The 72089-nt window shown below is 34.2% G+C and overlaps 1 protein-coding gene and 1 long non-coding RNA gene across 2 annotated transcripts; both read right to left on the bottom strand.

Moving 5' to 3' along the window:
* Window positions 1-14638: 14638 nt before the first annotated feature.
* Window positions 14639-57677, bottom strand: LOC145323825 (EH domain-containing protein 3-like). Its single transcript, XM_080166386.1, has 22 exons — window positions 57544-57677; window positions 52409-52446; window positions 50596-50669; window positions 50042-50138; window positions 49339-49392; window positions 48647-48743; window positions 47998-48049; window positions 44286-44397; window positions 44034-44120; window positions 32467-32543; window positions 32114-32185; window positions 31753-31821; window positions 30344-30373; window positions 27022-27073; window positions 26379-26459; window positions 26099-26135; window positions 24996-25054; window positions 24593-24702; window positions 24168-24229; window positions 23540-23624; window positions 15924-15974; window positions 14639-15075 (listed from the first exon to the last, which is right to left on the bottom strand). Exons 1-22 carry the CDS (start codon window positions 57647-57649, stop codon window positions 14988-14990), a joined length of 1590 nt encoding a protein of 529 aa, XP_080022512.1. The 5' UTR covers window positions 57650-57677; the 3' UTR covers window positions 14639-14987.
* A 6771-nt stretch (window positions 57678-64448) lies between these two features.
* On the bottom strand, window positions 64449-71799 carry LOC145323826 (uncharacterized). The gene is made up of 5 exons (XR_013881113.1): window positions 71660-71799; window positions 70873-71198; window positions 69057-69130; window positions 65240-65281; window positions 64449-64834 (listed from the first exon to the last, which is right to left on the bottom strand). It is a non-coding gene; the product is annotated as an uncharacterized LOC145323826 (long non-coding RNA).
* Between the last annotated feature and the right edge of the window lie 290 nt (window positions 71800-72089).

The raw sequence follows: 72089 nt of genomic DNA on the forward strand, positions 1-72089 counted from the left end.
ATGAATAGATAAAAAGACCTATAGACGGATAGATAGATAGATGGATATATAATTGATTAATTGATAAATAGACTGATAGATAGATAAATAGACTGATAGATAGATAGATGAGGAGATAAATCAAATGATTGATAAATTGAATTGATAGAAAAATATATATGTATAGAGAGCTAAAAGTTGGTGGATAGATAAGATTAATAGTTAGAAGAATGGGTAAATATATGGGAGTGTGGGTATGTTATACAAAGCTTTGTAGGTGTATTTTATTAATATTAAGATAAACTGTTTCTAAGATTACATAATTACCTTAAAGGATATCCTGTTATATAAAGTAGTAAGGTTAACCTTAGGAATTTAATCGTATAATTAGTCCCGAGATGGCTTAGGCTCTTACAATTTTAGATTTAAACATTGAAATAGTCTTAGGTTATTTCTATGCCCCCTACTTATATACATGGGTAATGAATGCTAGGGGCGCAACCGCTTGTTCATAATAAAAAACTACATTGTGTTTTTAAAAATATATTTATATTAGATAGTTGAAGTATTTACTCTGAAGTATGGATATAAAACCCATCTAAATCTTTCTTCAACAAACATTAAGAAAAAAGAGAACAACAAAATCTCTGTTATTTGTATTAGAGGGTCACAAAATTCATTGAAATAGTACATTTACTTTCACAGAATTAGCTCAGTAAATGTTAATAACTCTAAATAATAAAATAATATTAATATAAGTTTGTCTACTAACAGTTTAATTTGAATGGTTGCTTTTAACAAAATACATTTGTAGAAACAGTTACCTAAAGAAAAGATTCTTTCCCTCAAACTTATTGCTTGATCTTCGAACCCCCATAATTTTTCTAACGTTGCAATGTCATATTCTTACAGGGTACTATCACTGTGGGGACCTTCTAATCTTTGCTTAACCTAACTATTCTATTATAAGCATCAAACACAACTAATTCTTTTTTCAAAAAGTTCCTTTGCACGAAAAAAAATGAGAGAAATCACCAAAAGAAAAATCCACAATATTTCGGAAAGTGTAAAACTTTTCAAACACTCTAATGTACATATTGCAAACAAAGTATGCGATATTTACAAGGAGGGGAGGGAAGGGTAATGCTGGTTAAATTAATTTGCAGAAAATTCCTGAATTTTTAAATGAACTCAAGCTACCAAAAGCAGAAATTCACATGTAAAAAACTGGAGGAAGATAATTTATTGTGCAGTGCCCTATCCCTGATACATGGAATATTTGTGAGAAAACATTAGTAAATAACCATAAGGATATATTGTAGTATTTATTTCCTATACCTTTAGGTGATACAGAATAACATAAAAAATTATTCTTTTTCAATTACTTCAGAGTAGGGTTAATTCATAAAATAATCATTGATTCCTAGGGAATAAAGGATATTGTACTGTAAATTATACAGGTATCCAAAGGTTTATAACCACGTAATGGGCTCTAAAACTTTGGAAACTTTAGATTCATTTAAATTAGTTGGTTCCAATCTGGTAGTGTCCACAAATTTTAATTACTTATTTTCATCTACAGGTTTTTTTTTGTATGTCATCATCAGAGATGAATACCTATGTCTTATCTCTCTTTATTTTTTTTTCAGTAGAGAATATGTTCTATTAATGTAAGAAACAGTTTGACTTCTGAAATATTTATATTGTTTGGCATAAATAATTTATATCTAAGAGTTTTACTTTTTATCTTTTGGTAAGACTAACCCAAATGCATGTAAAAGACCCTCTTAACATTGCATAAGGGACTCATTGTACATACATGGGTAAATTATTTACTTAATAGTAATATATACATATATTGGTAGATGGATATAAAGATTGATAGATAGATCGATGGATGCATAAAAGAATAGACAGATAGAAAGGTATAGGTATATAACTTTACATAAGGAATTAATAATGCACAAGTAAGTCAAGATGGATAGATAAGTTGATTTGTAGACATAGGATTTTGAATTAATAAAGGTGTAGTTAAAAAAAAATTATAATCAATAGAAATATATTTAATATTATGAAAATAAACTAACTAATGTTAGAAATATAATGAGAATAGGATCATGGAAAGAAAACCAAGTAGAGGGTTTCGTCGTATTTTCACAGTAGCTTTATTTCTATTTCTAGCCCAAATAGGGACCAATTTTCTTACCCTGCAGGGTAATCATTAATATTTACCTAACCTTATATAACTTATCAAAAGCTTGTGTGAAAATATGACGACACCCGCTACTTTATTTTCCTTCCATGATCCTGAAAATGTTTTAAACTTGCTCTGAATAAAAAAATAAAAAAAAAATTAACACATTTTAGAAAGATAGATCTAAAAAGGTAATATATTAATATATAAACATATGTAAAACCACTCCTATCCATAATAAGAAAAGATTCATTGTGCTTTTGTTAAGAGATTTATAGATAGATAATTGTTTGTTTAAGATGCATTGCACTTATGCATACAAATAGCAGACAGGGATATATCATGAGAAGAAAATTATTTTCATACCAATTAATTTTCACTTTAAATTATTTATCATTGTAGAGACAACGCGAATTGTATTTTCAAATTTAAAAGAAGAAGGATATCTCACTGTATGCGTGTATCTTAATATCTCATAAACGTATGGTCAAACTTGTTTCATCTTTTTATGAATGCTTTTATAAGTCTTTGGTTTGCTTTTTCTTCTTTTAGATTTACCTTCAGTTACTAATCCCTGTCCTTAGAATGAGGGATGTTTATTAACCTCCAATAGTAAATAAGAACAAATATGTTCAACAGATAAAGACTTAACTTATAAGACTTATAAAGTATTTTCGCTGTGGGAATTCACTACAATTGTATAATTAACAACCAAACAATTGTAAGTGATTTATTTTTAAAGCGTAGCACTTTCTCAAAACTATTTTCCACAAAGTTGTGTCGATTTCACTTTTCCTTCTGCACCTCTCCCCCAACCCTCCCAAAAAAAGATTTTTTTACTCAGTGAGTTTTATTCAGGGGAGATTTTACCAAACTCTTTCTTTGATTTTATGTCAATTATATGTATAAATCTATCCCATCTCAACATGTATATTCCAAATAAAGTTAAATAAAAGTATGCTAATGTGTAACAAAGTCAATTTAGATTAGTTCATCAAGTTTTATTCTTATGGGATGTATTTCAATGTCAACTAAAGGTTGTAAGGTTATGAAACCTAGATAACTTACGGTGCCAGGTATAACTATTACCGGACATCCTTTCATGAAAGTAACATGAAGATTATGAGTCTGTACGTCTGTTTGGACCGAAGGGTCTCAATAAACTCTGAACCGATTCGATTTTCCTTTGAAATAAAGCTTTTTATAGGACTGAGAAAGTTTGTAACTATTTTAGTCGAGGATACCACCACCCTCCCAAAATAAATTGCCAACAGAAACTACCCCGCCCCCAACCCCCCTCCCCAACAAAAAACTTACAAAAAATTAAATTTGAAATTGCGGGAGGGTCAAAAACCCCTCCCCACACCCTAGAGGCCCCTAGGGGCATTTAGCCGCTAGTGAATAAAAAGTCAACACAGATTATTTAAAGAAAATAAGAAGAACTTGTATATAAAAAAAAACATTTTATTCCTCTTTGATTCATCACTTATTTTTTATTGTGTCTTGTTCACTATTTTATTTTTATAATTCTTTTATAGATGGGATATTCATACTATTTGTTTATATTTTCCCCAATTTTTGTTTTAACCTTGTAGAACAGGAAATATACATGTTTTTTCCTATCGCTTACTATACTGAACTTCCGTGTTCTATATAATATACTATCAGCTTCGCTCCTAGCCTCTAGGGGCTTTGCCCAAAGAGATAATTAAAAAATAGGTATCTCTGTTGCTTCAACCACCACCGTATTACAAAAAATTGGGGGGATATTTTTTTTTTGGGGGATGTTCACATTTTTTAAAAGCGAAGCTTTTCTATAATTAGGGTCGGTCCGTCCGTCCGTAACGGATAGCTTTTTTCGCTAATTTAGGCATGTTAGAATTGTCCTATCGATTTCAAACTTTGCATGGTGATTCCTGTAGTAGTTAGGTACGATTTAGAAAGCATAGCAACTCTATAATAATTACCAGAATGTCCGTACGTCCATTTTAAACATGTTGATTGTTTTACTTTTTCAACAACAAATTTTTATGTGATCTAATAATCCGATGGATCTGATTTTTAGTATACTGATTCCTTGGACAACAAAGTACAATATTATAAGCGAAGCAACTCTATAATCAAGTCCTAAAAATTTAAGTATGTCCATAAACATTATTCTGTATCAAGCAGTTTTTCAACAGTTTTACTTACAATTTTGCTTCGACATTTATACATTTATAGTCTGATTATTCAGTTCTGACACTATACAAGTTTTAGTGTCCGTTTGTCCTACCGTTACAGTGCTTCGCTTTTATGGATGTTGTCATCCTTGTTTTATTTAGGACTAAAATTAAATGTGCGACTTCCCTACCCCCCCTCCCCATCGGTAAATTATTTTTTCAAGTTAATAATTTACCTCCCACCCCCAATATGAAGTATTAAGGTTATGTTTTATCTATCCCTTAAGATATCCTAGCACCTATTGATTAGATCCAATTTTGGGCATTTTTATGGCTATTTACAAACATTAAGATATTCTTAGTGGTAAAGGCCACAGTCGCTAGTTTTAACATTAATTACTTGCGCTACTTATGAACTTAATTGTTCTTGATTTTTTTCTTCATGTTACTGTAAAGATTTTTTTATTTATCTATAGATGAAGTTACTATTTATCTGAAGAACAAATAGTTTAATAACCTAGAGAGACGGGAAAAGTTGTAAACTTGTAAACAGACTATTCATCCTCATTTTATTTAATACTTACGGCTACGTCCCTAAAGGTTTTTAGGAGCCCTTGAGATGGGGAAAAGTCAAAACCCACAAACCCCTTTTCAATTTGATTTCTAAAAAGAAACCGTAAAAAATGGTGGTTTATTTTATTCTAGGTGTGATTTATCTTAGGAGAGTGATGGTACCTTCCGACAAAACTTTAAAAAAAACCTTTCTTGAATCTTGAATAAAAAGCTACATTGTTAATGTTAACCATATCGGTTTACTGTTATCGAAATTCATTGGTACAGACAGATAGACACACAAACAGACATCCTTTTTACTTTAATTTAAGGATTTGTTTGCATCTAGCCTCTAGGGGGATTAAGAGATGTAGAAGGTGGTTTCACCTACAGTTTGTTTAAAAAAAGAAATTAAATTTGGAGACGTGTGATGGATGTAAAAGTGTTTAGTATGATTTTTTTGTCCACATTTATGATTTACAGAAAAGCTTTGCCTTTGTCACAGAGATCTTAAAAGATGAGACAATAGCTGATAAAATGATATACATGTTTCCTCAATGATGATATAAAATAAGCAATTCTGTTGGTTGAAATTATTAGTTGAAAAAATGCGGACACTTCAAGTTTGGGTAAACCACTAAAGATTGAATAAAATTTCCCAAAGTTTTTTTAAAAATTTGAATACCATCTCCATGAGTATTCTTGGGCATATTTTTCAATTGATCTATCCATATAAAACATAGATAAAAAAATCTTAGTTCATTACACTGTTATTCTGCTAACATCAAAGCAGATACATAGTTTATATCTTTTTATTATCATGCTAATTCTTTTTAATCAAATTTCAATTTAAAATGTATATATACATTATGGTGTTACTATAAAGTAGCAAAATGTTGATAATAAGTTTTGCTAAAAATATGATAAAAATATAGACAATCTTTGATTAATTAGTAGTTCAGCTATTATATAATAAGTATTTTTACGCCAGTCTGTTAGTTTATTCCTAATTATAGAGATGTGTTATTTTTAAGAGAAATTTGATGTCATACATACTACTTTTAGAATAAATTAACAACTATTTGTAATACACTAAATAAGCTTAAATCAATGTATAAAACGTTTTATGTTTAAAATAATATTACAGCTTATTGTTGCATACTTGTTTGGACAAATTTTACCAAAATGCCCAAATTTTTTAGTTGGAAGTTAAAGCCGTTATTTTAAATGTTTAGATTTAATACATTTTACGTATACTATGACATTGAAATGTTTGGCAGAAATAATCTGTTTTGTATACACACTAATTGACTTTGTGTATGTATGTATGAATCCAGCATGGAAAAAGGTAAGAACTGTTTTCTATAAATACTAAATGAGCTGGTGTGTAGGTAGAGGGAAACTCTATATGTGTAACTTAATGTTGTTTTGACTTATACAAAGCGTTTGACTGAATCTGTTATAGGGATTTTAAGTGAATGTCTTTCTGTCTTTTCTTTACATTAGTTCTTTCTCTCTCTATCTTAATATTTTTCTATTCATTTACCTAACTAATTAAATATCTACGTCAATAGAGGCCTCTAGGAGCACTTTATTGAAACAACATTATAGTTTTTAAAGAAAAAGTAAATATTTTTCACAGGGGCGATTTCTCTGGGGAGATCGAGTAGAAGTACCCTCCCCCAAAGCAAGAACCTATGAAGCTTCAGTGTAGTGAGAACCATATCGGTCCAGTGGTTTTTTTTTCGGTACAAACTAATATATATTTTGATAACAAAGACATAATCTTATTTCTTTTATTTAGACTATTAAATCTTAATATAAATATTTTGAAGTAATTTAGTATCCCTTTAGTGTTTATTTGTACCCCTCTCTTGCTGTATGCACCCTTAGGCTAGCAATTCATAGGGTATTATATACTGTATATTTACTATGAATTGTTTTAAGCAAAGCTTTTCTACAGTTTGGTGATTTCATAAATATATCTGTAACGGATAGATCTAATCGTAGATTTGGGTCTGCTAGACAAATTTTTTAAAGATAAATCTAAGCATGAAGTTTATTAAATAGCAAAAATTTTTTTTCAAATTTTTATTTATCCAAAAATATTTACATTTTAAAGTAATTTGCCTAGTACAAAATATGACATAAAAACAAAGGTTGCTATATAAAAGGGTTTCTGACACTTTTATCTGTGTTATAATCGGTCACTCTTAATGAAAAAAGAAAACTTAACTGAGTTTTTACTAGAACAGATAATAATTTGCCCCCACCCCCTCTATTCATTTGGGTCAATTCTTTTAGGATTAATAGATTTATGCTTTGCTTCTTGTGGATGTTATCATCCTTTTTTCTTACAGTTTTGTAAAGAACTATATAATGGTTATTGTATTATGGTTTATTTACTCTTAATATGACGGGGATTTTTAAACAGGATTTTGAAAGTTGTTCTGATACATTAGTATAACATCAAAATAGCTATTTATAACAGCCAGAATTGTATTGCCACTTAATGTTATAAAACAACAATAGGAATATTATTACTTGAATACAATATTTTGTAAACAATACCTATATGCTAGGTAAGATTAATCTTAAAAATTGAAGTTTAAGTTAAATTTCACCATCTAATAAAAACAGTCCTTTCAATAGATAATTATCCTGTTTTTTAGATACATACATGAAAAAAATAAGAAATGTAAGGCATCCATTATCAGTAACATGTAATATGGAAGGATCTGATTTCTAATTATTCCTCACCGTTAATATCCATTAGATATGTTGCATTAAATTAGAACACCTGAAAAGCATAGCTAAAGGCTACAATAAGATAGCTTTGGTTAGAGTGTAACTTTCATGTTCTTATAAAGATCATTCTTGCCTTTTTTGAGTATCACATAATGTTTAAACACTACTGCTAAAATAATAAAAAACTAAAGCTATAAACAATACTCACCTCCCTTTTAATCCCATTTGAGGTGTACATCCAAACGTTACTGATTTTTAAAAAGTTTTTAAGAATGCATATATGTATTTCTGTTTTTATACTTCAATTTGTAAATTCATTGTTATGGGAACCCCTATATTTATGTTAAAGGGTAAAATAAGAAATGCCCATTTTCTAAGGTTTAAAATCTAATTAAAAAAGAAAAAAGATTTTTGTTAATATTTAGAATATTTTTCATTCAAAATATGTAAGTGGGTAGCAGAAAATTGTTTTTTCACAAATTGAAGCCCCAAAAGAAATGGGGTTAATATGCTGTTATAAAATAGTAAACGCTTTAATTAAAGTTAGCAACTTAGTTTATAGGACAAGGCATTCTATTATTTTTTACTATAATGACGCAATTGGCTCATACACATCCTTAACGTCTTCCAGACAACTAGCAGTCGCAATTTTATAGAACTTTTACCTTATTTATAATATTTAAAGAATTTAAATTGAAGTATGAAATATTAATTTTTCTATCTGTTTTCCCCCTCTTCCCTCGTCATTTCAAGAAATGCTAAAAATCGATTTTTTTCTTTCTTCAAAAAGTTTTCTGCGTTTTGAGAGGTGAAAAATGAGAAAAATCTTATCATTCTTACTTGGCTCCGATTAAATTCCCCCCCCCCCCCCCTTCTAAATTTCCTGTAATTTTAAGATTTCATTCTAGTCTTTGAAGGTCGTAATTCTCTGCCAATCTAAGAAGGAGAGGACATTGGGTTGTTTATCACACTTGTCTCCAATGTTTTATAAAACCGTTTTATTATTCTTTGGCTTAACAACTTTTGGGACCTTTATTGAATGTTAACTGGTGTGTGAATTAAGTGTTCAAACGTTTTAACAACTTACAGCAATCAATAAAACACAAAATTTTGTGAAACATCATTTTATCGGTCATTGTCTTATCCCTTTAGATCCCTGCCTGTCAATAACCCAATGTCCAAGAAAGCAGCAGTATGACTCGATTTAATTATTACATTTTGATATTTACAAATATTTATGGAGGGAGGGAAGGGGAGTTATGGTTCACAATACATTGATGGGAAATTGTGAAAAGTTTTGTTCAATATTTTGTAAAAATTGACAGATTATCAGATACAACAAAAATAAAACAATTTTAAACTCTACACACATTTCTTAAAAACGGTGGAAGGGCAATTATTTATCTAAAAGAATAATAGTATAGCTTAAAATCGAATTTCTTTTAGCAGGGTTTAAAACATGTTTCTTTCTAGAAAGAGAAGACTGTGTAGAACCTGTGAAAGTCTATCAAGATTGAAGCACAAGTTTGCGGGTGGTAACAACCCATTATAATTCAAATGGGGAAGGTTTGCAAAAACAATTGCAAAAACAACCCTTTGCTAAAACCCTGGGCACGCCACTGTTAAATCCAACGGATATATTGGTTGACAAATTCATTAAAGATAGACAAACAGAAAAAAAGACATTAGAGTTGAGTACTGAAATGATAATTGTATTTCTATAATAAAAAATATTAATAAAGATTATCTATGGTAATTATGATTATAAATACATTATCAAATAAGATCTATCTATATAATTATACAGGGTCTATAACTAAAAAAATCTTTCTATGAACTAAAGGGAACTTTTGTTGTCTTTCTGTCTGTAACAAAAGATCTTACTAACCGTTGAAACGAAAAGGTTCTCCTTTACAAGGTCTTATAGGTCCTTGGAAGGATTATAATTTCTACCACATCCCCCCTTCATCCTTTAAGGCCTCTAATGGGTAGCTGCAGGTAAGTATATGTGGATAGCAGTCTGTTTGAGATACCATTGAAATTAAATGTAACTTAATTTAAAAACGTACATATATTTCTCATAAAAAGGATATCTAAATATTTAAATGTCTTTTCCTTTGGTAGGATTTATGGACAATAACTTTGAAATATAGCTTATTTTTTTTGTTATTATTTTGCTTTTTCGATCTTCTTTAGATGACTATATTGTATATGTTCATTCTTAGATTGTCAAAATTATATCTATTTAAAGAACAATTTTATCTTTCTCTAGGTGCATCTTTTTTGTTTGAACCAGGCAAAAACCATTGATAACAAAAACACCGGTACTTTTATGTTCTTTTCTGTAAAATATTTGTTTTACTCAAATTTGAACATATTTTTAATTATCTGAGTTAACCAAATATTTGCCATTAATATCGATCCAAATGCACATATATTTCTAACAAAATAAGAGTAATATATTCGTTATAATATCTTGGTGTAAAAATGAAACGCTGAAGTTTTTTGTCCTGTAAGATCTTAAGAATGGCGGATATTGCAGAAGGCAAGGTTGTGAATAAAATCTCCAACGTCCCTCAACAAGAAAAATAATTTTTAGTTCTTTTAAAATTATAAAAATTGAGTTAGGGCTGTATTTCACCATCCACTTCAGAAGAGTATTATAAGCTAGGGACGCAGCAATTGGTATTAATAAATAGATATGTATACAACAGTTGAACAGATAGACCTATTTTATTACCCAATCAAATAAAAAAGGGGAATTTTTATGCCCCCGGCCCTCCCTCAATTTCATGAGATATATTTTCCCTATAAGTCAAGGATAAGTGTTTTAAAAATACATTCGAACTGGTCTAAAAAAATACTTGTATTATGTATATTATCAATCTTTTTTTAAATTGTGTTTATCAGAATGGGAATTTGAAAATCCAATTTTTTTCTTTATCTGGATGTTTGAACTGTATATAGTTATAAGCAGTGCCCATTTTTCTAAGATAAATCTCTATGTTATTATATTATTTATGACATGCATGCATCTGACATTGCAGCAGTGTACGCTAATTTAACGTCTCTAGTATGACTCAGTATACTTCAGACAAGAACACGACACCTCCCTGGCGTTACATTATCAACTAATGCAGCTGTTTTGTTGTCTATAATAAGTGTCCCTATCTGAATTTTAAGAGGGGAATTTTATTCGAAACCAATAGCTTAACCCCTTTCATTACACACAGATATATTGACATTCAGGGATAAAGAGACACATAAAATTGTTGTCGCTTTCATACGAAATGTCAGTTAAACACTATAACCTTTTCCCCTTATTTTGAAATAAATTTTCAAAAAGGAAGAGGTAATTTTTCTTCAATACCTAGCCCCTGCTGGGGCCTACTTTTAAGGGGTCTACATCTTCAGCGTCCTAACCTTGCGGGGCTACCAATATAACCTATGTAATAAACTAACTTAACATCCCTTGATTTAAAATAAGAGGGAATGGGTTATTGATGCTCTAAAATGCACTTTTTGTAAAGGCGCCAATATTTTGTTGTAAAACTCATTGACTTTGTTTGTACATCCTATCTAACCCCTTTCCTACCAGTTCATCCCTGATATATTGACAAATCTAGATTGCGATCAAAAGATAAGATTTTCGTTTTAGTATGTGATATACAAATCAATACTTTAATTTAGAAATATTTTGAATATATAGAAATATTTTATATTTTGAATAGACCTAGTTTTCTTTCCCTTCACACTTGAAAAATATTATGATCCTCTAAAATCTAAAAAAGTGCTCGGAATATTTATTATCTTTCCATCAATTGATTGCAAATTAAAGTTTCAAGCAAAAATGGAATAAAGCTAGAACAATAATTTGAAAATTGCAAATAAAAACTGAAAAGAATGTAAAAAATAAGCATAAATTTTTTAAAAAAATAATATTAGGCAAATAAAATTATTAATTATTTACATTTAAAAGTTAAAACTTAATGAATCTTTAGGGAATTTTTTTTATAGAAAATTGATCTTTGATTACAACTGATTATTTCTTATACATATTTATTTGTATAATTTAGCTTGTAATTTTATTGGAATTGTAAAATCAAAATCACAGACAAAAATATATAGAAATATTTAAGAACTTGATTCTTAAATATTTTATTAAATCTATTTAACAGGCAGGAATCACCAAGCAAGTTTTGAAACCAATAGAACAATTCTAACTTGCATAAATTATAATAAGAGCTAAACATTAAGGACGAACGGACCTACCCTAATAATAGAAAAGTATCTCACGCTTTTAAAATTATTTTTCAAATGCTTTGATGAATTCAAACTGATATAGAATAGGCCATATCAGGGAAAGAAAAATGGTCCAATATTTAATATTTCCTCCAAATGCTAAATATAAATCATAGAAGTTTGTGATATAATCCTTTTTGATGAATATAAAGATGATCTATATGTATAAATGATCTTTGGAATGAATATAATAAAATGACACCGCTGGGACTTAACCTAACCTATCAACACGGAATTATATTACCCTTCCTTCTAATGGAAAAGTATTCTGAAAACGTATATTAGAACAGTACAGATAATGATTTAAAAACAAAATATTAAAAGGAAGACATCATTCATAAAAGCTAAGTTCTAAGTAAAATCGGATGGAAGGAAAAAAGAACAAAAATTCTTGTAGTTTATCGGAAATTAATAAGAAAAACATTAATTCATAATTCCAAACAAAATTGTAAATAAAGAGAGGGTTAGGTTTCTGGTAAAATCCAAACAGGTTATGTGTTATAAGTAAAAAAACAGTAGTAGAACGATAAAAATTTATGTTAACTTTTTAAACTTTTTTTTTGTCTACATTTCTTTTCAATAAGAAATACACATATTTAGTGAGTATTATCGTTCTACTACTATTTCTAAGCCTTAAAACACACACCTTTACGGATTCTACCAGAAACCTACCCCTCTCTTTGTTGCAAAATTGTATAAATAAAAGGTACAGTAAAAGAACCTACATTCCTTTCTAAACGATTCTGCAAATAAAGAAACATTTAAATGCATGGTCTAATCCTTAGAATTGTAAAACCAATTATCGATTACATAAGGAAGTGATAGAAAAGTTTCACTTGATTTATTCATAATAACTACCAATGTCAGAATCTTAAAAGAAGGAACTTTTATTTTTCGATATCCTATACCTGTGACTACAAATATGCTTTTAGTGCAACGGTTTCTTACATTACGTTCTTCCAACACATCAGTATAAAAGAAACACTATGGGATGGGGGTTTAAAGGTGCTACACTTATTTTTTATCTGTCTAGGTACTAAGCAATTATTTCAACATTATTATCAGATATTCAGTACCTATGTATATTACTGTAAACATTGTACTGCTTGGATTCAATGAACATATGAACATTTCTAAATCTATCATTAGAATTATATGTAACGTCGGATAGTAGAAAAGACAGTAAATATAGAAAAGTGTCACTCTATTAAATTATTTTTATTTCCTCTCTGCATATTGCAATCAATATTTTTTTCAAATTAAAAGGCGTGGTCTAACCAAAGATAAAACTCCCTTCTTTATTCATAACCCAATCAAATATGAAGAGGTTAATTTGTTGACTATTGATTGAAAAAGGTGTACAAATAAAGTATGGATATTGTTATCGCACTAGCAGCAACGCCCTTTGCATCTAAGGGCTCTGGATTTAAAGAACTAGGAAGGGTTAGAAAAATAGGTAAACCGACAAACGTCCTAATGCGACAAACCTCCTAAACGACAAACCTCCTAAACAACAAACGTCCTAAAGGGACAAACGTCCTAATGCGACTTCTCTTTAGTAAAACGTCCTAAAAATTTTGTTGTTTAGGAGGTTTGTCGCATTAGGACGTTTGTCGTATTAGGACGTTTGTCGGTGTACCGAAAAATAGACTCTAACTATCCCAAGACTTTAATCTTAAAATAAAATAGTAAAAAAATATTTTGGGACCTAGGGAGATTTACTTTTGAAAAGCAAGAACAGCAGAAAAATTATCCATAGAATAATTATAAAAATTCAAATATGTAGCTTTAAAACCATCCCTTTACTTATAAGAAAATTCAATAGATTGGAGAACTGTAATAATTGTCTAAGGAAATATTATTCTACAGAACAAAAAACTTACTACTTTTTATAATTCTACTTTGAATTAAAGATGGATTTCTTGTATTTTTCTTGATATATAATACAAAATAGTAAGCTTAATCTTAATGTCGTCTTTTTAAGAAAAAATATTTTAAACATTGTGGTATATAAATATCTAATCATTATTGGCTGTTTTGCTGCTTTAGCTACGCTATTTTTGAACTTAATTGTCTTTTTTTATTAATATCCATATTTCATTAATATAGAAATTTATTTCATAAATGTTTTATTTCATTAGGTTTTTTAACATCTACACTTTATTTTGAAATATGTTAAAAACTATCACAAAAAAGTATATAATAGAGAAAAAATATAACTATAATATTACAGGCTAGTTAAGGCTATTTTATTTATATAAAAAATTATCAAGATTAAAAATCTGAAATTATTCTAGATAATGCAAAACGATAAATAGAGACTGAGTAAAAGCATATGTAGTTTCAATTAAAGTAATTTATCACATTCAGCTAGATATAATTTTAACTACCTTTTAAAATAAAGTTCAAAAATTCATGTTTTTAATGCAGTTTTGGATAGGAATCATATTTAAAATGCTAAAGCAGGTAGTGGCTCGAATTTTTTAAATGCTATTCTACACAAAGTATATCAAAATCTACTAATAAATAAATACAATAAATGGTAGCTGTCTTTAGTGTCCTAGCAAAATGGGGATAAATGTCACAGAGTTTGACTTACATGTTCTATTGACGTCATAGTAGAGGGAAAAAGAAAATGAAGAGGGAAAGAAACCCCCTATAAACAAGATAGGATATAGACTATTTTATGTCGTCAATTGGCACTTCAAAAGTTGTGACATCTATCCCTAATAGGCTAGGGCACTATTGACAGCTACCAATAAATTTAGAAGGTATTTGGATGCTGTAAGTATTGGTGCATAAAATGGGGACGAATTTCAAATTGATTTGACGGGGCTGTTTTTTTACGGCACAAGTGAAGGGAAAACCCCATCTCTTTTCTAGGGGGTTTATTTCTCCCTTCCCTTTTCTTTCCCTTCACTTATGACGAAAAAAATCAGCCCCGTCAAATCAATTTGAAATTCGTCCCCATTTTTTGCACCAAAACTTACAGCATCGGTATTTGTTAAACATTGGAAAAATGAGAAATTGTGGTTTCAAATGTCCTAGTTTTATTCATCATTGAGTTTTGTTTCTTTTGGTGGAGGGTTGAGATGTGCTGGCAGCTCAGAGGGCATCTCTATTCCATCCAATTTCAACCTGGATAGATAGAATAGAAAGATAGATAGATACTCATACATAAATAGTAAGACAAATAGGTTTTATTATTAGACAGACATATAAATGGATATATTGCTAGGAAGCCAAATGGATAAAAATGTAGATATTTGATCAGATAGATGGATAGAAACAAAGATTAAAGGTTTGATGTTTTATTCATAGATAAATTGGTCTAAGAAAATGATTAAAGATTATATCGTATGACGTCATAATCTGTGGAGGGGCTTTAATCATCTTCTGGGTATAAGAATAAAATCGATGGAAGTACATATAGAAAATGAGTTGTATGATAGATAGAAAATGAGAAAAAGGATATATAGATAAATGGATAGATATAATTGAATTTAAGAATAACAAAATAGATAATAGATAGTTTTCAATCCTGTTAATTAGAATGGTACAGAAAGCTAGATTGATTAGAAAATAAGGAAACCAAATTGTTTTTAATTGAATATAAATTTACTTTATAATTATATGCAAGTTTATTTTTTACTTTAATATTATTTTTAGTAAATGGTTAGAAGTATACATTATCAAACAATTTACTTTATATTTAATGCATAAAAATACCTTTGAATCATATTTATTTACAATCTCATAATACCGATGACAACATCCACAAAAGCAAAGCTCAACATTTAAACAACAGCCAAATACAATGGATAAATGTTTGAATATTCTCTCAGATAGTAAATTAATATATTATGTGTTTGTGTGTAGTAATGACAGACGAAGAGATATTTCGAAAGTACAGAATGGTTTTACTTTCAAATGATTATTGAATTTTGAATATGATATTTTAATAAAATTACATATAAAGTAGTGACCTTATCAAATAGTTAGCAAGAGCAAACTCATCTATGTCTAGACAACCATCCCTAAAAATACAAAAAGAATACGGTTTTGTATGCTGAATACTGTCTTCCTGTAATATGTTATGTCTGTCTGTTTGTATGTAACACATACATCCGCTTGTTAGTATAATATATATATGTGGTATCCGCCGAGGATAAATGGCAGACACCGGAGTTCAATTAGATTACGGCAGTGTGACAGACGTGGACACCGTACTATAGAGAAGCTACGCTTCTCTAGCTTTCACTAGATAATGATCAACATCTATTTTCAGTTGTCACTTTATTGAAGGGTTAAGAGATACTGCAGTTATATACAACAAACAATAATTACATGGATAGGAATAAATAATCATAACATAAAAGCATAAATAATACATATACAATGGTCAGTTTGGGCAATAATGATTCCCCCATCCCTGGAAAGGATGGGGGAGAATTAAGAATACAGTTAACCATAATAAACATGACAGATTCAAATCATTAATTCTAAGCGTAGGGAGGGGGTCACTAGACCCCTTCCCCAGGACTCGGGGGAGGGCCATTGACCCTCCACCGAACCCCAGATCAGGGGTGCCATAGACATGGCTCACGGTTGCCGAATACCACAACTCTCCCCTCGGAAGGCTGGGAGGTGGTTTCCCTACCAAACTTCCGACAGTGGTTGAGGCCTTCGGCCCGCTCCTTAAGGCTAAAATATATATACAAACGATAATGATTCAATGGAATCCTAGTGGTGAGTATCTTCTTAGGGTTGATGGGCTCCCAATGTGGGATAAAAGGCAGAGGCTGACTTGGGTTGGATACGTTGGTCAGCGCCGGCAGGTATCAGGTTTGCTGGTGGCACAGTTGTTGCTGGAACGGTCAGCAGTGGGGCCTGCGGGTTGTTGTTGGCAGCGGCTGGGGCACTGGCTGCCAGGTTGATTGTCTGAGCAGCGGCCTGTCCTCCTGAGGGGCCGCGGGGTCTGCCAGAGGGCGGTCCTGGCCTACCTGGGCGGTCATGCCCGCTGTCAGTTGATTTCATAGACACCATTTCCTCGGCTGCTTCCCTGCCGATGGGAATGGCATCCCAGTCCACTGAAAAGTCCCGGGACTTGGCATGGTTGAGCCTGGCTCTAGCCAACGCCTTCCTATACAAAGCTGGATGGTACAGGAACACTTGTGATATCGCATTCAGGGCTGCCCGGACTCCTCCTTGTGCTGCTGCCAGAGAAATGATGGTTAGGTCCCCCAGCAGTTTGAGGATCAGCAACAGCAAGCACAGGATGGCGGCGCCATCTCCCCACTCGTGGATGGCTTGTCTAAATCCTGCCCAGACATCCAGGGCTGCCTCTCCTTCCTCCGCCAGTCGGTCAATGTTGTAGGACACTATCCCATGGTCTCCTGTGGCCGAACAGCTGCCTTGCTGAACGCAGGAGCCATAGGATAGGCCGGTCAGCATGGCACTCTTGTATGCTGGGAACGCCAGCAGTTGTTGCCAGTCATTCAACTCAGCCTGCGAATACAAACCACCTGAGCTGAAGTCATCTAAGGGTTCTGTCAACAACTGCTTAGGCGTATCCAGCGGGGGTGGCCTCTTCTTGGGAGCAGGGGTTAACTCTATCCAGCCTTCCTCCGCGTGCACAGTCAGGGGGTAGGTGGAGGAACAGGGAATCTTGGTGGCGTGCTCACTGTATACCCATGTCACAGCGTCTACAAACCCTGTGGGCTCCACTGGCACTTTGTCCCAACACTCCTTGTGTTCGCGGACAACATACTTGTGCCTTTGGCAGGTCAGCTGCAGCAGGATGTCTCCCCTCAGTACCGAGAACGTGCTCCCCTGGACACGCACCGGGTGGGCCGGATCTAGTTGCTGGAGCTTCCAGCAGTTGGCCGCTACTTCTTCTGCTGCAGTGCTTCTCATGCGCGTTTCCAGGGTAAATCCAATATAACCTGCATGGATCTGTGCTTGAAGGGGAACGTCAACATCCCTGGCCGACACTCTGGGCAGCGCAGCCGCGGCTGGGTCAGCTGCCACGAACAACGCTGGATGGTTGGTGGCATGGGCCTCGAAGTCGCAGTTCACAATTGAGGTGGGGTTGGTCATGTTGATGAAAAACTGGGCCTGATGGTCAACCAGATATGCATCCCTCACCAGGCTGGGCTGGAGGCTGCGGATCAGCCTCAAGGGGCAATCTCTTCCCAGGTGGTCCCACACGTAGGTTGCTTCCCCAGTGATACAGGACAGCTCAGAATGGGGACACTCGAGGGTCAGGTGGTCAGACTGGGACTCCACCCGTCCATCCTCCACCACATAGGTCTCCTCCTTGACCAGCAGCCGCCGCTCCTGGAGCACTAATTCATTGCGGTAGAGCTGGCCCTCAAAGTGGACGTCCTCCCCCTCGCAACCCACCCCCTCGGGGCTGTTGACGAGGGCGCCCACCATATCAATGGTGAAGAACAGGGGGTGGTTCAGCTGGAACGTCAGTGGCTGGGTCTTGCCTGGCAACGTGTATACTCGGTTCCTGGCCAGGTCTCGGCACGCTTCTGGGTCTATCTTGGTTGGCCTCATGAGGGTGGGGACCGAGGTCACCTTGAGGTGACCCCATACCCCACACCTGAATGTCCACTGGGACACGGTGAGCTGACAGCTGAACCCAGTGGTTTCCCTCACCTTGACTTGCTGCAGGACGTGGACGTCATGGCCCAGGGGCACCTCCTGGTGTAGGGGCTCCGTGTCACACATCTTTTCTTTATTGTAAGACGTGACATGGGTGGGGTTGGCACAGTCCCACCCCACCAGGACGTAGCTGGTTGTAGGCCACACGGCTGCCAGCAGGAGGCCCCACAGGACCATCCACCAATGGGAGAGGCTTCCAGGTAACCATCTTCCTCGTACACGCGGCTGGGGATCTCCGGCTCTGGTCACGGCTGCTTCTTGGGGCTGGACACGGCTGGGCTGCTCCTGGCTAGATACAAATTTCCATTGAGCGTTATCTGTATGCGGCCGAGGCACCCCGATACCCTCCCCAATGACAGACTGGCAAGCGACTGGCACTTGCCTGGGTGTCGGCTCCCCTAGCCCTAAGTGCTCCCTTCCCTGGTCCAAGGCATGCCCAGTGGCATGGGGCTGAAGTGCATGTGGCACAGGCTCGCCCTTACTCAATGCCCTCCCCTGCCCTAGGAACTCAGGTGCATGTGGCACAGGCAAGTCCTTATTTTCCCAAATTTCAATCTCCCCAGCCTCGGGTGCAGGGGGCACAGGCAAGGCTGGGTGTTTACAATGTTTTGGATACAACACATTTAACAAATTCAACTTATCCTGATGGTGAGCCGCTGGGTTCCCTTGGCTGGTAGAGGGCTCTGGATGGCATGTAGCTGGACTCTCCCTGCAGGCTGGTGGCGCTGGCTGGCATGTAGCTGGGCTCTCCCTGCAGACTGGTGGCGCTGGCTGGCTGGGGGTGACGGGTGTCACCCCTTCCTCTGGGACCGCTGGCTCGTTCCAGGACTCAGGTCTCTCGGTGGCGGCGACGGTTGTCGCCCCAGACATCAGGTTGGAGGCTGGCTCGTTCCAGGATCCAGGTATCTCGGTGGCGGCGACGGTTGTCGCCCCAGGCACAAGGTGGGAGGCGCTGGATAGCACCCCCCCATCATCCAAGGTGGCGACGCCGGGTGGCGTCCCATACATCGATGCAGAGGTGCTGGCTAGCACCTCCTGCCTCTCTCGTTCAGCGGCTGCCAGGGCCTCCCCATACACCGTCTCAGGGACGCTGGGCAGCGCCCCTCCACTCTTGCTGGGTAGGCTCAGTCGGGCAGGTTCCATCATGTTGAGGCTGAAAGGCTGGGGCCTCAGCACCTCTGGCTCGGCTATGTTGTTGGGCTGTACCAGCTCTGGCCCCAGATGGTTAAGACTGAAGCCTAGGCCAACCCGGTTGGGTTCAGCCGCGCCGCCCAGTACGTTGATCCTAGCTGGGACAGTCCCGAACTGCGGCATCCCATCGGCTCGGTCCGCAGCTCTGGGGGCGGCTGCTTGCGGTGGTGGTGCTGGGGGCGCGCTCCCTTCCATATGGGCCACTCTGCTGGGCTTCCCTGGAGGGGCACCCTTGTCGGCGGTGCGCCTGCGGCTGGCTACCTGGGCCCAGTCAGCTCTACAATCGGCCGCCGTGTGACCGTCATAGTGGCAACGCTCACACTTGGCAGAACGGTCACGGCGTGGCTGGGTGCGCCTCTCCTCTAGGCTAACTTCCACAGGCGTTGGACAGTCTCGAGCTCGGTGGCCTCTCCCCTGGCAGCGGTAGCAGCGGCCTGGAACCTTGTCATCTGGAGCGACCTTCCCCATCTGGTGGAGACCCGGAGCCAAGGAGCCAATCTCCATTGGCTCCGACTCGTCATATTGGGGCAACTGGATGCAGGCAGATCCAGTCAGCCCGTCGGTCGAGTCCACTAAGCACACACCTTCCTTCAGCTGCTTAGTAACCATGGTCACGGTGAACATGGCCTTGCGAGTGTACTCAGGTACACTCGCAATTTCATGGTTCATCATGAGGCGTTTTACATTGGCGTTACGAATTCCACGATTTAATTCGTCCACCAACAACTCAAGATCCTCATGGTTGTAGGCGTCCCTATACAAGGCGCACTTTGTTGATATGTACGCCTGTATAGGTTCTGTCGAGTGTTGCTTGTAATCCCTAAACGCTTGTTTAAGCGTTTGGGATTCAAAAGCAGGGCGAAATAGCAATTCACACTCGGTCTTGACCTGTTCGTAGGTCAAGGCTTGGCCTGCCTCGCCAAACAGATGGGACGCCATTTCCGCCGCTTGCCCTACCAATGACAGTAGTAGGGCGTTGCGGCGGTTGAGGGAATCATGAGGTGGCACGCGGTAAGCCGCCCATGACATCTCCAGTCGGCGGATATGTGCCGACCAGGACTGCTTGGGCGGCCCTCTAAACTCCGGCAGATTGCTCAGCATCAGCTTGCGGTACTCGGCTGGGGCCGGCTGAGGGTCATCCTGGAGCCATCCTGGGGCTTGGTCACCTCCTGGGACTTGATGCTGGTCCATTGGGTCAACGGTGAAACGGCGGGCACAAAGTTATACAGTACTATAATGAATGGGTTGTCACTTGAGGCTTCCTAGCCTAACAGCCAACACTGTTTGTATCACTAGGTTGGGGGTTTTAGTTGCAAAGATATAACTTAGCTGTACTTATCAATAGTTAGGTGTTGAGGTAGATAGATGTTGAGGGTCTGAACTGCTGTCAGGAACTGATTGGGTTTTCCCTTATCACACTAGAGCTAGGAGGAAAGAAACTTGCAATTCTTTATTTGCTAAAAATACCCCTGTTAAATGCTATGGAGTAGCTCCGCTCTGGTATGAAAGTGTGTGTGTGTGTGTGCGTGAAATCTTCTGTCCTTGTAACGCGCGTTCGCGCCGTCAAATCCGCGCACACGGGGAAAACGCGCTCTCACCCCTCAGCTCGCTCTCTCATTGGTCCGCTTCGTCCGTTGGATTTATGATATTTTCCGCACTCTGTTGCGCTACCCGTAAATGGCGCTCTGTGTATCCGATCGCTAGCTCCACACTACAGACGGACTTAGTCTAGTGTGGGTAGGAAGGGGGGAAGCGCGTGAGGGGACGGGGGTAACTCCGTCCGTTCCCACTGTGAGGGAGGGGGGTAACTGTGTGCTGGTGTAATGGGGCCTTTGCTTCTTAATCTTAGGCTTATCTGTTATATCACCCTGATTGTACTTGCCTTCAATGGAGAGGGGCCCCTCCCCTTCCCTTGGAATAAGGGGTGTATTGTTTTTGTGCTGTGGGCTTGAGATTGTTTTGATTATATTACATCAAGCTTTTATTTTTGTCCTTATCACAATTGCATAACAGATTTGTTGACCAACTCTGTTCTATTTTTAGCTGTTATCACAATACACAGTAATCCAAGCCTGTTCTATTCTTAGATTTATCACAACACAACAATTTGTTTGCCAAGCTTTGCTCATAAATCTATTGTTTGGCCATCACACTAGGGTGGTAATCCCTGCAAATGTGATATAATATCTGTCTTCTAGATGGGTGGCTGCGTTGTAGCTTCTCAGGATACTCGGGGTTGACGTAGTTTTTCTCTGTTCTGGTGCACTACACCCGTATGTTAGCTCGCAGCTTGCAGCTATGTGGCATGTTTCAGCCTATCGGCGGCAGGGAATGTCCCGTCCTGCTAGCGCCACTGGTTCGGATCCTGCTATTTCTTGCAGTAAAGTTGGCCTATTTTCAGCCGTCTACACGTATTTGGCTTGTTTCAGCCGGTCCGCAGGCCTGTTTCAGCCCTTTTGGCGCTCAATTCTCCGTTAGATATCAGCGCTGCTCGCGGTTATTCGTCAGATTTCGCTGTTTCGCTTCCACAACTGCCGGATGCAGAGTTAAACTTTGCTGTCCAGGGTGGGTAATTCAGGTTGCTTGCGTCAGTTTTGCCAGATTCACTGCTGGGAGTACCTTAGCCTCAGATGCGCGTCTGCTCTACACTTGTGGTTCGCCGTAATCTCACACAGCTGTCACCAAAGTTGTGGTATCCGCCGAGGATAAATGGCAGACACCGGAGTTCAATTAGATTACGGCAGTGTGACAGACGTGGACACCGTACTATAGAGAAGCTACGCTTCTCTAGCTTTCACTAGATAATGATCAACATCTATTTTCAGTTGTCACTTTATTGAAGGGTTAAGAGATACTGCAGTTATATACAACAAACAATAATTACATGGATAGGAATAAATAATCATAACATAAAAGCATAAATAATACATATACAATGGTCAGTTTGGGCAATAATGATTCCCCCATCCCTGGAAAGGGTGGGGGAGAATTAAGAATACAGTTAACCATAATAAACATGACAGATTCAAATCATTAATTCTAAGCGTAGGGAGGGGGTCACTAGACCCCTTCCCCAGGACTCGGGGGAGGGCCATTGACCCTCCACCGAACCCCAGATCAGGGGTGCCATAGACATGGCTCACGGTTGCCGAATACCACATATATAAATAAGTTAGCCTGTAGTGAACCTAGTAATAGTGTCTAACTTTTTATCTTTGTGACGTAACAAAAATCGAAGGATGAGAGGGGAGGTGGGAAAGGAAACCCCTAAAAAAGAGATGGATTTTTGTTACGTCACAAAGATAAAAAGTTAGACACTATTACTAGGTTCGCCTGTAGTATGTTTTCTAAAGTCTGTGTGTTACATTATCTGTCTTTTCATCGATTCCTTAATCTTTAACTATCTATTTATCAAGGCATTCATCTTCTCTATCTATTCTTTTATCCATCAATATAATAATCTATCTAAACTCGATCTCATTATATATTTAAACATTTATTTTCGTCTATGTCCTAACTTTTTGTTTGTATCTTCTAACTTTATATCTGTCTATCCATTTATTTTTCTAATATATCAGATCTATTAAACAATTTGTTGTCATTGATTGGTAGATTTTTCTGTCAACCTGTTTGTCATCTATCTGTCAGTATTTGAGTCAGTTTCCTTATTTTTGCCTGGTTGTCTATCTTTGAGTCTTTCTATCAATTTACTAATTTATCTATCTACATATATATAAACCTGTCAACATCAGCCAGCCTCCAGATTTTAGCCAACACCTGGCCGGGTAGCTTCGACTTTACCAACTCTTTCTTTGCAGTAGCAGCTACAAAAATAAATTGTTATTGAAATTCAATAGAAACAAGGAATTTTTCAATTAGGAAACTAAAATTAATTTAACTGTATTGCTAAAAAAAAACTTGTGATATATCAAGTAAATAATATTTCAGGTCATAAAAGAGACGGACAGGAACATATTTTTTCCCTGAATATAATGAAAAATGAAAATGATTATTTAGAAAATTCTTATGAATCAATATTTTGACGAATATAAAGAAACTAGTTTATTTGCCCCTAGCATCAAGACATGAATGTTAGGAAAATAGCCTTAAACCAACTCAATTCATTTATAAAGCTTTAGATAAAAAACCTTACTGATTTATATTTTGTTACTTTATGATAAAAGTAGCAAATGCGCACCTAGCATCTAGTAGCTCTGTAGGGGTAAGAGGAAAGCAAAAAATAGCCTAAAACCATACCGGGGCCTATATAAAGCGGCTTTAAGAAAGGAGAACTCAATTAGTTTAGTAGTTATTGAAATTATAAGTTTCAGAAACAAATCCGGTTGCTTTTATATAAGGAAACTCACCTGTAATTTTGCCATTATGCTGTTCTAAAGTTTGAAAGACTTGGTCAAAGGAGCTTCTTTCTCTGAACAAAAAAATGTAAGCGAACAGAAATGTTGAGGTTTTCAATACCCCCCCCCCCCACTCTCCCAGTTCGGTAAAAATTATATTAATAATATTTTATTTTTTCTTGAAAAAATTTACTTCTTGCCTTACATATCTTAAATAAAACTTTAGTATAAAAGCAAGAATATGATTAAAGTCCCTCTAAAGATTATGACATCATACGATAGAAAAGCCAATTAGAGTCCAATATAAACTGTAATTGACCAATGATAAAATTTATGATGGCCTCGCATTGGTTATTTTATCGGATGACGTCATAATCTGTGGAGGGGCTTTAATCATCTTCAAAAAGCAACAATGTGTAACGTTAAGGTAAAAGTACCTGGCAACAACCCAACCTTTCTCTCCCTCTCCCGCCATAATGCCAACCCCAACTGGCAACAGCGGCTTGTTGAACACACCTCCCTGGACTTGGCGGGACATTACGTTTGCCTGGTAGATTATTTAAACAAATAAAATAAAATTGCGAACTTTTTTATAAAAAACTTGTTACATAATACAATATATTTGATGATTGTTAGTTATTGTTACTTTATTTGTTATTCCTTTAATTAAATTTTGAGTTTAATTTTTATATTTTCAAATTCGTTTTATAAATATATAATGATTAATTAACAAACATAAAAAAAATATTTACAAAAAATGCTTTATTTGAAAATAATCACAAAACCTTTCATATTCGAGGTTGCGTGATATTATTTTAAAGATATATATTTAAATCTGACCTGAGCCTCTTGGGGAAGCAATTGGATAACTCTGGTGATTTCTTCACTCAGAATATTCTCTAAAATAATGAACATAAAATGAAATGCATTCGACAATAGCTTTTAAAGATGAACTGGTCTCCTTAAAATAGCTAAAAACCTTCAAAAAAGAAGAATGTTTACTAAAAAAACACAACATACAAGTGTAAATGTCTTAAATTATCGGAGGGTGCGGACATTGGACTGTAAATTATACTGGTACCCGAAGTTTTGTAACTACATTATCTTACAATATGCATAGACATAGATTTTAAGGTTTCATTGGGGATGAATATTGATTTACGTCCACTGTCTAACTTATGGAATGTTGTGTCTTCCTATAAGGCAATACTTTCTTGGATTTGGGTTGCTTGCTATACTCTTAACCTAACCCAAACCAATATAAAGTTTACCTAAAAAGTATCACAAAAAATGTATAACATATAGCTGAACACACATAAACGAACATCCTGCTACTTAAAAAGGATTATGTGTGTCTCCATCCAAATACATTGCAAAGTTTTTAATTCTATTTTATGTCTTTCTTCTTTTCTTTATCTATAAACATAGTTATGTCACAAAGACAAATAAAAAATTCATGGGGAAATTTTCAGCAGTGCATCTATTATATAATAAACATGCATTTTTAGAGCTCACTAGCCGAAAAGTTATTTTGATAGGACGCGTCTTCAGATTTTTTAAAACTGCAAAGCTGCCTAAAATCTTGTCAATAGGCCACAGCAGATAATAAGGGATGGATAATAGTTTTTCATTTGTTTGTTTATAACTTTAGGTCAAGTAGGTTAGGTTAAACTGGGTAGTCCTGCAGTTATAAAACCCGCAGGAACTAGGCATGGGGTAAAACTACTTACCCTTGTATTTTATTTATCTAATTTAAAAATACGGTGGGGGTATGGGGGGCCTTCAGTGCTTGATGGAAAATTTGAGGGAAGGAACTAAATAGACGGCTGTCGAGCACTTAATCTGATTATCAAAAAAATTTGAAATATTCTTACTACAATAGAATTATTTAACCCTGTGGAACTCTCATAATCCTAACCTATGAAAAATCTTGAGATTCTTACCTAGTATATTCAAAGTATCCTTCTTTATCACTTGAAACTAAAATATAAAAATAATTATATTTCATTTTGTAAAAACGAATATTTATGACAAGACTAAAATGTTAATTACGATTTTATGCAAACCTAATCAATAACAAGGTTTTGCGATTATTTTGTAGGGGGTAGGGTTGAAACTCCTTTACCTTTCAACCGCCCCTAAGATGTCCCTATTGTTAAATTGTTTTTGCTGTGCTACTTATTTACTCAATTCGCATTGTTTAATTGTAATTTTAAAAATCACCTTAGAGAAGTCATGACGCTCCAGCTGGATTCTAAGAGCTTGGACTTCTGGTAGGTCTGTCTTGGCCAGGTGATATTCAGCCTAAATATTTGCAACATGTATTATTTGCCAGTGAAGCTATCTCTGTGCCTAAAAAAAATTATCAAACATTATTGAAAACAAAAATATGATAATTAAAACTTTTATCAAAATAATATGAATATTATACATAAAATTATATCTCAAAACAGCTAAAATGTTAGCCTTCAATAAAGAACTGGGAAGTCTCACATTGTTAGGACACGCAGGTACAAACCCCGCAGGGTTAGAGTGCGCTCAAAAGGGTTAGACAACGGAAACAAAAAACACCAAGCCCCAACCCCTTCAATTTTTTTAAAAATAAAGGTAGGGAGTGTTATGACTCGATATTTACTTTGAAGACATACACTGAATTGTTTCTCAAGGTCAAAAGGAAAAGGGTCTAGCTAGTTGTGAAATAACTCATTTAGCCTTTTTGTTTTAAAATTCTGCTCTTTTGAAGTTCTTTTATTGCTGACGCCATTGACTGCTGTACGAAAGTCGGTACAGGAACCCACCCCGTGATGGCAGTTAAAAGCTCATGCCCCCATCTGTTCATTTACTTTAATTATCAAGCCTTGTATACCTGTAGAGCTTCCAAATGTTTGTCCAGATTTTTCAGGATTTCCTTCTTCTTACTGATGGTTAAAGTTGTTTTTTGATACATTTTTGTTTTTAAACATATTTTCCTGATAAAAAAAATACACTTTACCGTTTTCCTCTTCATGAGTATTCATTTTTGTGATGTCACTAATTGTACAGTCCATCAATTGAAGAAAATTAAAGAAAAAAAAGCTTTAGATTTTGCAATTTATTGCTTATGTTTTTTTTTATTTAAAGAAAACTGAGACGAGTACATTTAAATGTAGAAAATTAAAACTAACAAAATTAAGCCACTATGGATTTCTAGTAGGTTTTAGGATATAAGTCAATAAATTGACAGGGGGAAATTTGTCCTAAATTTGGTCCTTGGACAAACGCAGGAGTCCCAAACGTCGGAGTGGACAAACGCAGAAGTGGACATTTAACCTAACCTAATCAATTTTAAACCATAGTTTAGGTTTTTTAAATGCCTAACCCCTGCGGGGGGGCTTATTTGTATATTCGTATCATAACCTAACCTAACCCGTTTAGACATACTTACTTAAGTTAATATTTTAACACTCCTTCGTTTGTCCACTCCGACGTTTGGAACTCCTGCGTTTGTCCCGGAACCCTAAATTTTCAGTTCATTCATCTAGTAGGAGAAGACGTAATTGGTTGGATGGTGGTTATCTTTTTTTAGCCAGCCATGCGAGCATTATTATATCAGAGTACATAAAAATCTGGTGAAACATCCATGTAATAATATATACATTGATTTAAAAGAAAGTAAGCACATTTTATTTTAATTATTAAGAACTATTTAGGGAACTACCCAATGCTTTGCCTTATTCATTTCTTATGTTTTTATTTTTGTGTTGTACAGATTGTAGATTGATTTGCTGTTTTAAGAAGAGATAAATCATTTAAGAAAAACAATCTTCTGCTTAGTATCTAAAGATGCAAGATAAAAAATCCAGGAATTTACGAATAGATAAGATTAAGCCGGACCAACAAATAAGCAGATTAATCCTATGATTAAAGTTTTACAAACGGTTTTTAGGTGTTAAAATAAATCTGATTTAAAGCTGTAATGGAAATAAAATTGTGTCTTACTTTTGATTGTTTGTGCTAGTTTTCATATTAAAATGAACTATGCTTTATTTCTACAAAAAGTACAAAATTCTCATTCATTCATAATTCAAATTTATTGTTATGACTTCTTGTATATGCATAAGATTTACAAGAAATTTCTTGTTTTGAAAATCGCATCATGTTAAACTTACAATATTTTTTATTGTTTGTATTTAAAATAGTATATACTATTTCAAGCAGTCGACTAATTTTTGATTTTGTCCAGAATTCTCAAAGTGGACTGTATGGTGTTTATTTTTTCGGGGAAGCTTTATATAAAGCCAGAGCAGGTCCCGATGGGAAAGGGGAAGAAAAGAAAGCCCCCCCCCAAAAAAAAAAAATAGATCAAAGAGAAGCGCAGCAATTACATTAACGAGTATTTACACAAACGTCTGCCTTTTAATGTATATTTAATCAATATTTTGATCATGTTATAGGTTACAAAAAAAAAAAAAAACTAAACAATGTCACCATTGAGTAAAATTCTTGATTATTCGGCAATTTGTTTTTTAAAAAAAACTATTAATAAGTTTGTATATTATTTCTTTAGCATATACTGGCGGATGCACTTATATCAATTAGAGGATTTGATATAAAGTAAAATAGCCTAAAACCATCCTACAATCTATGTGAAACTTCTCTAAAAAAGGACAACGTAAACATTACTACTTTTTATCATAGTATTGGTTCATGATTGATTATGTAACAGTGCTCAACATTGGTCATCACACAATTTCCTTGAAATTTATTCTTAAATTGGAAAAGTTCCAATTTTTTTGATGCCATTTTTCTATCTTAGCACAAATAGACAAAATAATAGGAATCCAATATTTTTTACAGAATAAAGGAGTTAGAAATTGTGTATACATTTTGATGGATTTTTTTAGGGAAATTTTATGCAAAACTATCAGGCCTGTTTAAGTGCCTATAAAAAATACCCTCATACAATACGAATGACCAATAAATAAGCTGCTTCAATTTTATCTCATCTTGATTAGATAATTAAAGCTAATGGCCTTTGTCTTTTTTTAGAAAAACCTTTATAACAACTTTTTCAAGGAACTAATTATTGGCAGGAGTGAAGACGTCTTGCTGATACCTTAGTCCATGTTACAATGTATATTTTAAAAATATTTTATCCTTCGTTTTTTCATTCACCCATCTCTTAATTCCTGAATATATCGGATGGATATATATTATTGATGTTTTCCGACAATTTTGCATTCCCCCAGATTCCACATAAAATATTCAGAGACATGGACTCAGTATTCTCCCAGATTCAACATATAATAGTCACAGACATGGACTCAGTATTCCCCCAGATTCCACATATAATAGTCACAGACATGGACTTAGTATTCCCCCAGATTTCACATAAAATATTCAGAGACATGGACTAAGTATTCTCCCAGATTCAACATATAATAGTCACAGACATGGACTTAGTATTCCCCCAGATTTCACATAAAATATTCAGAGACATGTTCTTAGTATTCCCCCAGATTCCACATATAATAGTCACAGACATGGACTCAGTATTCCCCCAGATTCCACATATAATATTCACAGACATGGACTCAGTATTCCCCCGATTTCATATATAAAAGTCACATACATGGACTCAGTATTCCCCCAGATTCCACGTATAATAGTCACAGACATGGACTCAGTATTCCCCCAGATTCTTCATATAATAGTCACAGTATATGGCCTCAGTATTCCCCCAGATTCTTCATATAATAGTCACAGATATGTACTCAGAATTCCCCCACATTCCACATGTAATAGTCAGAGACATGGACAACAAAGATTTTATCGCATAATACTTCTAGGTATTGAATATCATAATATATTTTAATTATTTGTTTCTTACATTTTCTATCAGTAAAAAGTTAGTTGAAAAATAGTTTCAATGGGAACTAGTTTTGATCTGCAGAATCTTAAGTTAGTAACATTATTTCAAATTTTTACAAAAAAAAGGATTTTTAATGGACAAACTCAAATGGACGCACAAACCGTTTAGGTCAAAATTTTGTTACAATTTTTAAAAGTATCTTTATGCCTAAAAACATAAACCATCTTTTTTATCAAATTACCTTGCATGATATTCTTACTTAAAACCCTAGTAAGTTAGATTTTTAAATGTTTACTTGGTTATTAAAAGTATTTTGAAAAACAACTTTAACTCCTGCCTTGTTCTCCCAATAGATGGCATCTGCTTTCTGTACATAAATTTATTTCATTTTTGGAAAACTTAAGTGTTTAAAGACGATTTAGCAAAACTACTTCAACTCTATATTTCAATTTATGGTGCTTTCCCTTCAAAATGAACTGCAAACTGTAATTAAGGAGAGAGGTTGTTTTTCCTCTGTGTAACCAATGCATGTGGCCCTAACCAGTAACAAACTTAACCTGACCTAATACTCAATCAAACAAACTAGCTACCCTGTCTTATTTCAACTTGATCGATGTATAGTTAATAAACGGTAGTTTTCAGTGCTCCACAAGGCATTTTAAAAGAAAACACCTAATACATAATTGTTATAAAAAAGTGAAATGTAAAGGCGAAACATTTCTACTTTGGTTAGTATTCATTTTACTGCAGTGTTGCGGATCCGGATCCGCAAGGATCCGCATTTATTTTAGTCCAAGGTTCCGGATCTGGATCCGCAAAAAAATTCGGATCCGGATCCGGATCCTGGGGTAAAAATTTATGGAAAAATCTACCTAAATTTATATAAAATAGTCACTTACAAATTTTTAAATATCTGGTAACCTTGTTAAGATCAGCTGATTCACTCCCACACTGTTCTCTCTCACATTGTATTCGAGATTAAAGAATAAATATTTTTTGAAAAATTTGATGATTTTATTTTTATTGTCAAGGATCCGGATCCGCACTGACCAAATTTGGAGGATCCGGATCCGCATACAATCAATGCGGATCCGCAACACTGCATTTTAGTGAGAACCTTTTTACAACACCAAGTAAAAGTGGTTTACTATAGTATAGCTATCTAACTTAATATATCTTTTTAAAAGCGAAGCTTTTCTATAATTAGGGTCGGTCCGTCCGTACGTCCGTCCGTCCGTCCGTACGTCCGTCCGAGATAGATAGCTTTTATTCGTTAATTTAGGCATGTTAGAATTGTCCTATCGATTTTAAACTTTGCATGATGATTCCTGTAGTAGTTGGGTACGATTTAGAAAGCGTAGCAACTCTATAATCATTACCAGAATGTCCGTACGTCCATTTTAAACATGTTGATTTTTCTACTTTTTTAACAACAAATTTTCAAGTGTTTTAATTATCCGTTTGATCTGATTTTTGGTATATTGATTCCTGGGACAACAAAGAACAATATTATAAGCAAAGCAACTCTATAATCAAGTCCAAAAATGTAAGTATGTCCATAAACATTATCCTGTTTTTAAGCAGTTTTTCAACAAATTTACCTACAATTTTGATTCGACATTTATACATTTATGTTCCGATTTTTCAGTTCAGATACTATACAAGTGTTAATGTCCGTTTGTCCTACCGTTTCAGTGCTTCGCTTTTATGGATGTTGTCATCCTTGTTGTGTAATAAATACTGTTCCTGATATAATTGATGAGAAGGGCGTGCACTCTCACTGATCTAGTTCTCTTTATCAAATCATTAGTTTTCCTAAAAATAATTGGAAGTCACACATTTTGGCATCAATTGAACCTTTAAAGTAAAGGTACAACCATTTACAATATAGCAAGCTTTAAATGCAAGGTATGAATTTTAATTATGTCGGGCCGTATCCCTACGGGGTACTTTCTCTGCAGGACTCCAATAACCTTTAATTTATCTAAATTGAGTAATTAATTTTTTTAAAAGTTTGTTTAAGGTCCAGATACAATATGAAAGTATCTACCCTTATTTCAAAGTAGATAGACATTTCTAACTTTGTTTGATTCCAATATTAACTCACCTAATAGTAGCATTTCTGGGCAAGTTTTGTAGATCTCTTATCAAATCTTCCTGCTCGGCCTCAAACAAATCTCTAAAGTAATCAAAATATTTATAGCTATCAATTCAACAATAATGAACCACCGAAAAAATGAAATTAATGACTTTTCGACATTAGTTATTGAGTGCACCCAAAATGTTTTTTTTGGGAGATTAATACCTCCACTCTACAACTCATAAAAAGCTTTAATTAATCCGAATTAAGCATTGATTTTAAAGGATAAGACAATGGGTAATACATTAATGTACATCTCCATTGATGATAAAATGTACTACCCTTTCTAATTAAGGTGGAGAAATTTGATTAAATAATACCTGTTTCCCTCGAATTGAAGAGCCTTGTCCCAAAATGATCCAACATAAACTCTGGCAACTTCGGGACTGTGCAGGATCTGAAAAAAATAAGAAAATTACCAGAAATTTAAGATCACTAAATAAAGGAACATCACGAATTGTTATCAACTATAAAAGCATTAGCTTTAAATGTTCTATAATGAACTAAGACTAAAAACTGCTAATAATGGTTTTAACATCAAGGATGGAGGGAAAACTCTTAAATGAAAACATTTAGATGTGTTTATGGAAGTTTGCTGTCAGTCACACTCATATCTGACGAAAGAATTTTTCATTGAATTGTAAAAAATACCAATATTCAACAATTGCTGAAATTTTGTGGTAAATTTTTGATTATCCTTTAATATATAATATCTAAGAAATGATAGTTACTTCAGATAATGCTTTCAACAATTCAATAAAAATTATAATATAATAATGCTAGATTTAATTAAATTGTGCTAAAAGGGAAATAAATAAGAAAAATAATACAAAGTAAGAATAAGAATATATGTATTTGTGTAAAGAAGGGCAAAGCAATATATCAGATGAGTTAATTTCCAAGTCCCAATTTTACGTGCAATACCAAACTTTCCCACTAAATCTTGGATTATACGAGTAGGTAAACATTTCCCCAGTCCTCATTTTTGAATTCTTTGTTTCTGATTCTTAACTTAATAAGGAAACTTCTTTTATTGTAACATTGTATTTAAGTAGGAACAAACTTAAAATCTGAATTGCTTGAAAATTATTACAGAGTTGACTATTTCTATCTGCATAATAATAAGAACATTAAAATGACTATCTTTTGATTTCATAAACACCTTAAGATTTGACTAACATATTAGAATTACCTATTGGAGAAGGGTCTTCTTTTCTTACCTAACTCATATGGTAACTAATCAGTTAGTTAAGCAGACAACTTAACATACTCATGACAAAGTAATGACCAAAAATCTCAGAGTATCAAAATTATTACTTTCTTATTATTAGTGGGTATATTAATTCTATAATTTGCTTAAGTCTTAGTTTACAAAAAAAAGGATTCAAAGGGCTACGCTTTCTAATTCAAGGATTTTGTCAATTTTTCCTTCTGCAAATATAGAGTGTAAAATTGCAGCATTTCTTTAGTTCATGCCAATGCCATTTTCATAAAACAACCAAGTTGCAAAGCTACTTTGTAAGTCTTAATTGTAGGGCCAACAAAACTGGGTTTAATCTTATAATTTTTATTTCACTATCCGCAGAAATAAAACGATGCGATAAATAACTATGATATTGGCTAATACATTTTTAGAATAAAAAGAAAAAGTATAAACCAAGACAATTTTTCAAGTGTTGCTGACAAATAAACTTTAAGGAGAAGACTATTTTAGATATCTCTAGAAACATAAACATAACAAAAAGTAATTTAAAAAATACTAATTGGTGGAATTAATAATTTGCCCATGCAATAATGATTTTAAAATTATTTTTTTTTGTAGGATTATCCAAGAAATATCAAAAGGTATAAAGGATATGTGGCCAATTTGTACATATTCAAAAAAACACTCTTATCAATGTTTTCTTATAAAATCTAATATTGTCAGTCTTTATCTTGAAAAAAGAAATTAAAGACCTTATTTGCATAAGCAAATTAAATCAGATTAGTGTTTTAATAGGCGAAAATAAAAGACAAAGGTACAAAATTATCAAAAATTTATCAAAACTTTTTGGATTTGGTCTTATTCATAAATTAAATGTTTTGCTATCTGTTGGATGCATGATATCTCTAATATTAGAATCTAGAATATTGTTCTTTTAATAAAACATTTTTCCTTTTTTTTCCAGAATATAATTTCCAATCCGAGGAAATATTTGAGCTTGTTCAGCAAATCTATTGTTGTAAAATGTTCTTGAGATTAATTACAATCACTTTATACTTTCTTTGTAATCTCTAAACCATTTAATTCAGATATAGGATAAAAAAAAGATTAAACGGAGAGATGAAAATTATATGAATTGTAGATTGATAGATAAAGTTTAATTACAACCACTGAATACATTCTTTGTAAGCTTTTAAGTTTTAGAAATATCTTTAGATAGGTGTATAAATGGTTGCTTTCCCTATGAGGGCCGCAGAAATTTATATTTTGATATTTCTAATGTAAAATTTACATAAAAATAAACATTTTCTGGGAAATAATTTTTCTTCTAGCTTCAAAAATAAGAAAATTACAGCTGTCTGAAATTTTTAAATAAAAAAAGGCCTAAAAACAAAGGTTGTTAAATAAAAGGGTGAAGGAAGCGAAAATTGACTTAGACTTATTGTTTCGGAACGCATTGCCTAGCCGTTCTCGAAATCTTATCTCGAAGCCCTCCGAATGACCAACATAGTGAAGTTTACGAATGTGTATTTATTACCATGAAAACAGTAAGTCTAAAACAAAAATATAAGAATTAATTACATAAAATTAATGGTTATTATTTTTGTAACATCGAGGTTGCGTGATTTCAATTTAATAAAAATATGAATTTTCTAAAAAACTTTAAATTGGCACGAAACATATTAAATCGCATCAGAAATTGATAATTTTAGAATAAAATAATCAATAATATAAAGGAAAATATTCGTATATCAAAACTTAGCAGTTAAATGGTCTATTTGTTGAAAAATTAATGATTTAAATTTCTTCATAAAATTGTACCATTCTACGCTTGTTTTCAAGAATTAAAAATAAATTCTTACCACATATGATGTCAAACTAAGCAGGAAGGCTTATTTGAGATCTTCCACGGATTAGAGCGCATGTATATTCAAGCAATACATTATTTTCATTCACGTAGCTCCTCACATGGGAATCATCAAAGGAAAAGTGCGCGTCTTTTTTGTTTGTTTACAAGCCACGCGCGGAGATAGTTAGGAATGCCGCGTAACACACTCATTCTCTGGGGAATTCTGGTGTAAGGAAAAAAGGGATTAATGGGTTCGAACTTGCCGGGGAATACAAGAAATACATACCGACACACACCCGTCTATTCACTGGGAATCGAACACAACACCTCATCTTTGCAATATACGTGCAGACAGTGTCCACGAGATCACAATCTCATAACGCATAAATTACAAGAGTTTAAAATGTCATGGCCATAAGGCCTAAAATTAATTATGGTAACTTACGAATACCACAAAAACTCAAACCGCCTCAGCTACCACATAAGGACAGGAATAAGGAATGGGAAAAGCATTAAACATTCATGAATTGCACATTTACCACTCACACATCTCATTATATCATGGCCTCATAATCTCAATAAAATTAGAATTACAGACCATGTAATTGCGAATACATGAATTAATAATCAATAGTACCTAAACTTCAATTAGGTACCTACATAATAAAATAGGTAATGATTTTTTACTAAAATCGCATCGATAATTAAATAATCAACTCAAACTTTTTTCATCAAAAGAAAGAAAGATTAAATAATAACATTTCTTCTACTAAATCTTTTTGCTAGAAAAGAAAAGTAAAATTGCATAAAAACTTTTCAATAATTAGAATTTTTCTCCGATAGAAAAATAACTTGCTTACATCTAAACATTTTTCAGATAAGATAAGTAAGATCCTTAAATCTAAACATGTTTTAATAAAATAGATACTTAAATCTAAATAAAATATGACTGTAAAAAAATCATCAAACTTCGGAAAATTAAAATTTCATAATTTTAAATCTTCGTGAATCAAAATTGCGTAAAATTAAAATTGCAACTGAAATATGCAAATTAAATTTACCAAAATAAAACAAAAGCTCAATATAAGAAAAGAACTTCTCTAAATGCTGAATTTGCAATTTCTCTCTGTTTTAAGAAGAAAGCAACATATACATATTCATACAGTCATAATTAAAGGCAATTTGGGCCTCAGTTAGAATGAATCCCTCAAGATACAAACTAACAACATCCATCAAATATTAATAAATGCCTTGTTCCAGCTATCCTGTCGGACGTTATGACTTTCCATCACATCTTTTGATACTGCATAATTTCCAACAGGATTTCTGGCGCAGGGCTGCATCAACTGAAAACAAACATAATTAGTGATGTTTAATTCAAAACAAAAAATAAAAAGAATCATGAAATAATTCAAAGAAACTTATAAAATCATCAATCAAAGCAATCGAAATTAAAATAAATTATCTTATGCTTTAGTTTTGCCGTTTTGCGTCATGCCTGGCCGAGGAAACAGAGCTTAGGTACGGCGTAAAGCGGTCTTATTAAGCTTAACTCTACGAAAATCAAAGAATCTACTTAATTCAACGCGAAAAAAATCTGCATTTTTTCTTTAGGTACATCAGTTCAAAGGTAAATAGTAATAATTTTAATATGCATGTAATATTAAATTATTTATGTGATTGTAATAAATCTTAAAGAAATATTTAAATGATGTAAAAATCTCATTTTGTTAATTTCTTATCATATCAAATTTCAATCCAACAAGGATAAAAATGTTTATATCTGCGTAGGTACCTAGGAAATTTTCCGCGAAAAAATCCCTGGTCCCGGAAAGACTTAAATCATTGAGAGAACTTGCGTAAACGTATAAAAAACTTAAGTTTGCATTTCAAATGAAAAATCTTGCATCGATTGGAAAGTTTAAACGAAATTGTATTAAAAATTGCGTTTTTTGTCTTTCGAAAAAAATCTGATAAATCTACCGAAAAAATAAAATTCAAAGTTAAACAAGAACGATACTTATACTAAACTTTGGGTAGATTGATCTTGAGCAGACGTCTTGCGGAAGTCTCGTTACTCGTGGCGGCTGCATCATCTGATAATTTATACTTGGCAACCACGGTCCTTCCACCTGGGCGCACTTCTTCAACACGTCCCAATCTAAACTTCTTCATCAAACTTGTGCTGTCATCAACCAGCACCACGTCTCCTGGCTCGAGCAGCACCTCGTTGCGGCGCCACTTGATGGACTTCAATAGCTCGGGCATGAGCTGCTCCTTGTACACCTGATGGAACTGACGGGTCAACTCCTCCAAGTTCTCCAACCTCCTGGTTATGGGCTCTTTGCAACCGGTTTCAAACGTACAGATTGCATCATTTGTCCTGCCACCTAACAGATCAGCAGGTGAAATTATCCTCCAGGTATTGACGTCTTCTCCTGCAGTGGCATACGTCAATGGTTTCGAATTCAACACTCTAGCGGTCTCAGCACACAACACCAATAAATCATTGAAGGTTACAGTAGCACCAGCCAACTTCTTGTTCAACACCCGCTTGACCAGCCCAACCTGCCTCTCCACAGTGCCAACGAACAAATGTGCTGCGGTGGGCACAAGATGCCATTTAAAATGCATCCTGGTATCCTTCAAAAGTTCATCTAGAATGCGTTTGGTACCAGCCATATTGGTACCACGATCTGTAGTAACTCTTCTAGGCATGTTATAAAACGCCTGAAGTTTTCTCAAGCCGACCAGCACGGCTTCAGTTGAATAATCGGTCAACACATCAATAAACACAGCCTGTGTAAATCTACAAGCTACTATCAACAACCAGACTTTGTACTTAGTCTTGGTATTCCTGGTGCCAACGCCAGGTTTCACAACTTCTATGGGCCCCGCAAGGTCCATGTGCACTTCTTGGAAGGGCACTGACGGCTCCACACGGTCTGGCAGGATATTAGCCATTGCGGGACTCGAACGCTTGGCATATTCAATGGAACATGCAGCACAATTCTTGACCACCTTCATAGCCTCCATGCGGCCATGGGTGATCCAAGCATATCTTCGGCTTTGCGCCAATGTCTTACGATGGCCTCCATGTCCCAGCTCATCATGAGACTGTTGGAGGATGAGCTTCGCCAGCCTGTTGTGGCGGCTAAGCAAGACAACACCTGGGCTGTCCTTCATAACTTTCCTTGGGCCTCCAGCTGCGGCCTCAAGAGCTTCATCACCTCTGGCGGCCATTTTGAGTATTGTAAATGACCGAAGAGGAAAACATCCATCATGACCCACTATGGGCCAACAAACCTGGACTTTGTGATGATAGGGTTGAAGAGAATCGAATTTCCCCTTGGCGTCCATGGTCATTTCCTTCTCTTGGTTGAAGGATGTCAAAAACAGGTCACAAACAGAATCCAAGTAAGTGTTTGTGAAAGTATAGTTCTCATAATACCTAGAACTATCATTGTTGCTACCACCATCCTCATTTGTTGCAACACCACGTTTCTTGACAAGCAACAATTTAAAACAGTTGGCAGCCTTAAGAACTGCAGCTACAGTCCTTCTTGCCTGCCTGTAGGTCCTTCTTGCCAGCGACCTCCAGAAATCATTGTCCACTGCTTGTGTGAACATTACCTTGAGCTTCGCCATCTTTGGATTTAGCTCACTCTCAGGAATAGATGCATTAACCTCACCCGCCGTTTTAACGGGCCACTGGTCCTGTTCCAGGTGCAACCAGCTTGGACCTTCCTGGTATGTAGATCCAGGTTGTACATCCTCAATTGTACACAAACCTCGCGTAGCTAAATCGGCGATGTTGTGTTGGGTTGGAACCCATCTCCAATCTTCAGGGCTCGTCAACTGTTGTATCTCAGAAACACGATGACTGTTGAAAACATTTAGCATAACACTGTCACTGGATAACTGCGCCAGGGCACAGCTGCTATCACTAAAAAATACTTTGCCAGAAATGCTGAAAGGTAGAGCTCTGACAACTGTATCCACAAGCCTCGCCAAGATCAGACAACTAAGCATTTCTAACCTTGGTATAGACTCTATCTTAACTGGTGCGACACGTGACTTGGCGCAACACAAAACTACATCAAATACTCCAGAAACTGGCCATCTCAGGTAGGTGATGGCTGCATAGGCTGAGCTTGATGCATCACAGAAACCAACAACCATTGGAAGCCCCAATGGCTTATCAGGAACCATCGAACGTCTGAACGACACATTTCCAAGTGTTGCCCGGTCCTGGAGGCTGCTCACGAACTCTGACCTCAACTCTCCAGGTATGGAATCATCCCAGTCGCAGCCATGTATGCAGACTGAGCGCAGACATAGCTTGGATTTAAGCAGCAATGGTGCTGCAAGACCCATTGGGTCATATAACTGTTGCACGATTCTCCAAACTTCTCGTTTAGTTACCGTCTCAGGTAGACTTCTCCAGAGATCCTCCAAATCCAGGTCTTCTAGTAACTTTCTACCCTTTATCTTCGCGCCGTGGTTGGCTCTGACAGGTAAGAACAATATATCCTGTTTTGGGACCCAAACAATGCCCAAAACTTTCACACTGTCAACATCATCTCCAGAATAAATAACAGATTTAAATCTGAAATTTCCAGGTTCAATCATCTGCTCCAGCTCTCGGACCAGCTGGACAGCTTCAGGTTTACTGTTATGACCGCTTAAACAGTCATCCACGTAAGTACAAGTCTCCAATTTGACCGAAGGAGGATCTTGATACAAAACAAATTCAGATCTGAGTGGCTGCTGAACATCTCTCCACACATCTTGCTGGGCTACAACATCAGAACCTCTAATCTTCTCAGATCCATAAACATCTTGAACATCCTGCAGGGATCTTCCACCATAAATACGACCAGTGAGTCTGAGGGCGGTCACGGCCATATCGCCGGCTAAGGCTTCACCAAAATTGACGGTTCTGGTGAGATAAACCTCCGGCTCTCCATCAACTGTATCAGCGAAAAAAACACGTTTCAGCTGAGAATCTTCATAGGTAGCTAACAAACTATTATAAAACTTCTGAATGTCAGCCACGAATGCACACTTGTAACTTCTGAACCGAATAAGATTGTGCATCAGGGAATATAATGGAACTGGCCCGTCCATCATAATACTATTGAGACTTAGCCCCTTGCAGCAGAGGCTAGAATTGGCGCATATCCTCAACGGCGTGGAAATACTTTCTTTATATGCGCAGACTAGGCTCGAATAATACACAGGCCCAGTATAAGACAGATCTTCTGGCGACGCTCTTGTATACACGCCACGAGAAACAGCTTCTTGGAACACTTGGCAGAAAGTGTCGTATTCGCCTTTTTTGACCATCCTTTGCCGGTCACGTAGGCAAATCTTGTACGCCTGCTCTGAGTTATCAAACAACACACTTGGCGGCGTCTTATAAGGATATGAAGCCGTCCAGATACGGCTCTCAAGATCCAACGTCAAACCTTCTTCAATCAGCTGCCGCTTACGCACGTCCAAGGCGGACTGCCTGGCGGCAATGGCGGCGCAATGACGGCAGTTCTTACAACCGCTGCACATTGATGGCGGCTGTATCCCCAAACTTTCTGTAGACAGGAACTCCATCTTGCTGACCTCCAACTTAGTAGCTTTACAAGCGACAGGATTAGTAACAGTCCTGCCGTCCGCAGACACAACTAGATAACCTGTACCAAATAGGCTTCTGTACAGTCTAGAATCACCAACCATTTTATCTGCACACGGGAACATAGCTGGTGTTAGATGGCCGATAAGAACGTCTATCTTACCATCAACCATAGAGAAATTATCAGGCTTCATATTAAAAATTTCAGTGGCGGCTGCAGGATCAATAGAACGTAACCCTTCGTCAGTACCAATGCTGGGCACTACCGCCGCCTCCAGAATATGGCAATTCCGGTTGCGGTCAACCAAGCAGATTTTAACTGTAGGACATGCTTGGCTCTTTCCATCTGCCAAAGAAATAGTAGCTGTGCGACCAGTTGATGGCAACTCTAACTTCTTGGCGATACTTCTAGAAATCAATGTGAGATTTGCTCCAGAATCCCACATAGCATTGACGGTGACTTGACGTTTGTCAGCCGACACTGCTGGGAGCTGCTGCAACATCAGCATATAATTATTCTTGCTGAACAACTGTGATTCATAAACTGCCGCAACTTGTCCACTAGCAACAGACTCATGAATTAAACTATTATGAGGCTGGTTGCAGCTGTCTATGGTACAGCTGCCAAGTCTGTCGGCCTTGGGGCAATCAGCAACCCTGTGCCCTTTTTGCAAGCACAACAAACAGGCTCCTATCTTCTTGATAAAGTTCTTACGTTCAGGAACAGACAGATCCCTAAACTTGGAACACTTAAACAACAAGTGTTCAGAACTACAACCTTCCGACGGGCAAGGCTGTTTCTTCTTGGTCTTAGCTGGAGACCCAGGTTTACCTACGGCTGTAGCTGCGGCCGCAGAATTACCTTTCTTCTTGGTGGGGGTGTCCGTATCAGTCGAGCACCTCATTAAAATGGCGCCCCGCTGTTCTTCAATAATCTGCAACAACTTTGGCACGTTCGGGACATCCATTGAGCCCAACGCCAGATTAAGCTTATCTTGAAAATCTCGGGGCAACTTCTTGGATAACATCTCCAGAAGGATCACAGTCAACCACTGGCTGGTGGTAACCTCATCATCTTCATCATCTTTAGTCAGCTGCTCCAGCTGCTAACTGCACCACCAAACTCTGCTAACACAGTCACAATCTGGTTGGAGTCCGACGGTTTAGACTTCTTCTCCCATTGGTTGAAAAGGCAGAGCATTTGACGTGTCTTAGACTTGAAACGCGCGTCAAGGTAAGCCCACTGAGATTCATGCGATTGAATCTGAATTAGCTGGAGTCTCAGCTCTTTATTTTTACAGACCTTCTCACTGCTCAACAATAACTGTAAATATGACGGGTCCTGTCCTACAGTAAGCTTTTTAAAATTGTCTTTGAAACTTACGTAAGCTGCTTCTTGGCCGTCAAAGGATGGAAGAAGACGTTCGTCGACACGATTCATATATCCTGGCGTGAACATAGAACCGGTGCCGAACTGTGGTGTGCCAAACGGTGACACAAATGGCGATGCTGTCGAGGCACCCGCCGTCGTTGTGGGTGGCTTCATAGGTTCAAGCTTAACCTCAGCCAGCCGTTTCATCAAAGCAGACAAAGTGTTTATAATTGGTTCGGGTAAAGGAAAATATGGCCCTTTAATAACTTTCACAATCTTCAAGCATCGATCATATAGTTCAGCCTTATGGTCAGGCAAATTATCACCAACTAAATCAACAACACTTTGAATGTCACTAAGCTCTTCTATAGCATCAAGAGCATCCTTCAAAGCACTATAGTCTTTTTGCACAGTAACTATATCAGAATAAATGTCACTAAACTCATCAAGCTCTTGGATTCTCAAACCAAGCTTGCTAAAACCGACCATGATGCTATCGAATGTCTCGAACTTGTCATGGACAAGGATTGACTCCTTAGTGAAATGTCTAACGTCAAGTTCTGAAGAATCACTGACCAACTTCATCACTCTATTTAGTTCACTGGTTAGGGCCTCAACGGCTGGGCGCAGCCGCTTTCCCAATTGTTCACCTTTATTCTTTTTAGGACCCATGATTGTAACTAAAGTTAACTGTACTGATTATGACTATAATAATGTGTGGTAAGGTATCACAACCAACACATTCACAAAACTTCACAGATTCTTCTTAGCTGCATCTGTTCTGTCTTGTTTTCATTGTTTCGGAACGCATTGCCTAGCCTTTCTCGAAATCTTATCTCGAAGCCCTCCGAATGACCAACATAGTGAAGTTTACGAATGTGTATTTATTACCATGAAAACAGTAAGTCTAAAACAAAAATATAAGAATTAATTACATAAAATTAATGGTTATTATTTTTGTAACATCGAGGTTGCGTGATTTCAATTTGATAAAAATATGAATTTTCTAAAAAACTTTAAATTGGCACGAAACATATTAAATCGCATCAGAAATTGATAATTTTAGAATAAAATAATCAATAATATAAAGGAAAATATTCGTATATCAAAACTTAGCAGTTAAATGGTCTATTTGTTGAAAAATTAATGATTTAAATTTCTTCATAAAATTGTACCATTCTACGCTTGTTTTCAAGAATTAAAAATAAATTCTTACCACATATGATGTCAAACTAAGCAGGAAGGCTTATTTGAGATCTTCCACGGATTAGAGCGCATGTATATTCAAGCAATACATTATTTTCATTCACGTAGCTCCTCACATGGGAATCATCAAAGGAAAAGTGCGCGTCTTTTTTGTTTGTTTACAAGCCACGCGCGGAGATAGTTAGGAATGCCGCGTAACACACTCATTCTCTGGGGAATTCTGGTGTAAGGAAAAAAGGGATTAATGGGTTCGAACTTGCCGGGGAATACAAGAAATACATACCGACACACTTATGAAAGGTCGGAAATTCATTATCAAACAGGGGACTTGCACAAAAAAATTTAGCCCTCTAGCTCTAATAGGAACTGAGATAATTAGGGGGGGGGGCGTTCAACGCCCCCCCCCCCCCCCCGACCAATTAAGGTGCGGCAAGGGGCCCGACTGTAAAGGGTTAAATAGATAAAAATTGTAGATATAGGAATAAACAGGTAACTAAAATCAACTTCAGGTAACTAAAATCACTTTAGGTCCACATAAGCGCCCCATAAACCATCATACGTTGTTGGTTAGTTCATTAAATATAGCAAAAACTGTAGATAGATGAATAAACAGGTAGCTAATATTACCTTAGATAAAGACCACATGAGAGCCCCATAAACCCTCATAAGTTGTTGATGTGTCATCATGTCAGCTTTGTTCAAAATTATTCGGATCTAAAATAATAATACTCATTGCCATTTTAGCTAAATTAAAAAGATGAAAACAAAAAAAAGACGTTTCTTAGTGACATACAAATTTGGTCAGTACCCAAACCATTACACATTTTAGGAAAAAATTGCTAATAGCAATTAAAACAAGTAAAAATTATTTTTGTTCACCTTATCTTCTTGGTTTTTGATGGCTTCAATGGCAGATTTGAATTCATCAGAAATATCAAGCTTGTGGGCATCAAACAATAGGATAATTCTATCAGCCCTCTCTCCAAACCATCTTATGAATTATTGATTTATATTATTTATATTCTTAATAGGATAATTAACACTCCTTTGCAAAAACTATTAGATATATATGGATGGAAAGATTTATGAATAGATAGATTGATAAATAGATAGATTGCTGGATTGGATGATAGAAATAGATATTAGTCATAGATAAATTTATTTGATAAATCGAAAGATGTAAAGGGATATAAGAAAAAAAAATCAGGGCTCGGCAGCCGCAACCAAGCCTTAAAAATATAAAACAGTTTTGGTGCTTTTAACATTTTATGGAAGATATGAATTGAAATATTTGGGACATGTTTAGACTTTTAGCTGATCTTTAAAATTGTCAAAGATTGCTTTCTTCTAAGGCTTCGATCTTAAAATAGGTAAAAAATAAATGTATTAAGTTTATTCTAAGTCATCCAATAAGTTTTATAAAAATCTGTCAATTTGTTTATCAAAATTATAAAAACTTAAATAAACACGCTTCATAAGAATGCATTAAAATAGACATAAACAAAAATTTTGTTGCAAAATATCAATTAATATTTTAAGTCTTAAATTTTATGTAAGTTAGGTTAATATATTTATTAGTTAAAATTGGAAGTGAATTTTTGTTTGTTTGTTTAAAAAAATAGCCTTAAGCATGCATTGAACAAAAACTAAGCTTAATCATTAAAACAAGGAATAAAATCTTTGATGATCTTTTATAAGCATGAGGAATTCTAAAATTGCAATTTATTTTCAAAAAAGGCAAAGAGCAAGAAGGCTAATGCTGTAATATTACTTAAATGCAAGATCAAAAGCGGGTTTTCAAGTAATTTATTTCTGTATTAGAACAGTAGAATATATTTATAGAAAAGTATGCTCCTGTGACATATAATACAATTAAAGAAAGACTTTAAAACCTCACCAAAGACTACTAAGATTCTAATTTAAGGGATATCAAATGATTGATAATTTCTGTCCCAACTTAAAAGTGAGAAAAGTAAGGTTTATAGATTAATCAAAGTTTTCCGCTTTTGCAACGTCCAACCCAGGCTATAAAGTACCAAACGGTGCTTAAAATTATGGAAATATGTGTAATAATATTGTTTTTTGTATGCTTCTTAATAATCTATCTATATATTATTTTGGTCTGCCTCCATCACGCCCTGGGTTTGATTGAATCCTCTTATCTAATACATATAACACATGCATATAAATTTGGTCCACAGACAAATAGATGGATACATGGAATATAGGTAGGTAAATAAATACTTTGTATATGGATAAGATAAGTTTGCCCATTTATAACAGTTCAATGAGAAATTATAGTATTCTAATGTCCTAAAAGAATTGGAGAAATGATTAATTAAACAACATATAAAGAGTAAAAACCAAAATTAGTTTTCATGAAAACTTATATCTTTTTAAAAATAGAATAAAATTACTGTTTTTGTAGACAATTGTTTTTGAAGTCCCCTGGGCAATACAAATGATGAGAAGGAATTTAATTAATGGAAGAAGTAAAAACTATATGCCTTGAAAAGACTATGTATAAAGTTCCAATTATTTCAAATTATTTGTTACAATAAAATTTGGATAAATATAAATAAAAGTATACCAAAATATATTGACTTATACATTGATAGAACAAGGATGACAACATCCATAAAAGCGAAGCACTGAAACGGTAGGACAAAAGAACATTAATATTTGTATAGCGTCAGAACTGAATAATCAGAATATTAATGTACAAGAGTCGACCCAAAATCGTAAGTAAATTTGTTGTAAAACTGCTTGATACAGGATAATGTTTATGGACATACTTACATTTTTAGGACTTGATTATAGAGTTGCTTCGCTTATAATATTGTACTTTGTTGTCCCAGGAATCAGTATACCAAAAATCAGACCAATCGGATAATTAGTTCACATACAAATTTGTTGTTAAAAATGTTTAAAAAATCAACATGTTTAAAATGGACGTACGGACATTCTGGTAATGATTATAGAGTTGCTACGCTTTCTAACTCGTACCTAACTATTACAGGAATCACCATGCAAAATTTGAAATCGATAGGACAATTCTAACATGCCTAAATTAACAAAAAAAGCTATTTAAAACGGTAAAAAAAATCAACATGTTTGAAATGGACGTACGGACATTTTGGTAATGATTATAGAGTTGCTACGCTTTCTAAATCGTACCTAACTACTAAAAGAATCACCATGCAAAATTTGAAATCGATAGGACAATTCTAACATGCCTAAATTAACGAAAAAAGCTATTTAAAACGGTAAAAAAAATCAACATGTTTGAAATGGACGTACGGACATTTTGGTAATGATTATAGAGTTGCTACGCTTTCTAAATCGTACCTAACTACTAAAAGAATCACCATGCAAAATTTGAAATCGATAGGACAATTCTAACATGCCTAAATTAACGAAAAAAGCTATTTAAAAAAGTAAAAAAAATCAACATGTTTATAATGGACATACGGACATTCTGGTAACGATTATAGAGTTGCTACGCTTTCTAAATCGTACCTAACTACTAAAGGAATCATCATGCAAAGTTTGAAATCGATAGGACAATTCTAACATGCCTAAATTAACGAATAAAAGCTATCTATCTCGGACGGACGGACGGACGGACGGACGTACGGACGGACGGACGGACCGACCCTAATTATAGAAAAGCTTCGCTTTTAAAAATAGACACATACAACATACTTAAAATTATAGCCAAAAAACTTAAGTGCATTTTTTTTATTAAGGCTTAGAATCAGATATAGTAACTTAATATCGCAATTAATATAACAAATACAATAAATAGAGAAATACAACGTGAATATAATAATAAATAGATAGATATAGTATAAAGATAGATAGATAACCACTTAAGTGCATAATAATTTCTCCCATTAAAGTTTAATATCTCATTAGAATTGAGGCCAAAGCGATTTAAGAATGTTTCAACATTATAGCTAATATTTGAATCTCAAATTTTTAGGTAGTTACTTAAGATATCAAAAAAGGATCTTGCTGACTGCTAAACCAATATGTTTCCCATTTACAGTGAAGCTTCTTTTAGGTCCAGGGTCTTATAACATTTACAGTGAAGCTTTTTTAGGTCCAGGGTCTTGAACTAAATATTTTAGGGAGAGAAACTCATTCATTAATTAAAATCACCTCCTAGCCCTCCAAATTGTTTCAAAACTAAAATTGAAAGTATAGGTTCGACTCTCTTCCCTCTAATAGTCTCTTTGGGGCGTAGCCACTAAATTTAAAAAAGAAAGGGTTTCTCAGTCAACCTCTCAACAGATGATACAGTTTATAACTTTAATCAAAATCAGGTTTATTTTAGCGTACTTCAACCACCTACTTGCAGAGATGTAATGTCTTAATCTAAATTAAATAATAATCTTATATAAGAAAAGTTGCTAAAATGAAAAAAAATAGATAATAATTGGTCTCGTATTAAATGCACTTTATAGAAAGAATAGAGACAATCACTCTATAATATCAAAACCTTATATTGACGCATTTACATGTCCATGTGTTTTTTTATACATCAATTTATTTTTATGGGTAAAATTTCACTATATTTCAATATTACCTGAGAACTTCTGTGAAATCATATCCTCTGCTTATAGACTGTTTTTCTCCAGCTGAAATTAGAACAGAATGCATTATGAAATTCAAATAAAGATTGTTATACCTATTTACAAAGGTACGTACACTTATTTGGTAGATTAAAAAACATTTGAAATTTTCTACTGAATTGTCGCTCTTTCTCAGGGATCTAAAGGGATAAGACAATTGTGGATAAATTGATGTACATACCCAATGATAACACACAAAATAACCCAAATTTGTGGTTGAAACGTTTGGGCACTTATTTTCATGAACCAACCAATAAAAATTCAAAAAAAAGTTCCCAAAGTTTTAAAGCCAACGAATAAGAAAACGTTATTACAAAACTTTTGGGACTAGTGTAATAGAAAGCCAAATGTCCCCTCCCTCCCTGCCTCTTTCCAGCTATACTTCTTGCCATATCCTTATCAATCTATTTAACAATATGTTTTACTTTACATTGACATCTGAAGAGTGCAATCATGCACGAAACAATTTGTACCTAATGTCTTAATAAACACGTAAAATTCATATTTTGTTTGTGAGTTAACCACTTATATTTAACAATATATCTAAATATCTGTCTATTTATCAATATAACTATCTATCTATCAATCCATCAATAAGTATACCTAAAATTCCAGGAGTATCAACGATAGTTATACTCTTAAGAACATCACTGTCTGTTTCTGAGCTCTCAAATCGCGAGAGAAATCCACCACCAAATTCCTAAAAAATTATATCGAAATAAAAGAAAAATTGAACCTAGTAAAAGTGTCTGACTCTGATTATGACGTAAAAAAATAGCCAATCAGCGGCCAGTATGCATTGTAATTGACCAATGGTAAAATTTATAGTCGTCTCTCATTGGCTAATTTTTTTACGTCATAATCAGAGTCAGACACTTTTACTAGGTTCGAAAAATGTATAATTTGGGAACATTTTGCACAGAATCTCTCCCCTTTATTCTGAAATTTAATTAATAATAAGGGATTAATTTTGTTATTTGTTTATTACGTAAGGACAGGAGAGTCACGCAGGGTAAGGTCAAAGAAAGGACAGGCCCTGCGTTGTTAGGGGTAAAAACACTCTCCTTCCCTTTAATTAAGTTTATTTATAAAATAAGGAGGTTTGGAAAAGTTTGATTTTTTACATGACTAACTATTTGATGTAGTTTTGCATGGATGATTAGTTTAGGAGTTGCTCTTGTCCCCGAAAAAGAAGCAACAGTACTACGTTTTAAATTTATGATGATCCTGCTATGAAGTTGTGTACAAGTGTATCCCATTCCCCCTCCGCAAAAAAATAATCAATATAGTATCACCTGTAATCTTCTGTAAGGTTTTTTCTTGTCCACGGCCAGTAAATGTCCAGGGATCTTAAACAACAAAACATAATTAACATTCGGCCAATCTTTGTCCATCAATTTATGTATTAGCTAGCGGCTACGCCTCTAGAGGCCTCTAGGGACACGTAAAATTGTTTCTTTTCAATCTAATTTAAAATCAGCTATATAACAAAAATGACAAAGCCCAATCTGTCCCACTTTTGAGCAAGACGATTCCTATATGACGTCATATAAAGGGAAAAGAAAAAGGGAAGGGGGGGGGGGAAGAAAATCTCTTCAAAAGAGATGGGAGAAAAGGGAATCGTCGTGCTCAAAAGTGGGACAGATTGGGGTTCGTCACAAAAATATTTTTTCGTCGATAGTTGGTGTTAGTTATGGCTTAGCTAATTGCAAAAATGTATTTTTTTTATTTTTTTCTATATTTGTCGATTTCTCTGGGGAGTGTGGTGGGTGGTACCCTCCCCAAAAATAGTTATAATAGGTAGAACCACCCTCTGGAGAGAATAATACCCTCCGTCATATTGTTTTTTTCTTTATTTTTTAAACCTAAAATAAAAAGTAGGGGTTGTTCAACTTCACCCCCCTTTCTAACAGGTCAACTGCCCCTAGAACAATAAAAAAAACAATGTATCAATTTGTCCATTAGTCTATCTATCTATCAATATATCTTTGCACATACCTTCCCCTCCTCTTTATTATGAGCAATGATAACAAATTTATCAGTGGTAGGCTCTGGACCAATCATCATACCGGGGTAATTCTTCTCTATCAAATATCTACAAATAATATCATTAGAAAGTCAGTTGTTTTTTTATAAGTGTAGCTACTCTATAATTAGGATATGTTCGAACGACCATTATTATGAATATGACTCTCCATTTTAGTACAAAATTGCTATTTTTTAAAACGTTCAGGGATCTAAAGGGATAAGACAAGGACCTGTAATTATAATAATGACACAAAACAATCTGTAGATTGCAATTAATGGTTGACAGTCAACTTAATGAACCAACCAATCAAATTTCAAGAAAATTCCCTAAAATTAATAAGCCAACGAATGAGAATCGAATCATAAGACTTAGGGGACTAGTGTATTAAAAGTTCATATTCTCTCCCTCCCTGAAGACGTTGCTAAAAAATGAAATTTGGAAGATATCAAACACAATTCTTAAGTCAAAAGTACACAACAAATGTTTTTGCTTGTGTTGATCTAATGTTGATAATTCTTCTTACCTTATAAATGAAGTTTTGCCCGTACTGTATTGTCCAACGATCATAACTAATGGCTTCGCTTCAAAATCTGGATCCTGTAAATATAGATTTGCTAACTAATAAATTAAACAAAATAAATAAGAAAATATATCTAAATCTTTGAAAGCCATATTCCATTTTTTTATTTTTGACCTTTTTGACTCTACTGCAGATTGATTTGCTCCTCTATATTGGAATCTTTGTATGTACTCTAATACCTTTAGAGTTTTTGTTTTAGGAATCTTTAAAATTTTGTATTATTATTTTTATTTAGTGATTTTTTTGGATGCTGTGAGTATTGGTGCAAAAAATATGACGTAAAAAAAAAAATTAGCCAATGAGAGGCCACTATAAATTTTACCATTGGTCAATAACGGCCTCTCATTGGCTAATTTTTTTTGTTACGTCATATTTTTTGCACCAATACTCACAGCATCATTTTTTTGTTGAGAGTAATGGCTTTGTTTGAAATTCAATTTTGAATAACAGAGAAGCTTAGCTCTGCTAATAAAATATTATTAGTGTATAACTTAAATAAATAAGAAATCTCTGAAAGTTAAAGAGAAAAGTAATCATAGAGTACTTATTATAGATAAAGTTCCTATTACCTATGAAAGCACACACATTAATTTTTAACACATATTATAAAGATCAGTAGCTTTATTTCTCTAAAAAAGTCATTGAATATCATATGTATGAATTGAACATATGAGGCTATCCCTTAAAGTGCCTATCAAGCACTGAACCCCCCTTTGATATTAAAATAAATTTTAATAAGGGAGTGGAGGTAAGTTTTTTCCTAAACCTAAACACCTGCTGGGGGCCCAAAACCTGCAGGGCTACCAAATATAACCTTACCTAAAGTAAAACAAACATCTAAAAGCCCCTCTTGTTTGAATTATAAAAATATGGGGGGAGTGCTCGTCTAAGAACTTTGAGGGAAACTGCCTAATATGGTAAGGACACACAAACACAAAGACAAACCTCTTCTAATAAGGATTTAAAAATTATGAAATTTAAAATATTTATCTATTCTATGTTGAAAAAAACATAAAATATTTATAGATTTCTGCTAAATATAAACATAAACTTTATAGTTCAACTTTACAAATACGCAAATAAATTATCAGATAAATGTCAGATGAATGTAATAAATAAATAAACAAGGATGGTTTTGTACATTGCATTTATTTAGCAAGTTCCTTAAGCAAAGCAGTATTTTTAGGGAGAGAGGGCTGTTTATTACACTAGTCCCAAAGTTTTATAATAACCTATTTGTTTGCTTTGCATCGTTGGGTTTTCTTTATAGAATTTTAATTGGTTGGTTTATTAAGTTAAGTGTCCAAACGTTTCAACCATTAATTTTAATCAACATAAAGGATAATTTTGTGTATCATCATCGGGGATGTACATAAATTTACTGTCTTATCCGTTTAGATCCCTGAATATTTTGCTAATTACATTTGGTTCACACAGGCAATGTCAATAAGTAAAGAATGACTCTATTTCTATCTAATTATCTATCTATAGTCCACATAGAATTAACAAAAGTTTATTTGTAAAACATCATGTTTCATGCATTAAGCAATCTTCAGTTACAATTTAATTATCTATCTATCTATATATCCATTTATCTATCTATGTATCTATATTCATTTATCTATCTATTTACCTATCCAATTATCTATCCATTTATCTATCTTTTGTTTATTCATTTTCTTACCATCTGTCTATCTATCTATTTATCATCCATCTATCTTCCTATCTAACTATCACAGTATCTATTTATATTTACCTCTAAGTCAGGAGACATAATATCATTGTACAGAAATTCTATTTATATAAAGAGTTTTATGTCCAAACATTAAAAAATGAAAAAATGTTCTGCAAAACAAAAAGTACTGGTACTGGTATTGCATGTGAAAAAAGTAGCTGTGCTTAGTGCCCTCTGAAAATTAGGATAAATCTCACCGCTTTTGGCCTACCTATTCTATTGTCGTCATAGTAGAGGGAAAAACAAAAGGACAAAAAAGATACCACCTAGAAAAGAGATGGGGTAGAAGGTATTTCCGACGTTAATAAAAAAGTTAGGTTAAAAGCTGTGACATCTATTTCCATTTTGCTAGGGCAATATAGACAGCCACGTGAAAAAAAACTTTTATTTACCACTACTGTTAATACTGTTAATAGGACATGTCTAAACCACGATCAAAACTGTGCGATACCGACAAAGATACGGAAAAAATAAATCTAATGAAGAAAAGCGTTAAAAGGAACTTCATATAAATCTGAATTAGCTGCACCAGACCGAAGGTTAGAAAGAAAAAAAACTTCCATTTTGTTAAGATTTAATTTTAGTAAATTCCTTTTGTTAGTCAGTGGGATACCCTTGCCCCCATAATTGTGTCTAGGCACTGCAGAAAGCTATAACCATGTGGGGCAGCACCAAAGATATCCGCGCATTGTCGGGAAGGTGATGGGTTTCAATCTCGGCACAACCCGAGTCATAAAAAATACTTTAATTTACTTACATTCCTATGTCAGATGCGTAGAATTTAAAATAAGAGTAATACTAAGAAAACATTGGCTTAGAACAGGCGCAATTGATTACTTTGCACATAAAGGACAAAAGTCTTGCTATTAAAGGGTTGGTTGTCTGCAATTTATAGTTTGGGTGTTACTGCCTTAAAAGCTAATTTAAATGTATTGCCCTACGTTATCAACCATCCCCAGAGGTATTAATCAAATAGACATTTTCTTTACCTAGATCAGCAAAAATAGCACTTTTACATGGTAATCAAAATATAAACAAGGGGTCGGATCTATGGAGTTGAACCGTCAAACAAGATTTTTTTTGTTTTGAATTCCGTATACAAACTTTTTTCCATACATGCATATTTTGTTTATTGATAAAGATTTGTATTCATAAAAGTATAGGAAAAAGTTTTATGATAATTTTTAAGCTCAACTAGGAACATTGTTGTACTTTTTTACTTATTGTGTTTATTATCTATCCTTTTTTGTTTATCATTGATTTTGAAAGATTCCATAACTCTTGTTATATGTTGACAAACTTGTTTCTATTATGCAATTGTATTATTTCAACATTATCACATTTTATTACTATAAAACAGATAAAAAACTAATAAAAATATTGTTTTATTAAAAGTACTAGTCGGAGCTAAAAACAAACAAACCTAAACATATAACAAAAAGTAACCTCTTATTTTGAAGTTAATTAATTTCCTTAAGTTTTTAAATTGGGTCCTAGGTAGATCCGCAGGAGCAGTCTCCGCCCCACGCAGAGGAAAAAAAATAACCCCCTTAATTTCCAATTTATTAAGGATAAGGGGGGGGGGGGTGAGATATCCTGGCCACATTCGGAAAAAAGACCTACTAGTTGTTTCATCCCTAAATGCTTGTTTTTTTTTCATTCATTACAAGTAAAACGAAGTAATGACTTACATACCAATTTGTAAAAGGTATTCATATTTAAGATTACCTTTATGCCAAGTAAACCTTTGACAATTTGATTGCACGACCTTTCTATGGAAGTCCTAACTGTGTATGGTAATGAGTTTTAGTCTTTAGACCAAATCATTCAGTACTCAAAAGCTTAAATTGTCTAAAGTTTTCATTTCTTTGACATTTTTAATAAACATATCAAAAGATGATATCGATAAAAATTGTCAAATGTTTATATTAAATTAATAAATAAGATAAATATAAACATTTTTAGTCGGGTGACAGGTATAAACAAAGACAATATGTTCATAGTAAGCGTAGCATCAAATTATAAGGATATAAGGACGCGCCTACAACGTAACATAAATATTAGAAAATTAGACTCTTAATTTATATGGTACAAAAAAAGGTTTAAACTAAATGAATTTTGATATTCATATCAATTTATTGTCCATTGTCTTATCCCCAAAGTTCCCTGAAAATTAGGGAGTAAAAGTAATATCTCAAATTTCAACCCATAATTAGAGAGTCGGAAATAAGCTTTAACCATGGATTAATCAAGGGCAGGGAGGTGAAATCCAAAAATATTAAATTATTTTTTTCATAAATTAGTTCAGATAAAACAAGAACAACATCCATATGTAGAGAGGCAAAAAAATATTCTCAGACAAAGTGTGTTATAGAGCAGATGTTCAGTTGTAATAACAAAGAAAAGAAAGAACCTGCAAAAACTTCAAGAAATCACGAAAGCTTTAAAAATAGGTTTGTCTCTTTGAAGTATTACTGTCAAACAGATGAAAAAACAACTTAAGGACTAGATGCTTACATGTCATATAAATCTTCACTGAAAATTTCTGTAGTATATCTTCAAAAGCAACCGAGAAAATCACATTCCCCATATAGAGTAGCGTCGCTACTAAAAAAAAGTACTATGCAATGATAAATAAAATCTTATGAAACTAATAATTAATAGGGTTCCACGACAAACGTAAGAGTCCCAAACGTCAGAGTGGAAAAACATCAGAGTGGACAAACGCAAGAGTCCCAAACGTCAGAGTGGGACAAACGTCAGAGTGGGACAAACGTCAGAGTGGGACAAACGTCAGAGTGGACAAACGCAGGATTTTTGGGACAAACGTCAGAGTGGACAAACGCAGGAGTCCCAAAATTTTTTTTCAATTTTGAATTTTTCTTTAATTTTTTATTTTTTTTTCAATTTTGAAATTTTTTTCAATTTTGAATTTTTTTTTCAATTTTGAATTTTTTTATCCACCCTCCCCCCCCCCCTTTATTCGGTCCCCTTATTTTTCTTAGATAGGTTAGGTTAGGTTATAGGCCAGGGGGCCGAGCGCTGCGGCTAGGCAGGCTAGGGGGCCAAGCGCTGCGGCTAGGCAGGCTAGGGGGCCGAGCGCTGCGGCCATAACCATTATTTTGTAGACAGTGGTATAAAAAACTTTCAAAATTGTCATATAATTAACCCATTAGTGCCGAACCGGGTTTTAAAACCCGGTGCCAGAAAATGGAAAAAAAAACGGTTTCCGGCTTCATAATTGCATCATTCTCAGTATGAATCCCCCCTCTACTACCCTGGCTTTCATTTCCCCCTGGAGCAGGCAGTTTAGCTTACTTCCGTTTGCTGGTATAGATCAACAAAGTTTGAAAATCATGACAATTCAAAATACCCCATCTAACTTTTTTGTTTTTATAGTAAAGTCGCTGATTTTTTTCGTGAAATCTAATGTTTATTGACAAGTACATCTATATGTGAATTCGTTTTATTCAAATTATTATTTTTTATATGATTTTTTTATCGTTTTTTTACGCCCTATTATGACCCGGTTCGGCTTGGCCATACATACCCGAAAATTTTAAAACCCGGCTCGGTTTCGGTTTTTATTACCCGGTTTTAACTTTTCAACCAATAAAAATAACAATTAACGTCATTAGTAAGGGTTTGAGCCACCATAATAACCCTAGTAATCTCTATAGGTGTCACCCAATAGTTTTATGATCGTTTTCTGATATGTAACACCCAAATTTTATATGTTCTTTTTTTGTAGTGTGTGTCTTTTAAAACTTCGAGCAACGGGTTTTTTTACCCGAAAACGGCGGCACCTATAGCCGAAACACTAAATTTGAAATAAATCGCTTCGTATTATACTTGTAGCTCTTTAGATTACATGAGGTTGTGTAGTTTTCAATTACGGATCGTATCAAAGTTCTAAAAAGTGTTCATCTCACTTTTGGCATTCAAAAATTACATTTTTCGATTTTTGGTCAAAATAACCGGGTTTATACAGGTCAACCGGGTTTTAAAACTGGGGGAAAGCACCAAAAACGGGTGTTAATGCCTGGTTGGTATTTATGGCCAAGCCGAACCGGGTTTTTTTGCAACTTTCCTGTGCACGCCACTAGAGCAAAACAAAAAAATACGAATTCCGTTTTGACCATTATAAAGCTTCCCTGAAACTTACAGCTCGATCGGCCCATAAAAGTGGCGCTCGGCACTAATGGGTTAAAATAGCATAGACTCTGATGTTTTACTTAAGCAATGTCCACTCTGACGTTTGTCCACTCCGACGTTTGTCCCACTCTGACGTTTGTCCACTCTGACGTTTGGGACTCTTGCGTTTGGGACTCTTGCGTTTGTCCACTCTGACGTTTGGGACTCTTACGTTTGGGGTAGGACCATTAATAGGTGTATTACCCTCAAGGGTCTAAGGCCTCATTCCAGAACAATACTCCCTTTAGAATACATGTTCCTTTTCCTAGCTATATCAAGTTTCTAAAGAAGAAATAAGCTAATATATTATGAGTTACTTCAATACATATAATAATGAATTAGAAAGATAAAAGGAAGCTATAATTGTTTAAGTACTCGAATCTACACATATAGAGGCTTCTAGGGTCACTTTGAAGGGAAGGAGCGACCCTAATCTTTTAGTAAAGAGTAATTAGAAGAAGTTTTTTTTTTATTTGGGACAGGGGGGGCAAGGTCGGTTTGTATTGAAGCAAAAATAGTTCTAATCCCTCCATGGACTATGAGAAGCTTCACAGTAAAAGAAAACAAAATCGGCTCAGCAGAATTTTCGGTATACAAGGACAGACAGACATACACCCTGTTTATGATTAGCTATTGTAATTGGTGATATATTGATTCAGATTCAATAGAGGAATGCCATAGTTAAGAAGCACTATTTCCAACAAAATGACCTACAAAGCCAAACAAAGTCTTGAGCTAGAATCAGACACAACTAATTACCAAGCATAAATAATACCCATCTACATCCTACACCACCTTATGCACCCCACTAAAACACCCAATGGCAGTGTAAAGGTAAAATAGTCACACTCCATTGGCAAAACCCTGTGTACACCACTGACTTGGACATTGCGTTTTATTGATGCAAACAAATAAATTTATAATAATTCAAAAAATATCTGAAAATAAAACTCTATAAATTCCTTTTTCAATGGGTAGAAGTTGTGTTTTATAAATCTGTTTAAGACCTTCACTGACATCAGTATAAACAGTCATTGGTTCTGGTTTTTTACTGCGAAACAAAGTCATTTTCAAGTCCTCTCTATTTTTTTCTGAAATAGAAAAAAACACAAAATTTTGTTTAACGCCAATATAATGTTTGTCTTTTTTGAAAGGCTACTTTTGGTTAGGTAAATACTAATGATTTCCTCGCAGGGTTAGAGCCCTTCGAAATAAGAGAAAATCTAATGTGAAAATACGACGAACCACCAATTACGAGGCGGATCTTGGACAAAGTAGCCTCGGACAAAGTGGGCTCCGGATAAAGTAGCACCCGGCGAAAATTGCACCCGGACAAAGTAGCCTACACTGTTAATAAAGGTCATGGCCGCAGCGCTCGGCCCCCTGGCCTGCCTAGCCGCGGGCGCTCGGCCCCCTTGCCTATAACCTAACCTAACTCAACCTAAAAATTGCAAAAACAATGTTAAAAATTGTAAAAACAATATTAAAACTTGTAAAAATCTACCAACCACTTTTTGTAAATCAATTGAATTCTAAACCATCTATGTATTAACTCTTGAAGATATTTTTCTTAAATAAATGTCCTAAGGATAACATAGGTTAGGTTAGGTTAAAGGCTAGGGGGCCGAGCGACCGCGGCTAGGCAGGCCAGGGGGCCGAGCGCTGCGGCCATGACCTTTTTTAACAGTGGAGACTACTTTTCTTGGGAGGCTACTTTTTTTAAGTAAATGTCCCGAGGCTATTTTATCCGGAGGCTACTTTGTCCGGAGGCTACTTTGTCCAAGGCTACTTTGTCCAAGATCCTTACGAGGCGATGTCACAAAACCGACGATAACCGAATTAACCTTACTTTTCCCAAATAAATAATCCATTTTTTCTTTCAAATTAAATTAAATGACTGAATGAAAGCCCTTGATATGAGCAAATCTTCACAAATCATGTATTATTTATAAACATAAAAATTCCTGATTTATGCATTGCAAATTTTGATAGGCGTAAATCAAGGGCAAAAGTGTCCACTAATTTTGATACTTGAAAGAGAAACAATCGAATGTGATGTGTTAGTTTAAAGACTTGCTTTTCCATGGCATATGATCTTATGATGGATTCTCATGTTGGTTGGAAACCATATTTTTTTAAAGAGGGTGTTTTGACACCTCTCCGAGTCTCCACACCCCTCTCGTGCACGCCAATGCTTTGACATTTGACTTAAAATTAAATCTTTAATATTAGAGAAAGTAACTTTTTTCTCGTATTCATTCGAATCTGGTGGATAGGAACCGGTTCTCATCCATACGAAAAAACTATGTCTAGCCTCGTATTATATCCAGCTTTCTACGAATATAAAAATGTACAATCATAAGATTAAAACTAGTTTTTTTAGCCGGTGCCTTCGGCACTTTGGGGCTAAAAAAACTAGGTTTAATCTTATAATTGTACATTATATATCCGCGGAAAGCCGTTTATAATACGATGCGAGAAATAACTTTTAATGCCCCACATATTTTGGTTAAAAAATTAAATTAATTCACTTTTTCTGTTAGTTAGAATTAATTTTCCAGTATAGCATCGAAACCGATTAACATTCATTGGATTTAACCGGTTCTCATCCATACTGAAAAGCCATGTATAGCATCTAATTACAGACAATTCTAAACAAATATTAAAATAGACTGTTTTTATATCTTTTTTTCTATTTTGATATCCGCGGAAAGCTGTCTATAACACGATACAATAAATGAGTATGTTCATAAATGAAAATGATATTTAAAAGTGACGGAAAATGTACAAGCAAAACAGTTTTTCATCGGATGAAAAATTGCACCCAGAATAATGAACACATGTTAACTATTAAGCACTCACATTGTCACTGTAACAGTCTCAAATCACACATATGAAACTCTTGACGTATTCATATCAAACTGAGCTCTTACTCTCAGACTTGGGTTCTAGAGACAATTATTCCCAGTTTACTGCAGAAGTTTATATCAAAATACTTATATTATACTGTGATTTCATATTTTTTATCTCTCTAAAACTAGTTTTCATAGATCACGCCTATTTTTTTACCCCATTCTCATTTTAAAGTATGCTGACAAATACACAAAAAAAAATTGTTTAATGAAAAAAATATTCATTTATACTTTTCAGTTAATAATATTATAATTGAATTATTTACTTGTGTTTGTATTTGTATATTAGACATGATCGCGTAAATGGTAGTAAAGTTTATAATTTTATTCGGGGCAGGTTTTAGGCTATTTTATTATTTTCAAGATAAATGTAGGAGATATCCTAACCCCATTTGGGGTGTAGCAACTATGTAGTTATATGAAATAAGAAATATAATATCGCTGTTGTGTAATATAGCCTGCATAGTTAAAACACCCACATCCCAATCTCTCTCCTTCCCCCCCTTTATGAATTCTTACTTTAATATGCTCTTAAATTTGTCTCCGAGAGCCTTCTGATGCTGTAGACCCAACATTGTTAAATTTAAGTTTCTATATTTACTTTTCAAAAATAAGAATTTGTAATTCTTTGGTTGTGTTAATATTCATTCTTTTTATACTGACCCTCTTGTATATTTTGCATTTTTCATAATAAGGTTGTTATTTTATCACTTTTTGGAGGAATTTGATATCAAAGAATTAATAACAAAAATGCAGTCTTTCTTTCGAGGGTTTCAATGTGCCTTGTCGCCACAAAATGACTATTGTTATTAAAATCAAGGGAGGAGGGAGAGGTGTTATTTTTTGACGAACCCCAAACTGTCCCACTTTGAGAAAGACGATTCCAGTGACGTCATATACGTTTAGGGAAGGGGGGAAGAAAATCTCTTCCCTTTTCTCCCATATCTTTTGAAGAGATTTTCTTCCCCCCCCCTTCCCTTTTTCTTTCCCGAAACGTATATGACGTCACTGGAATCGTCTTTCTCAAAGTGGGACAGTTTGGGGTTCGTCTAAGTTTTTTTCTAGTGTTAGTAAAGGTTGGACTTATTATAAGGTTATTTTATATTTTTGCAAAGGGTAGCCTCGTAGATTGACCAAAATGGATAATTGTATGAATATAATTTCCATAATTTGCAATTTCACTTGAGGTTGGAGGCATGGCAACTCAATATGTCTATTCCTATTCCTGGAAAGGTTTATAACTATTTTGGGGGAGGGTACCCCCAACCTTCCAAGACAAAGCGCACCCTTTTTAATTTTTAATTACTTTTTCTATCAAAACTAAAATTGAAAGTTGGGGTTTTAGTATGTATATGCGTTAGTACTTTTTTTTCTAGGGAGGACAAAAATGAAATAATTTTAATATTAAAAATGTTGGGCCCTGTGCATTTATGTCACTTCCCATATGAGTGTCACTTTTAGGCACTTCTGACAAAGAGTATTAAAAAAAGAAGGATTATCATGTAGTCTATTTAATTATTTGTAAAAAATACACAAGTATAATATTTTTAGTCAAAGATATTATTATCAGACTGTCGGACTAGGCTAAGTTATATACTTGATGCTCTTTGGAAATAGGTATCTTCACACACAAAAAAAAGTCTTATATAGCAGCAGACTGACATTTGCTCTATAGACAGACAAACGGACGAATGAATAGACAAAGTGAATAATAGAGTAGCTTTGTTACTTTAAAAAATGACTAGCGGCTGCATCCGTAGCTTCTATGGGTTCTATATAGTTATATATATAAGTTATATAGAAAGGCAGAAAATAGTCTAAAAACAAGTTGTGAAACTCCATTCTCCATCCTTTTTTAACAGAAAACTCTGATCGTCAATTTAGACACCACATAATCATTCTATCTTAAAGTACGTTCGTATTCGTCTGTCTGATTTATTGAGCTTTACTTTCATGGATGTTGACATGCTCGTTTTCCTATGTCAGCTGAAATTCAAGAATATTTTTATATAATCCCATCTTAAAGACATAGTACATGAAATACTTTTATTATATAACACAAGCAAAAAGTAGTCATACAAAATAACAATTTAATTCACTAAAATCAGCTAGAAGGCGATTTTGCTTATTTTTGAAACGTAATGCTTACAAAAAATGAAATTTTTTTATGAAAATAGTTTGTTAGCTTTTCGTCAATTTATACATGTTATAATTGTCCTATCGATGTCAAACTTTGTAATTCCTTAAACAGTTCGGTACGATAAAGAATTAAGATTAACTCCATAATCATTTACAGAAAGTACGTGCGTCAATTTAAAATATCAAATTCTTAATGAAAGTTTATCCTTTTACCGTAACCTTAAAGTAAGTTTACAACAAATATGTATATGGACAGTTCTGGTTATACTCACAAAATAATGTTTTGCTTACTAAGATCTGACAATCTACAAGAGTTACTGTTGGTTTGTTCTTCCTTCTGATTTTAATGCTTGGCTCATATGGATGTTATTGTTGTCAATCTTTATTTAACCCTTACAGATCGGGCCCCAATTCCCACCTTAATAGATCGGGGGGGGGGGGCTCAAAGAGCCCCCCCCTCTATCTCGGCTCCTGGTACAGATAAAGACGTAAAATTTTTTTCTGGTGGTTCATGTGTATTTTTAGAGAAAATTACTTTTTCTAGTCATAGCAGTCAGACCGCTCCTTAGCCGCTTTTTAGCGGCCAGCCGCTAAATTTTAAAACAGCTGTAGAGCGGCCAATTTAGCAGCTAGGATGACCAAATTTTAGGACGAACTTTTATTTTTCATAACAAAAAAATTACTTTTTCTGATCATCGCCGAAAAACGGCAAATAACGGAAACCGCCATTTTCGGCGGTTACGGCGGTAAAACGGCGGTTGGCGGCGCAAAATAATATTTTTATCTGTTTATTATTGCTCAAGGATTTACCAAAAAAAATTATAGGTCTCTAGCTGTAATAGAAGCCACGATATTCATGATATATGTCTGTAGTAAAAGCCGGACAAAAATCGGTCATAAAGTCGGTCAGGGAGCAGTCAAACGGTCATAACACCACTTTTCTCAGATGGTCATTGATATCTAAGTATTCACCAAAAAAATTTTAGGTTTCTACCTTATACACAAAAGTCATAATGTAGAAATTAAGATTTATTTAGAATTTTTTTTTTTTTTTTTTTGCTACCCAACCGACTTTGACCGGACACCACGACCGACACAGACCAGATATCCTAATAAAATCAACTCTTGCCGACGTATAATTACTAAACTTAAAAAGTCATGAAGTTACAGCTCTCCATCTTACCTACAAAAAAAATGAGATTGAAAAAACTAGAGGGGGGGGGCTCAAAGAGCCCCCCCCCCGATCTGTAAGGGTTAACAAAGATTCAATATCAAAAACTATATAATTTATCTGTTTTTCCTTTTGGTGGATGTCATAATTGTTTAATCGAAATGTCATTTTAACTGATTTACAGAGCGCTACTTATGGGCATAATTGTTCTTTATTTCATGAAATCTAACCAAAATAAAGAAACAAACATCTTTCACCTTTTTTAAAATTATTTTATTTAGATTATGTTATATGTATACTTTTTATTAATAAGGAATAATATTCCTTTTTTCTTCACATTGAATTAGCGTATCATATTTGAATTTTATTTCATCAAATCTAACATTTCCTAATCTACCATAAACCTAATCTAACCTAACCTTGATATAAACCTGTCCTAAATCTAACAAAATCTTAACCTACGAAACCTATCCTTATCCTAAGTCTATTTTAAAACTATATAACTAGTTTTTTTGGTTCTTGTTAAATTAGGTACAATAAAAACATTAATTTAAATATGTTGAATATGATAATATACATTATTTGCATGATCTTAAATTTGAAATAATAATAAAGAACATTTAAAATAATCTGTATGAATTTAATCGAAATAAATACAATGTATAAATTTGGTCAAAAATATTTGTTTTTCAGGGAAAACTAAAATACACTTTTTAGGGGAGGGTGCTTATTTTGCCTACCCTCCCCTCCACCTAAAAATTACATATATTTACATTATTGTCTAAACAAATAGAATGAATGATATATTTGTAGTAAAATGAAACAATAATTGTAAAAATATTTGTATCAAGTTAATGAGAATGTGCACAAAATCAGAAAAAATCATGAAATTTTTGAAAATACAATTTAGATTTGAAACTTTTTGAATGTAAATTTAGTAAAACAGGTTAATTAAACTAGTATTTTCAATGTAAGTAAAAAAATATTTTATCTATTCTTTCCTGATACTTAAAGATCCAAGTGGTGGACAAATGTTATAACGTTTAGCCGAACTATCCTGAATGACGTCATATTAGTAAGGAATATATTGTAACACTTTTCCACTTTTTTAGAGACAATATTACCAGCTTCAAAAAAAGATAATTTATTTTATTATATTTTGGACAACTTTGCATTTAATATTCTAAATTTTGATTTGCAAACTACCTTATTTCTTCATTTGCAAATGAACTCCCAATAATTATATTTTAAAGTTAGTATGTTTTTCAACCTATTTTTAAAAAAATTACACTATTCTAAGACATGAAGATATATTTCGATTTTAGCAATCATTTTCAATTCATTTTGTCTAAAAAAATATAGGCATGAGACATTAGATAACAGCAAATATGATCAAAGATATTAAACATACATTTATATAGAACAATGTCACAAATTATTTTGAATCTTAGGTATCACCATAGAATACAGATGACTACTGAAAAAGTTTGAAATAAAAGATTAAAACATTAGTTTTTTAAAAAGGAGGAGTAGGGAATAATTCTTGGCCTTGTTTGAGTTATGGGGCGGGGCCAATAATTTTCAAACATAATATAGTTCTTTCAAAGGGGAAAGGTAAAACAAGTAGTTTTATCAAAAAAAATTAATTTATATATTATATATTTGGAAAAAATACATTTTATATAATTTAATCCATAGGATTCAATAAATTTGTTATTTATATTCATGAATACTCATTCATTTGAGAAAAAATAATTTTACTCTTTAAAGTTTAAGGTAATTTTTTAGCATTAGATTTTGCAAGTGGGATCTTTTACTTTATATTTAGAGTTTTTATTCTTTATTTCCATATTTTAGTTTGAGTAATGCCAGTTTTTTTTATACAAAACCTTTCTTTTCAATCACAATTTGATTTTCTGTTTGATATTCTAAACCTTCATGAAGATAGGATCAAAACTTGGATTTTTATTGATAATATCTTCTTTTTCAAACTTTCTTCTGGCCTGCTTGGTCTGCCAGCTTGGATCATCCCTGAATATTTCATATTTTTAAATTGCATTATTGTTTTAATATCTAGGTAGCTCATTGATAACACATTGAGTTATGGTGTTAAGACTGAGAGTTCGAGTTCAATTTTTTGTCCTACTTATCCCAGCTAATTTCAAGCACTAACAACCCTTGCCTAGAAGCAGTGTATGATATGATTATGTAGTCAAGCAATTATCATACCAGATAAAGTTTTAAATCTTGTTATGACTGAAATTCAATTTCTTTCCGTTTTATTGAAAAATGTAAAGGTAATTTTTAATATTATCCGTTGCTTATCCAATGATTTTTGACTGGCTAAAAAGTATATGGCCACATTATATTACTAAAATCAAACGCGTTGTTTAGGTTAAAACTACAAAAAAAAATTTGTTTCAATTAAAAGTTTACCTTAGAAATTTCATGATCTGATACATCCCGATATTTATTGACCTGAAAAGTAGTAAAAGATTAAATAATAATTTTATATGTATCAAGTTCTGTGATAAAGCTTCAAAAAAAAGAAAAATAATAGCAATAACCCCATTAAAATACTATGTCCAAATAAAAATACTTGTGTTTTTAAACCCACCCTATCCCCCCCCCCTCCCTGCCCACAACACTTCACCCTACTAAGTCTTATGCACGCCAGGAATTGACCCTAATCAAGAATCTGCTTATTTAACCCTGGCCTAGTAACAATGTATTTTCAATTGCAAAGATTTATATAATTAGGGCAAATACGTCCATATTTGTTCAAGACATTCATTTTTTTGCAATTTCAATATGAGACCATTGTCTAGTTGCTAGACTACTCTGGAATCCTTTGTGAGTTTATTTAATCCTAGCCTAATAGCAATGTATTTTAAATTGCAAAGCTGACAAAGACCAAATTGTTATCCATGTGACGTCATAAAAATGAGGGAGATGAGAGGAGAAGTGGGAAAGAAAACACCTAAAAAAGATATGGATAATCATTCATTTTATGACGTCACATGAATGATTTTTGACACAATTTTGCAGCAATTTGGTCTTTGTCTGCTTAAAGCTTTTCTATAATAAGGCAAAGTACGTCCTTATTTGTTCAGGAGACTCAATTATTGCAATTTTAATATGAGGCTATTGTATAGTTGCAAGGCTTTTCTGGAATCCTTTGTGAGTTTTTTAATCCTAGCCTAATAGCAATGTATTTTAAATTGCAAAGCTGACAAAGACCAAATTGTTATCCATGTGACGTCATAAAAATGAGGGAGATGAGAGGTGAAGTGGGAAAGAAAACCCCTAAAAAATATATGGATAATCATTCATTTTTATGACGTCACATGGCTAATTTTTGACACAATTTTGCAGCAATTTGGTCTTTGTCTGCTAAAGGCTTTTCTATAATTAGGCAAGGTACGTCCTTATTTGTTCAGGAGGTTCAATTATTGCAATTTCAATATGAGACAATTGTCTAGTTGCTAGCCTTCTCTGTATTCCTTAATCTGCTTATTTGACCCTGGCCTAGTAACTATATATTTTAAATTGCAAAGATTTTCTATAATTGGGGCAAGGACGTTAGATTTAGCCACTTGCATTATAAATATGAGACAGTAGTCTAGTTGCTAAGCTACTTTGTAATCATATCCATAATTTTTTTCCTTTAAAATGTGAGTAACATTTGGAAATACACTTTTAGGATTCATGATTTTATTTTTGGTTACAATGTTTGTTGAAAAGCTGCCGTATAGCTTATACCAACAACGAAATTAATTGAGGGGAAAATCACAAAACCTATGCGTGATTTTCAACAGTCGTTTGGGGGCAACATTTTTTACCTGCCCCCCAAATATTATTTTAGATTTATTTCGCTGGTTGGCTATAACTTATTCCTGATTTCAAATTATTATTTAGACCAAGATTTGCTTATATTTACCATATATGACCCATTTTTACTATCTACATTGATTTTCTAAACTTTTTTGGATGTTGTTATTCTCAATATCTCTAAGAAACTAGAATAAACTCACACACATTTAGACAGAGAATGTTATACTAAAGTTTAATATACTAGCTATGTCCAAATTTATTATCTACTATAACATGGAAGTAGAATTTGGTAAAATAGTATTGATATTTTATTCAAAAAATTAATTTGCATGGTAAAAGTCATCACTATGGCCAACATTCTAAAACATATATTATATTTAACCTTTTAATTATATATATCCTGAAATGTTCTGTTAATAAACATTTTAAAATTATTTATGTTTAAAAGTGTTTCAAAAAGAACTTCATGGATTAGCTTTCTAAATATGTGTATGGCTTGTTTTGGTGTACACATGTCTATATCTTTGCATAGTACAAAATTGCATTTTCTATCACTTATGCAAGAGTTGTTTAAAAAGCAGGGATGTAAGGATAAGATATTTTGAATTTTGAATTTTCCATAGAAACTCTAGTATGATTATCTGAGTATCTTTACATAAATCTAAACCATTAAGTTTTTATAAAGTTTGCAACTTAATTTTTAATATGTCCATTTGAAGAATCCATATAATGCTAATTTACAAGATATGTACGACCAGCAAATTAAAAAAAAATATATTTTGAATGTCCTCCTATACCCCAAATCTCTGATAAAATGCTAAGAATTTTGGTCATTCGATCACGAGTCAGGGCGTGATTATGGCTGTTTGTTCAGTTGTGTTTTCTTGAATTACTTTTTAATCGGTCAAAAAAGTTGAAAATTCACGTAAAATGTATACCTTTTTTATTATAGGTATGTGGATAAGTTATCCTTATTATAACTACTACGGCCTTAGGGATATGATAAGGGCATTCAAAAGCTTAAAGCTATCCTAAGACTAACATCTAAAATTAAATAGCCTAAAACCATCCAAATACTAAAATCTAAAATAGATAGTGTAAAACCTTTCTGGGACCTAAATGAAGCTTCCCTAGAATAGAGAACTTAATCAGTTCATTGGCTATCAAAATTACCTTACTACTTTATATAATGCAATAAGGTACATTAATGTTTTCATATAATTACATCATCTCACTTCAAAATTTAGCTAAAAACAAAAACATAATGTGCACAAAATGGCCATATTTAAACTTCTTATTTTGGCAAAATATTCAAAATTTATGCCTTGGTGTCTTTTTATATTCTTAAAATAAACTTGTAATTAGGTCAATTTTGGAAAGTATTCTACAATACCTTTAAACATCATATAAAGCAGTAAAATTTTTTGTCTGTAGCGAAGGATCTTGCTAACCGCTGAACCGAAATGTTTCTCCCTTGCAGTGAAGCACCCTATAGGTCCCCAGATGGTTTTATTCAATTTTTTTTTGTATGAATGGGTATAGTTTTAGGCTATTTTATGTCCTTCCATATCCCTTTGAATATAGAGCCCCTAGATGCTAGGGGCGCAGCTGCTAGTCCTTATAATAAAGTAAAAGGATGTTTGTCTGTCTGTAACGAAGGATCTCACTAACCGCTGAACTGATCGGGTTCTCCTTCACAGAGTAAATTCTCATAGGTCCCGGGAAGGTTTTAACTATTTTGGGGGAGGGTACCACCACCCTTTCAAGAGAAATCGCCTCCAGAAAAAATTACCCCCCCCCCCAAAAAAAAAAAAAAATCCCTCCTCAAGTGCCCCCTAGAGGCCTCTAGGGGCGTAGCCGATAGTATTATATAAAGCAGTAAGAGTTATTTTTCTGAAGCCTGAGATCTGATAAACTACTGAAAAAATTGGGTTATCTATTTTCACTTAAGACCTGATTTGGTTTCAGGCTATTCATTTTCAGTGGGATTGTTTTAGGCTATCTTATTATAACATGGAAAACAGAGCCCTTGGATACTTGGGGCGTAGCCGCTAGTTGTATAGAGTAAGTGTAACAAGGATGATACAATCATTTATTAGCAAAGCCTCCTTCCATTCCTTTTTGTAGTTAATTTTATAGCATATTTTATGTGAAAATTTTGTTGTTGTTAATAATATAGGTTTAATTTTAAACATTGCTGGCAATTACAATTATTTTTCCCCATCACCCAATCAATCAACAGGATCCACAACACTCCAGCAAACCTTACTAGACTATCCAGAAATAATATTATGTACTCAAAAAGGCTTATAGCAATTAAAATTATTAAATTTTGGACACATGATAGGATTTGAAATAACACGAATTGTTGAGGTACGTAATGGATAAATGTTTCACTGAAACATTAGAAAAACTTTACCTGGTTAAATCTATCTGTCCTGTTTTGCCAGCTCCAAGCCCGACTGGCAACATCCTGCTGGAATCCTTCACTTCCTAAAAATTCATCTTGTTGTAAAGTACTATTGACATTTGATTCCTTTTCATCGATTTTTTATAACAGTGCTTTTCCAAAAAGTGTCTATCAAGCACTTATACATCTTCCAATAAATGCATGAGTATAGATGTACAATCCATAGAACTATCTAGCCAATGTAGTGAAGACTCGTTTCATCTGCGAGCAAATTGCTTTCTGTTCTTTTATAGGAACTCGGCTGTGTTATTATTTCTGACGCTATAAGCTGATTATAAAGGCCCAATACAGAATAAGGACAGGGTCCTCGCCATGTGGACAAATACATATAGCATATAAACCCCCTTTCGCTTTCATCCTCTTACTTCTTCGACAAAAATTGAAAATAAGGGGCAGAGGGTTGTTTTTTGCTATGTCTTATCTCTGCTGGGAGCTCTATCACTGCAGGGCTACCCGGTATATTCAAAAGTCCAAAATAGTATGAAGAAATACGTATTAATGCTACAAAATCAGTTTAAAATGCTTCAATTCTATAAGCAGTATAAATTCTAAATTGGATAAATTATACTTTTTCTTTCATCATAAAATATAATATTCATAAAGATTTTACAATTAGAACCCATTTTTAGAACTAGTTTTAATCTTATAATTATATATTCTATATCCGCGGAAAGCCGTTTATAATACGATGCGAAAAATAACTATTATAGTTTGCCTCGCTACTCATAGGAATACTTCTCCTTGTTTCTCTTAAACTTTGAAGCTGAGCATTAACATTGCGTCATTTGGCATCCCAGAGAAAGAGAGAATAGAATTATTTTCATCATTTCAAATAAAATAAATTTTCTTTCTATACATTTGAGCCTCAATTGTGTGTAAAATAAATGGATAAAACTTGTATGTGTTTTTAAAAGCGAAGCTTTTCTATAATTAGGGTAGGTCCGTCCGTACGTCCGTCCGTAACGGATAGCTTTTTTCGTTAATTTAGGCATGTTAGGATTGTCCTTTCGATTTCAAATTTTGCATGGTGATTCCTTTAATATATAGTTAGCTACGATTTAGAAAGCGTAGCAACTCTATAATCATCACCAAAATGCCCGTACGTACGTCCATTTTAAACATGTTGATATTTTACTTTTTTAACAACAAATTTTTATGTGATTTAATCATCCGATTGATCTGATTTTTAGTATATTGATTCCTGGGGCAACAAAGTATAATGCAATAAGCGAAGCAACTCTATAATCAGGTCCTAAAAATGTAAGTATGTCCATAAACATTATCCTGAATCAAGCAGTTTTTCAACAAATCTACTTACAATTTTGCTTTGACTCTTATACATTTATATTATGATTATTCAGTTCTGACACTATACAAGTGTTAATGTCCGTTTTTCCTACCGTTTCAGTGCTTCGCTTTTATGGATGTTGGCATCCTTGTTTTTAAGAATATTTATTGTATTCTGAGTGTCTTATGATCCCTTAATCTGTTGGTTTTGGTGTGATTTTATATCTTTGTTTAATTTAAATTTTTTAAAGAGATGACGACTTTTAATTCAAATTGTGTCCCTTGAGGTTAACAGTTCAAAACCAGGCAAAATATTTTTATTTTATTTCCATCAAAAGATTCTATGATCCATTAAAAAATCCAGGCACTCTAAAAGAGATCCAGTTTGATTAAGTTTCAGATTCTTTTGTATAGTACAGTATATTGTATAAATACATATTATTGATTTAAAAAACTTAAATCTTCTAATTTCAATTACCTGATCTACAATGTCGTCTTCGTGATTAAGTTTGACTTCGCTTACAAAACTGCACAACAGCTCTGCATAGGTCGCCATCTTGATTATTTCCCGCCTTTTCTTTGTGCAATCAGCTGATCTTTTTAATTCTTGTATTTTTTTCAAAGTTCTTAAAGTTTATTATAACAAGCTAACGATTGTTTAATTTACTTTATAAAGCTTTTTTTACTTCTTGTTTTGTTTGATTGTTTTTTTAGTTAAAGTTTTTTTTAGTTCAATAATTGATAAGTGGCCAGATTTTTAAAGATTTTATTGGGAGAGGGCCGGGTTCCTCTTCTTTCTCGAACCTAAAAAAACACAAACTCTGCTAAAAAGCGAACAAAAGTCTTGTAGCGCAGACATTACTTCGATTCCATTCGAGATGATCTTTTGACATTGAAGGACCCTAGTTTATTTTTGGGAAGATTTTCATCGAAGGGTTAAGATACCCTCACCCAAAATATATTAAAATCTTCCCTGAAACTTTAAGTTTTTTCGATCCAGCGAGATCTTAAGGTACAATCACATGGCTTCTTTAAAGATAAAAGCGGTTGCGCCCCTAGTATTTAGAGGCCTTTAATTCGTAAGGTGAGGGTAGGGGAGAAAAATAGCCAAAGACCATTTCAAGACTTTATCTAAAATTAAAAATCCTAAAACCATCCATCGACTTATAAGAAGCTTAAATTGAGAACTCAATCAATTCAGTAGTAATCATAATCTTAACCAATTTAAGCAATTGATAACAATAAAGATTATTTATATATTTTACCTGACTGTTTCGTTGAAGTTATCTGAAGTTTTAGCGTGTTTCTGGGGTAGGGGCCGCCCTCTCTCTTGGCCCATTAAATTTGTGGAGGCGTAGCGCGGAATTTTAACTGAGGTCTACAATAATAAAATCATTTTTGGTCTAAAAATCAATTTTTGTCTAAGGGTTCGTACAATTTAAGATAAATAAACCCCCCTTTGAACAATTCTACATTGTAAAACCAAACGTTTTGAATCTGACTAATGACAAAACGAGTTTTTATATTTTGGAAGTATACCTATTCCCTTAATCCAAGAATTTTAAGTAAAATAAACATTAGCATTTTATAGGTTAATTTGGTACAGAAGTTAATCAGAAATTATAAAATATTTTATTCTTTTTTAAAAATATGTATTATTCGAATGATTAAGATTATTTTTAAATAAAACCTAAA

The sequence above is a fragment of the Acartia tonsa genome, chromosome 7 (assembly GCF_053477335.1).
Source record: "Acartia tonsa isolate MP-2025a chromosome 7, ASM5347733v1, whole genome shotgun sequence".
NCBI lineage: Eukaryota > Metazoa > Arthropoda > Copepoda > Calanoida > Acartiidae > Acartia > Acartia tonsa.

What these genes read in the sequence shown, in the direction of transcription:
- LOC145323825 (XM_080166386.1), bottom strand. Translation starts at nt 57,649, where the DNA reads ATGACTTTGTTTCGCAGTAAAAAACCAGAACCAATGACTGTTTATACT. An exon ending in CCCAGAAATGCTACTATTAG is followed by an intron (nt 31,822 to 32,113) that starts GTGAGTTAATAT and finishes AATTATTTTTAG; the next exon opens with GAAAACTAATGATTTGATAA. An exon ending in AGGCTGGCTGATGTTGACAG is followed by an intron (nt 15,975 to 23,539) that starts GTTTATATATAT and finishes TTGTATTTTTAG; the next exon opens with GGATGGTTGTCTAGACATAG.